Source organism: Pleurodeles waltl, chromosome 2_2 (genome assembly GCF_031143425.1).
Source record: "Pleurodeles waltl isolate 20211129_DDA chromosome 2_2, aPleWal1.hap1.20221129, whole genome shotgun sequence".
NCBI classification, from domain to species: domain Eukaryota; kingdom Metazoa; phylum Chordata; class Amphibia; order Caudata; family Salamandridae; genus Pleurodeles; species Pleurodeles waltl.
Genome location: NC_090439.1, coordinates 374,796,916 through 374,869,004, shown reverse-complemented (window position 1 = coordinate 374,869,004; position 72,089 = coordinate 374,796,916).

Here is a 72,089-nt window from a genome sequence, read left to right as displayed (position 1 = left end):
CCATTATCATTCCTTTGAGAGTTTTATTAAACCTCTCTACCAGTCCATTTGTTTGTGGATGATAAGGTGTGGTGAATCTTTATGTTACACCACATTCCTTCCACATGGCCTTCAAGTATGCAGACATAAAGTTGCTACCCCTGTCTGATACCACCTCTTTTGGGAAAGCCACCCTGGAAAAGATTCCCAGGAGGGCCTTTGCCACTGCAGGTGCTGTAGTGGTCCTTAGAGGAATTTCTTCAGGATATCTTGTGGCATGGTCCACTACCACCAAGATAAACCTATTGCCTGAAGCAGTAGGAGGGTCAAGGGGGCCAACTATGTCAACCCCTACCCTTTCAAAGGGGACACCAACCACAGGTAGTGGAATAAGGGGAGCCTTTGGTGTGCCACCAGTCATGCCACTGGCTTGGCAGGTCACACAGGACGTACAAAAGTCTTTTGTGTCCTCTGATATCCTAGGCCAATGAAACAGGGGGACAAGCCTTTCCCATGTTTTAATTTGACCCAAATGTCCAGCCAAGGGAATGTCGTGTGCCAGAGTTAGGAGGAACTCTCTGTATTGCAGGGGAATGACCAATCTCCTGGTTGCTCCAGGTTTTGGATCCCTTGCCTCTGTATACAAGAGGTTGTCCTCCCAGTAAACTCTATGTGAGTCAATGACATCCCCATTTTGCTGTTTGACAGCTTGCTGTCTTAGACCCTCTAATGTGGGACAGGATTGCTGTGCCACACTCAGCTCCTCCCTGGCAGGCCCTCCTCCACCCAAAAGCTTAGCAATGTCTGATTCCAGCTCCTCTGGTGAAGGTTATGCACAGGGGGGAAATTATTCTTCATCAGCAGTAGAATCATCTGTAGATGGAGGGATAGTGGGTAGGGATTTACCCTTACTAACCTTAGCTTTAGGGAGCACTTGGTCCATTGTTCCAGGATGCAAGTCACCCTGTCCTTTTTGCTTTTTGGCCTGAGCCCTTGTCAAAGCAAAAATATGCCCAGGAATGCCCAGCATTGCTGCATGAGTATCAAACTCCACTTCTTCCGAAGCTGATGTCTCTAAATCGTTCCCTAGTAGACAGTCTACAGGTAAATCTGAGGCAACCACAACTTTCTTTGGACCAGTAAACACGCTCCCCCCCCCAGTTGAGATTCACAACAGCCATGGGGTGGCTAAGAGTGTTGTTATGAGCGTCTGTCACTTGGTACTGGTGACCAAGTAGGTGTTGTTCAGGATGTACCAGTTTCTCTATTACCATGGTAACATTGGCACCTGTGTCCCTGTAGGCCTGAATCTCAACACCATTTATTAGGGGAAGTTGCTTGTACTGATCCATATTAAGGGGACAAGCAACCAAGGTGGCCAAATCAATGGCACCTTCAGAGACTAGCACAGCCTCTGTGGTCTCCCTAACAAGACCAACCCCAACTAAATTACCAAAAGTGAGCCCAGCTACTCCCTTGGATTGGCTATTAGTAGGTTTGCTCCCACCACCACTGCTATTACTAGGGGCACTAGGAGTTGCAGTAGGGGTTGTGGTAGTGGGAGACTTGGTGCTTTTCTTTGGACAACTGGCATCAGTTATCCAATGGCCTTTTACTTTACATAAATAGCACCATGGTTTCTTTACTTGATTAGAAGAGGATTTGGACCCACCACCCCCACCAGAGTGTTTTTGTGGGCCTGATGAAGACTCATTTTTAGATGTGTCCCCACCCTTGCCTGAAGACTTACCATCCTTCTTCTTGCCATCCTTGTCACCCCCTGTATGTACTTTTCTGTTCACTCTTGTTCTGACGCATTTGTCTGCTTTCTTTCCCAGTTCTTTGGCAGAGGTTAGATCTGAGCCCACTAGATATTGGTGTAACAAATCAGACACACAGTTATTCAGAATATGCTCTCTCAAGATTAGATTGTACAGGCTTTCATAGTCAGAAACTTTACTGCCATGTAACCACCCCTCCAAGACCTTCACTGAATAGTCTACAAAGTCTACCCAGTCTTGTGAGGACTCTTTTCTGGTTTCTCTGAACTTTATCCTGTATTGTTCAGTGGTTAAGCCAAATCCATCCAAGAGTGCATTCTTCAAAACTGTAAAATTATTGGCATCACTTTCCTTAACAGTAAGGAGCCTATCCCTACCCTTTCCACTGAAAGATAGCCATAGGATAGCAGCCCACTGCCTTTGAGGGACCCCCTGTACAACACAGGCCCTCTCAAGTGCAGCAAACCACTTTGTTAATGTCATCCCTCTCCTTGTAAGGGGGAACTATCTTATGCAGATTCCTAGAATCATGCTCTTTCACAGGATTACTATCTGCAATACTGCTGCTGCCACCATGGGGTCCTAACCCCAACCTCTGTCTCTCTTTTTCTAAGTCTAGGATTCCCTATCTAGAGCCAGCTGTTGCTGTTTAAGCTTCAGCCTGGACTCTTCCACTGTCAATCTATTGAGTTCCCTTTCTAACAGTCTGTCATCAGGGTGGGTGGGTTGGGAATGTTTTGACACAGAAGAATGATGTGAATGAACAGAGGGAGACCTTTCCCTAACAGTAGGCACTCTAGCAACCTGGCCTGCAGGAATAAACCCATCCCTACTGTGATGTGAACGTACATTACTACCAGCTCTGCTAGGTGGTTTGCTAAGGGGCAGTTTGGGAAGGCCACCTTCTAACACTCTTACTGGGGGCTCCCCTGAGTCAGAGTGTGAACTATCTCCTAACTTCTCAATGGAAGTGCCAGCTAAGGCCTTATCATTCTCAAGAAGCATGTTAGATAACAATTCTCTAGAGGGATTCTTTCCCACCCCTAAATCTCTATCAAAGCAGAGACTCCTCAAACCTTCCAGTTAAGGTGGTCATAAGCTGAGCTGACCAAGTTAGTTGAAGTTTCTACATCAGACATGATAGAAAAGGTTTAGGGACAGATAAAAGAGAGAAAAAGTTTCAGGACTTTTTAAGGAAACAGAAAAATACTTTTTCAATTTTTTAGAAAGTTTAGAGGTACTTTTCAGCACTTAGCAGATAGTGTAAGAGAAGAAAAGCAAAACTTTTTGGTTAGGTGTACATACACTGAACTTGTTTTGTATATTATTCTCTTATGAAAAGTACACAATGACAAAGTGGTAAGTAGTTGTAAGTACTTATCCCATCGCTGCTTCCAATGTAGGAGGCTGGCCTGGCTTGTAGTGTGTACCAAGGGGTACTTACACTCTGTACCAGGTCCAGTTATCCCTTATTAGTGTAGAAGAGGTGTTTCTAGCAGCTTTGGCTGATAGAAGGTAGCTATAGCAGAGCAGCTTAGGCTGAACTAGGAGACATGCAAAGCTCCTACTATACCACTGGTGTCATATGCACAATATCATAAAAAAACACAATACCCAGATATACTAGAGAGAAAGGTACTTTATTTTTATGACAATATGCCAAAAGTATCTCAGTGAGTACCCTCAGTATGAGGATGCCAAATATACACAAGATATATGTACAGAATACCCAAAATATGCAGTAATAGCAAAAGGAAGTAATGCAAGCAATGTAAAGTTAAAGTAGATTGCAATAGGAGCACATAAGTATAGGGGCAACACAAACCATATACTCCAAAAGTGGAATGCTAACCACAAATGGACCACAAACCTATGTGAGCTTGTAGAGGGTCGCTGGGGCTGTAAGAAAACAGTAAGGGTTAGAAAAATAGCCCACCCCAAGACCCTGAAAAGTAGGTGTAAATTGCACCTATATTCCCCAGAGAGCACAGAAGTCGTGATAGGGGAACCCTGCAAGGAAGACCAACACCAGCAAAGCAACCAAAGTGGATTTCCAGACAAGGGTACCTGTGGAACAAGGGGACCAAGTCCAAGTGTCGCGACAAAGTCGAGAGTGGGCAGATGTCCAGGAAATGCCAGCTGAGGGTGCAAAGGAGCTGCCACCAGATAGTAGAAGCTGTGATTCTGCAAGAACGAAGAGGGCTAGAAACTTCCCCTTTGGAGGATGGATGTCCCACATCGTGTTGAAGCTTGCAGATGTGTTCCCACGCAGAAAGACCGCAAACAAGCCTGGCTAGCTGCAAGGGTCGCAGTCAGGGTTTTTGGATGCTGCTGTGACCCAGGAGGGACCAGGATGTTGCCACTTGGATGAGGAGACAGAGGGGGCGCCCAGCAAGTCAGGGAGCCCTCACAGAAGCAGGCAGCACCTGCAGAAGTACCGGAACAGGCACTTCGAAGAGGAGTGAACCAGAGCTCAGCCCGAAGACACAAAAGGGAGTCCCACGACGCCGGATGACAACTCAGGAGGTTGTGCACTGCAGGTTAGAGTGTCGGGGACCCAGGCTTGGCTGTGCACGAAGGAAATCCTGGAAGAGTGTACAGGAGCCGGAGCAGCCACAAATCACGCGGTACCCAGCAATACAGTCTAGCGTGGGGAGGTAAGGACTTACCTCCACCAAACATGGACTGAAGAGTCACTGGACCGTAGGAGTCACTTGGACAGAGCTGCTGAATTCCAGGGACCACGCTCGTCGTGCTGAGAGGTGACCCAGAGGACCGGTGATGCAGTCTTTTGTTGCCTGCGGTTGCAGGGGGAAGTCTCCGTCGACCCACGGGAGATTTCTTCAGAGCTCCTAGTGCAGAGAGGAGGCAGGCTACCCCCAGAGCATGCACCACCAGGAAACAGTCGAGAAGGCGGCAGGATCAGCTATACAAGGTTGCAGTAGTCGTCTTTGCTACTTTGTTGTGGTTTTGCAGGCGTCCTGAGCAGTCAGCGGTCGATCCTTTGGCAGAAGGTGAAGAGAGAGATGCAGAGGAACTCGGATGAGCACTTGCATTCGTTATCTAAAGAATTCCCCAAAGCGGAGACCCTAAATAGCCAGAAAAGGAGGTTTGACCACTTAGGAAGGAGGACGGGCTAGCAACACAGGTAAGAGCCTATCAGGAGGAGTCTCTGATGTCACCTGCTGGCACTGGCCACTCAGAGCAGTCCAGTGTGCCAGCAGCACCTCTGTTTCCAAGATGGCAGATGTCTGGAGCACACTGGAGGAGCTCTGGGCACCTCCCCTGGGAGATGCAGGTCAGGGGAGTGGTCACTCCCCTTTCCTTTGTCCAGTTTCGCGCCAGAGCAGGGCTGGGGGATCCCTGAACCGGTGTAGACTGACTTATGCAGAGATGGGCACCATCTGTGCCCATCAAAGCATTTCCAGAGGCTGGGGGAGGCTACTCCTCCCCAGCCCGGACACCTTTTTCCAAAGGGAGAGGGTGTAACACCCTCTCTCTGAGGAAGTTCTTTGTTCTGCCTTCCTGGGCCAGGCCTGGCTGGACCCCAGGAGGGCAGAAACCTGTCTGAGGGGTTGCAGCAGCAGCAGCTGCAGTGAAACCCCGGTAAAGGTAGTTTGGCAGTTCCCCGGTCTGTGCTAAAGACTCAGTGCTAAATGCCAGAATGGCATTGGGGTGCCAATTCCATGATCTTAGACATGTTACATGGCCATGTTCTGAGTTACCATTGTGACGCTATACATAGGTCGTGACCTATGTATAGTGTACGCGTGAAATGGTGTCCACGCACTCACAAAGTCTGGGGAATTTGCCCTGAACGATGTGGGGGCACCGTGGCTAGTGCCAGGGTGCCCACACACTAAGGGGGTCATTCTAACCTCGACGGGCGGCGGAGGCCGCCCGCCGAAGTTCCCCCACCAAAATACCGCTCCGCGGTCTAAAGACCGCGGAGGGTATTTTGGGATTTGCCCTGGGCTGGCGGGCGGCTGCCAAAAGGCTGCCCGCCAGCCCAGGGCAAATCAACCTTCCCACGAGGACGCCGGCTCAGAATTGACCCGGCGTAGTGGGAAGGTGCGACGGGTGCTGTTGCACCCGTCGCGTATTTCAGTGTCTGCATAGCAGACACTGAAATACTGAGTGGGGCCCTCTTACGGGGGCCCCTGCAGTGCCCATGCCATTGGCATGGGCACTGCAGGGGCCCCCAGGGGCCCTGCGGCACCCCCTACCGCCATCCGGTTCCTGGCGGGAGACCCGCCAGGAACAGGATGGCGGTAGGGGGTGTCAGAATCAGGGGGCAAAAAGTTAGAGCAAACCATGCCAAGGATGCCAGGTCCAAAACAATGGTCATCCAAATACAGTATTGAAAGAGTAAGGTCACCAACCCAGTTGCCACTCATTTTGTACTGTAAATTTCTAGAATGAATTCGCAGTTATTGAATACTGAGGTGAGAGGTAGTGTATAGAAAGAAAATGTTAAAACATAATGATATGCAAACAATAAGTTGAATTGTTTAAAACAGAGAACACAGAGGTTTCCATTATCTCTCATTGAGTGGGAGTCACAGCAAAATATCTTTACTTAATGTATTCACCTTTGTTGACATGATCTCTCACCACATAAAAATGGATGCTGATCCTGTGCTGCTTTAGCCAAAGCAAGCAATGGGTCAGTAGCCAGAGCATTCATATTTGTCAGGGAATAATTTGGAGGTTATTTATAATTTGGTAGTGCAGGACTTCCATTGCAAATGTGGCAGATGTCTGGTCTACTCCTTGTATAGTGTGCTCATGGCTATACACAGTAAATAGTATGGATGAAACATCTGTCATTTTATGGTACAGGTCCTGCATCTGCCAGACTCTAATTAGCCCTCATAGTCCCTCATTGCGAGTGACATGTCTGATTTCAGCTGGTATCCCTGCACCATGGTATGGTCATTATAAATGTTCTCTTCGGACTGGCCTCCAAGGACAGCAGCGCGCCTCGTCCTTGGCCTCCCCCGACACGAACGAATCTCACCGCACCTCAAATCCCTAAACTGGCTCCCCATAGATAAGAGAATCACATTCAAGACCTTCATCCACGCACACAAATCCCTCCACAACACCGGCCCAACCCACCTCAATGAAAGAGTAAACTTCCACACTCCCACACGCAACCTCCGATCAGCCGACCTCGCCCTAGCCACAGTCCCCCGCATCCAGCACACCACCACAGGAGGCAGGTCTTTCTCCTACCCCGCCCCCAAAACCTGGAACTCCCTCTCCACCGACCTTCGCAAAACCAAAGACCTACTGGTCTTCACAAAGAACCACAAGACTTGGCCTTCCCCCCCTCCCCCCTCAGCCCCCCCAGCGCCTTGAGACCCTCACGGCTGAGTAGCGCACTCTACAAATTTCTTTGATTGATTGATTGAGGGCCGTACACTGTCCATTGCAAATGTCCGTAGATCAGTGGCCCACAAAATCATGGGCGAAGCCCACACTTGACTCCTGCCACAACATGGGAAGAACACTGCAGGGGCATCAAGTAAAAAAAACACAGGCACCTCAGGGGGAAGGGGAGGGGGGCACCTCAGCCGGAAGATGGTACCACGCCACTGCTCCTCGAGGGGGCAACTTGCCCACAGCGATGTCCTGGGGAGTGCAAAGCCACAGTCTCTCAAATAGGTGGTTTGCCCAATGCTTGGTCCTGGGGAGTTCAAAGCCACAGTCTCTCAAGTGGGTGGTTTGCCCACTGCTTGGTTCTGAGGAGTGCAAATCCACAATCTCTCAAGTTTCTCAAGTGGGTAGTTTTCCCACTGCTTGGTCCTGGCGAGTTAAAAGCCATAGTCTCTCAAGTGGGTGGCTTGCCCACTGCTTGGTCCTGGGGAGTGCAAATCCACATTCTCTCAAGTCTCTCAAGTGGGTGGTTTGCCCACTGCTTGGTCCTGGGGAGTTCAATGCACATGTTCCACTGGGTCTGGAGGGGGCCTTGTGCCCAGTCTGCTTCATCCTGCCAAGGATAGGGGGCGTGGATGCATCTCTCCACTGGTTCTGGAGGGGGCCTTTCCCCCAGTCTGCTTCATCCTGCCAAGGATAGGGGGAGTGGATGCATCTCTCCACTGGTTCTAGAGGCAGCCTTGTGCCCAGTGATGCTGCACCTGGGGTGTGGCAGTTCACAGTCCCTCACCTGGGTGTCTGAGGCACGAGATGTGCAGGGAACAGGTAGCATGATACTCAATGGAGGCAGAGCCAGATTCTATCCTGCGGTGACTTAGGCTTCAAACTGCTGGTAGTGCCAGTGCTGGTGGTGGTGCCTCAAGTGGTGGGTGCAGGGTCCAGGGTGTCTCCTGCAGCCTCGGACGGCTGCCCACTGGGGATGCTGCTGATGTGTGATGTAGTAGCACCAGCTGGGCATGTGGCGGTGCATATGGCGGTGCAGGTGGCGGTGACTGTGCAGGTGTCTGCGGCGGAGATGCTGCTGGTGCTGCCCGTTGTGCTGGTGCTGGTAGTAGTAGAGGGACACACCAGGCCGTCTCCTGCAGCCTCGGGCGGCCGCCCACTGGGGATGATGCTGGTAACTGTTGTTGTGGTGGCGGCGGGTAGGGGGCGGCGCAGATGGTGGTGCAGATGGCAGTGCAGGTGGCGGTGCAGGTGGCGGTTGTTGTTGTGGCAGTGCTTACTGTGGTACAGGATGCTGGTCACCAGTCCCTCACCTGGATGCTCCAAGCCCTGAAGTGCCTTGCCTTTGCTTTTTTTTTCCTTCCCCACCTTGGTAGACGTTGCTGGGACCTTGGCACTGTCCGCTTTTTTGGGGGATGAGGCCTTACTGGGTGGGTCGTGCGTATTGTCCGTGTTGCATGCTGGCCCCTTCTTAACCTTGGCAGGTGGCGGAATCGGTTGGTCTTTTGCATTGGTAGGTGGCACACTGCCAGCCCTGACGAGTGCCCCCTTCGATCCTCTCGGACTTGCAGGGACCACAGCAGATGCCGACTTGATGGCTGAGTTGCTGGCTTGGGATGTAGACATCCTGGCCCTAAGGGAAGGACAGGGGGCATAGGGAAGAGGTTAATGTTAGTCAGGAAAAGTTTTTTAGACACACTGGGATGGGAAGATGGAGGGGGTGTGGGAGTGGATGAAGAGGTAGTGGTTGTAGGAGGTGTACGTCTGCTGAGTTTGGGTGAAGGTGCATGGGCTGGAGGCTGTTGTGAGGTGGATGGCTGTTGAGTGGGTGTGTGCCTGCATTTGTGTATTTTGGAATGAGGGCTCACAGACACACTGGGAGAGGACACAGGGGACGTATGCATGGTTGTGGAGGTGGTAAGTGCTAGTGAGGGGTGTGTTGTGATGGGCGTGCTGGTGATGGAGGCAGTAGCTGATGATGTAGTGCATGCAGGTGTGAGTGGAGATGCTACTGGGATGGAGGTGGACGAAGAGGAGGAGGGGGACACAGTGGAGGAAGTGGATGTTGGTATGTGTGCAGGGGTATGGTGCTTGTGTGAGTGTCTGTGTAATGATATGTGTTGCTTATGTTTTCCTGAGCCACTTTTGTGTGTTGGTGTGTGTGCATGCTTGTCTGAAGGTGTGCTTGGGATATGGTGAAGTAGAGGGGATTGGGTCGGTGTAATAGAAGTTGGAGGGGGAGGCTGGAGACAGGGACAAAGGCTGCCATCAGTGCTGAGGCCAGAGCCTGAAATGCTCTCTGTTGGGCTGCCACGTCAGAATGAATGCCCTCCAGGTATGCATTTGTTTGTTGCAAATGCCTCTTGACACCCTGGATGGCATTCAGAATGGTTGACTGCCCAACAGTGAGACATCTCAGGAGGTCAATAGCCTCCTCTCTGAGGCCAGCAGGGCTGACTGGTGTAGGGCCTGAGCTGCCTGGGGCGAAGGAGATGCCCACCCTCCTCAGTGAGCAGGCACGGGAAACACGCTGAGGGCTGCTGGAAGGGCGGTGCTGGTAGGGGGGTGACAGCTGTGCCTGTTGTTGGGGTAGGCACAGAGGGGTCTGCCACTGCCAGGGAGCTTCCATCGGAGGAGGAATCGCTGTCACTGGTATCCCCTCCTGTCCCCGTCATGGAGCTCCCCTCGCCCTCCGTCCCACTGGTGCCTTCACCCTCAGTGGATTTGCCCTCATGGGCCATGTGGGATGCAGCTCCCTCCGTCGCCGGTGCCTCTGCTCTTCTGCCAGATGGCGCTAATGCACACAAGGACAGGGTGACAAAACAAGAAGGGGGGGGAGAGACAGAAGATACAATTGGTCAATGCCAGCAACAACTCTACCGTTGGCGTACACAACACACACTGAGCTGCCCTATGCACTAGGCCATGCCGAACCAGTCACTAAGGTAATCACCAGCCCATGGGGTACAATGCCTAACGCCAGCATCTGCACACCTGACACCCACAGGATCCTGCCCAGTAGTAGTTGGTCACTTGTACCATTAGGGTAGGAGTGCTTCGTAGCCTGCAAACAAGGGACCTACCCTGCCATGATCGCACTGGCCTAGGGGGCACCCACAGCCCCCATTCCCCACCCAGCTAGTACCTAAAGCACGCAAATTCAGCTTTCTGAATCTGTACTCACCCCCTTGTGGCTGCTATGATGCCCTCAAGTGCCCATCCAACTCTGGATATGCCACCGCCAGGATGCAGAACATCAGGGGGATCATGGTGCGACGGGCACCCCTTCCATGTCGGGAGGCCAGCCCCAGCTGGGCCTCCACCATCTTTTTGGTCCAGTGGCACACGTCCTCCCATCTCTTGCAGCAGCGGGTGCTCCACCTGTGATAGACCCCAGGGTCCGCACCACTTTGGCGATGGCACGCCAAATACCCTTTTTCTGGTGGGAGCTGACCTAGAGGGAAAATAAAGCGGAAAATGTAATTACTCACCCGTCATTCTCATTGCCCACCAGTTCCCACCCATGCCCTGAAGCACATACACTGACCACCTCTCATGCAGCATTCAGGCCAGGACGCCTTAGCACCCACCAACATGTGACTTACATCTACACCACTCCACACAGGCATTGCCCACACATCATGCTCACAGTGTACTCACCTGTTTGTCCGGAGGACCGTAGAGTAACGTGTACTGGGGAGGACCCCATCCACCAGGTTCTCCAACTCCTCCACAGTGAAGGCAGGGGCCCTTTCCCCAGACACTCTAGCCATTGTCGCTTCCAGACTCAGGTCACAGCAGCACTTCCAGTGTAGGTCCTCTCCTGTTGATGGTCAGGTAGCAAGTGAGTGAATAGCTAGAAAACGGCATACATCGCCATTGGCTCCTGGGACCCATAGGGCCCAATGATAACCAATGCGGAGTTGCATGGCGGTCAGCTACCGCATACCGCGACGCAGCACAACGCCAGCAAATTTACCTTATTTCCCCTTGTCCCTCCTCACAGGTCAGGCAGCCGCCATTTCAGGGAGGCACATGGCATGGCACCTAACTGCGTCACAGAACATATTGGCACATATACTGACTCTCAAATTCACACACTGCTTCTGTGACATTAATTCAAAAACAGTTGTGCCATCTATGTGGAAAACGATCTTCTGCTCTCCGTTCTCCTCCATAGGCTACAACCGCTGAGGCAGATAATGAGATGGCGGCATCCTCCGGTGAACAGACCCCTGGTGGGCCTGTCGACAATGGAGGACAGACACATTATCATCACATACAGACTTGATTGTGCTACAATGCAAGAACTGTGTGCCCAATTGGAGCCAGACCTGATTTCAGCTATCTGCCAGCCCACAGGTATCCCTCCTCTAATGCAGGTCCTGTCAGTGCTGCATTTCCTGGCAAGTGGTTCCTTCCAAACAACAGTGGCCATGGCATCAGGGATGTCTCAGCTAATGTTCTCCAACGTGTTGTTGTCTGCCCCGCTGAAACACATGCGCAGCTACATTGTTTTCCCCCAGGTGGAGGATTTGGCCACAGTGAAAGCTGACTTCTATGCCCTGGGACATATCCCCAACATTTTTGGTGCCATTGATGGTACACATGTGGCATGTGTCACCCACGCAGAAATGAACAGGTCTACAGGAATAGAAAAAGCTATAATTCGATGAATGAGCAAATGGTGTGTTTGGCAGACCGGTACATCTCCCATGTGAATGCCAAATATCCTGGCTCAGTGCATGACGCCTATGTCTTGAGGAATAGCAGCATCCCTTATGTGATGGGGCAACTCCAGAGGCACCGGGTGTGGCTATTAGGTGAGGCCAAGGTCCCAACACAGTATAAGTTGGGGTCTGAGTATGGGGTTGTCCCTAAGGGTTAGTGTGTGTCTAACAGTTGTCCTTCAATATTTACAGGTGACTCTGGTTACCCCAACCTCTCATGGCTACTGACCCCAGTGAGGAATCCCAGGACAAGGGCAGAGGAACGTTACAATGAGGCACATGGGCGAACAAGGAGGATTATTGAGAAGACCTTCGGCCACCTGAAGTCCAGGTTCCGGTGCCTCCATCTTACAGGTGGATCCCTGTACTACTCACCCAAGAAGGTGTGCCAGATCATCATGGCATGCTGTATGTTGAACAACCTGCCCTTGAGACACCAGGTGCCTTTTCTGCTGGAGGATGAGCCTGGTGATTATCTTGTGGCAGCGGTGAAGCCTGTGGACAGTGAGGAAGAGGAGGCAGATGAAGAAGTTGTGGACAACAGAACAAACATTATACAGCAGTATTTCCAGTGACACACAGGTACGAGACTGTAACTCAACTTTGCATTTTAGCATACTTTTGGACATTGTACATGGCAGCCTCTTACCCTTTGTCTATGGCCACTGACTGTTCCCTTTGGATTCCCTTTTTTCAGATCTGTACCTGGCCCATGGTCTCCTGGGAATGGTGATAAGCTCTCATGATGTTTGAGACTGCCTCGTGGAGGGTCGGTTCCCGGGGCCTGTTCTCCTCCTGTCCCACTGCAGTCCTCCCAGCTTCCCGCTGTCCTGGGCCTCTGTCCCCTGAACTGTATGCCCACTGCCACTGACCCCAGGTCCCTGATTGTCCTGTGTTTGTGGGGTTGTCTGGGGTCCCTGTAGTGGTGGACACACTGCTGACTGATGTGTCAGCAGGGACAATGGCATGGGCCCGCTGGGTGGGTGGTGTGTTGGTGTTTCCTGAGGGGGAAGGCTCTGTGGTGGTTTGGGACTGTGCAGGAAAACCAAATGTTCAGAGGTCCCTGATGGGCCAGGTTGGTCATTGTGATCCAGGCATGCAGAGCTGCTGTCATCACTGTGGGCCTCTTCTTGGGGGGGCTGGATATTGGTGGCACCTCCTCTCCGGTGACTTTGGGTGGGGATTCTGTTGGGATACAAATGCATTGTTATTGTATCTGTGTGTGCCATCTTGTGCAATGGGTGTGTTTCCTCATCGCCTTGGCCTTGTGTGAGTGCAGATTATGTGGGCTGGGCAAGTCTCCCTACTGGGCATGCTGTGGTGATGTGTGTCTATGCAGGTCTGTGATGGGTGTCCATGCATTGTTGTTGCATTCAGGGCTTGGTATTGGGATGGGTGGGTTGTGATGGTGGGGTATATGTGAGGTGATGGAGTGAGGGTACGGGTGGGGGTATTTGATGGCATGTAGGTGGGGTGTGGGATATCATGGTAAAGATTTGACTTACCAGAGTCCAGTCCTTCTGCTACTCCTGCCAGGCCCTCAGGATGCATGATTGCCAAGACTTGCTCCTCCCATGTTGTTAGTTGTGGGGGAGGAGGTGGGGGTCCAATGCCCGTCCTCTTTACAGCAATCTGGTGTCTTGAAAACACGGAATGCACCTTCCCCCGTAGGTCGTTCCACCTTTTCCTGATGTCATCCCTGGTTCTTGGGTGCTGTCCCACAACGTTGACACTGTCCATGATTCTCCGCCATAGCTCCATCTTCCTTGCAATGGATGTCTGCTGCACCTGTGATCCGAATAGCTGTGGCTCTATCCGGATGATTTCCTCCTCCATGACCCTTAGCTCCTCCTCTGAAACCCTGGGGTGTTTTTGGGGTGCCATGGATGTGGTGCCAGTGATATGTGTGTGGATGTGCGAGGTGATGTGTGGGGTGATGTGTTGTGGTGTATATTGTGATGTGCGTGGATGGTGTATGGGTGATGATGTTCTGTGCCTCTGATTCAGTTTGTGCTCTTTGCTTGTCTCTCTGTGCTTGGTCTCTTTTTTTTCGTTGTAAGGGGTTGTGGGTAGTGTGAGTATGTGTTTTATAGTGGTATGAATGTGAGGGTGTGGTTTGTGTATGTGTGTCAGGTGTGTGTATTTTGAATTGTCCAATGTGGTGTGGTTTTGTAAGTGTGTGTGTATTTTGAGCGCATCAGTGTGTACCAACAGTGGTTTACCATGGTTGAAAGACCGCTGCATTGATTTGTGGGTCATGATACTGTGGGCGTATTCCTGTTGCTGTGACGATGTGGGTTTTGCTATCACCATTTTATCACTGACCTTTGGTGTGGCGAACTTGTGTGGGTGTCTGTATTGTGGCGGTATTTTCTGTGTGGGTCATAATACCCGTGGCGGATTACCGCCACGGTCGCGGTATCTTGCCGCCCGTCGGCGCGACGGTAAGCGCCATTTACCACCAGGGTTGTAATGAGGGCCTATATTATTTATGTTACCCTTCTTATGGTTAATGGTTTAAGGTTAATCATATTTCAAATGTGATATCATTACAAGGAGATTTAATATTCAATTTGATTTCATTTTAGAATTCTCACCCATTTTGTCAAGAGTAAATTTGATATATTGGTTCAAACAGAAAAGACAATATGCAGTTCAGCTAACTTTGGAAGGTCCAGAGTGGAGTCTATGTATCTCAAGCAGATGCTGGTGAGGAAATCGGGGACGCTGCCTGGTGGGTAGGTTTAATAATCTACGAGCAACGTGAAATTTAATGTCAGCTCCAGTACCTGGCATGCGATTCCTAGGAGCTCTATCCTGATACCGGGGATGGGCGACCTTATTTGACATAGCAAGTAGATAAAGTAAGTGACTGTTTTGTATTTCTTTCCCGAGTAGGGTCAGTATTATTTTTTGGAGAAGTTTTAAAAGCATTTTTGGTCCTGATGAAGCGTCAATGGATCCAGCTGGACCACCAGACGCAAAACATGTAGACCTGAAGACTAGAGGTGCCATAATTGGTTTAGTCCTCTTGTGTAATTGTTGAGAGCACATGAGCATTACCACTCACCCTTTGACTCTCACTCCGTTTTTTAATCTTGGTCAACCATCTTACTAGCACTGATTAAAACTTATGATTAATACTATATGATGGATAACCAATTTTAATATTTATTCTCTCCACTGTTGCTTGAGTACTTGAATCTGGCTACTCCTTCATATGATCTAATTCCATCTATCCGAGCAATACGGTTAAGATCCCCCCTCGGGGAGCCCGTTAGGCATTGCAGCACCGGCTGAACGAGGAGCTTTCCCAATGATGAAACTAGTCATCCAGTGAGATGCTTGAGGGTTCTCGCTCCTGTCTTATTAGGTCTCCCTTCTCTTCCTCTTCTTGCGTGGAACAGTGTACCTCTTTTTCTTTTGAGGAAAAAAAGACAACCTGAACAGTAGAAACTATTCATCTGAAATCCAGTGTAGTCAGTTATCTCATATAAGTGCAAATAAAGATGACATCAGTTCTCGTAACCAGTTCTACTACTGCATACAGCTATATCCCCACTTTAGGAACCTGGGGCCAGATGTAGAAAAATCTGATTTTGTGAATCGAAAATTGCGAGTTGGTGCGGCTTGCAATTTCCGATTCGCAAAATCGGGTGCAGAACAGTGTCTCAGACACCGTCTGCGAATCTCAATGGGGTCGCAAAGACCCACCTCATTAATATTAATGAGGTGGGTCACATTTTGCGACCTAATTGAGATTCCCTGCACTCACAGGGATGGTGGCCTGCTGGAGACAGCAGACCTCCATGTATGTGACTGCTTTTTAAATAAAGCAGTTTTGTTTTTTTGTATTGCAGCCCGTTTTCCTTAAATGAAAACGAGTTGCAATACAAAAAAATAACGAAACCATTCGGTTTTGGTTTTTCAGAGTAGGCTCTGAAAAAACATTAATGGCGACATTCACAAAGGGGAAGGGGTCCCATGGGGACCCCTTCCCTTTTGCGAATGGGTTACCACCAGTGTGACACTGGTGGTAACTGCAAATTGCTTTGCGACCGCGTTCGCTGTCACAAAGCAATTCTGCATCGCGGTGGGAGTCACATGTAGGAAGGGAACACCCCTTCCTATTTGCGAGTCGCATTCCCATTTTGCGAGTCGGTACCGACTTGCAAAATGGGAATGTGCATCGCGATGCACGTTTTCCTTGGCGCAAACTGCGATTTTCGCAGTTTGCGCCATGCAAAATGCTACCTACATCTGGCCCCTAATCCGGAGTGAATCACTGCATGTTTTTCTGTGGAGATATCACTCTGCACAATTACATATTTTACTGAGTTCAGAATGCTACCTTTGTATTCACAGGTGAGTTCCAACACCATTCGGATTGCATTCTGACCTACCTGGCAACAGGTGCCATATTTGGCTGAAAAAAAAGGCTTGGACGTCAGGAAAACAACTGTTAAGTGACCAGGTAATTCTGGGTGCTGGGTACAACTCCATTCGGGCCTTAAATACCTAATTTCCAAGAATGGGGTGTTAATTGCACTTTCTGTCGGTAATACTGTGTCCGGTATTACTAAACCATTTTTACCAGGTGACTTGTGCGTTTTGCGGGAGGTACATTTACTGGAAAGCTAATGCTATTCTCAGAAAATTAAATACAGAACTAAAACATAAAGGGGCATATTTATACTCCGTTTGCGCCGAATTAGCGTCGTTTTTTTCGACGCAAATTCGGCGCAAAACTAACGCCATATTTATCCTTTGGCGGTAGACGCGTCTAGCGCCAAAGTATGGGCAAATAGCGTCATTTTTTTGCGTTAACGCCTTCCTTGCGTTAATGAGATGCAAGGAAGGCGTTCCCGTCTAAAAAAATGACGGCGACGCAAATGCGTCGTATTTATACTCCCGGGCAAAAATCACGCCCGGGAGTGGTCGGGTCAAAAAACCCCGCATTTGCGCCACTTTTTAACGCCTGGGTCAGGGTAGGCGTTAAGGGGCCTGTGGGCTCAAAATGAGCCCACAGGTGCTCTCCCATGCCCCCAGGGACCCCCCCTGCCACCCTTGCCCACCCCAGGAGGACACCCAAGGCTGGAGGGACCCACCCCAGGGACATTCAGGTAAGTTCAGGTAAGTATAATTTTTTTTTTAAAATATTTTTTTTTGGCATAGGGGGGCCTGATTTGTGCCCCCCTACATGCCACAATGCCCAATGACCATGCCCAGGGGACATAAGTCCCCTGGGCATGGTCATTGGGCAAGGGGGCATGACTCCTGTCTTTACTAAGACAGGAGTCATGTAAATGGCGTCTGGGCGTCGTTAAAAATGGCGCAAATCGGGTTAAGACGATTTTTTAGCGTCAACCTGACTTGCGCCATTTTAAGACGCCCTAACGCCATTTTTCCCAACGCCGGCGCTGCCTGGTGTACGTGTTTTTTTTCCACGCACACCAGGCAGCGCCGGTCTGCTTGCGCCGGCTAACGCCATTCAATAAATACGGCGCCCGCATGGTGCTTCAGAATGGCGTTAGCCGGCGCAAAATTTTTTGACGCTAAACTGCGTTAGCGCAGTTTAGCGTCAAAAAGTATAAATACGGGCCAAAGGGCCTGCTTATATGAGACCCCTTAACAGTGGCCCCTTATCATGTTCAATCAAATTCTCCCTTGGTGTATTTGGAGGCTATTGAGTGTAATCATTATTGCCTATTTCTAATATTTGGAGAATAATATGCTGATTTTGGTGTTTAATACAGCACAATTTCCATGTGCTTGTAAATATTGGGCCTTTTCCTCCTTTAAAATTCTGGCAGGTTAGACCTGCTGAAAATTAACTAATGGTGTGAACTTAATTGAATCTGGAAATTACTGGGTTCAATAAATATTTTACTACTTATTTTGCAGTCCCTGCACAAACAAGTGTTTGCACAGGAATCACAATGTCATGGGTCACATGTAATCAGCCCCCACGACATTGCTATTTTGCTGCTAAACATTTAAAGTAAAGAAGAAAAACTATATAATAGGCTATATAATAGGCTAGAGACCAATTAACAAAAGATACATCGTTCTTAAAAATACAAGAAAGATTGATATCGTATTTATGCTTTCAAAACATTTATGTTTTTCAAACACATTATTTCCTTTCCAGCTTGGATCCTCAGCATATGCCATACATTTACCCCAGTGGTCATTTTAGAACTTCAACCCGCTTTGAGCAACATTCTGCCTATCTGTTACTGCCAGAAAAAGGAAGTTTGCAAACAGTGATAATAACCCACGAAAACATTTACTGAAAAGCAACCTGCATCAGACATTTAGACCGTGCTTATTTCGTAAAAAATGTAGGGCCTCTTTTATTAGGAAGTGGTGCAACGTGCTGCTGCAAATAGTATTGCTGAACCATTTCCAAAATGCAAGAATGTGCCAAATTTTCAAGAATACGGCGCATCCCTGACTTCACCCCTGCACCAGTGCTAAATCAGCATCCTAGTGCTGACGCAGGCACCCTTTCACCATGGTGCAAGGATGCCTGCGTTGGGAGGGTGATTGTTTAGGTGAGGGAAGGGTCACCGTACTGACCATAAACTATCATTAATGGTGATTTGCTCCTTCTATGTGTGCTGCAGAAAGCAGCACATATAGAAAGAGAAAAAAAAGTGAGGAAAAAAGAAATTATTTCTCCTCGCTGCTTCACTCTAATTCCACCCCTGGCAAGGCAGACATCTTTGGTGTTGCCCAAAAATTTACGATTTCTCGTAAATTTGGGGCAGAGTCAAAAAGCAATGGATGTTGCTTGGGTACGCCCACACCAACACCCATTTCACAACCTTTTGCTGCAGAAAACTGCATGGGGCAGCCCACATTTACAAGGCAGTGTTAAGCCATGAAAAGTGGCATAACGCACATTGTACATGTGGAGCAGAGCACAGCGCTGCCGAGCATCGCTAAAAGTTATGCTACGGTGGCGCAAGAGGCCCATAACTGAGGCTCTAAGTAACTACTCAGACAGCCACTGCAGATGCAGCATCCATTGCCCCTGCCAGCACAGCTACTGACATCACCCACACAACATATAACAATTGTCCTCATACAATTGTGACAATTCACACTATTTCAGGTCAAACAAAGCCAAACCGCCAATGTACCACACCGACCGCCACAGAGGTAAAAGCTGCCGGGCTGGAGATATCAATCTCCAGCCCGGTGGCTGTCACTGTCCCACCTGCGGGACCCACGAAAACCATGGCGGTAGGCACTATCAGTGACAGGGAATCCCTTCCCTGTCACTGATTGAGGTCTTCCCCACCCCCACCCCCCTCTCCAGTAACCCCCATAATCCCCTTCCTCTCCAAACCCCCCTACATTCAAGGCCCCCCCACACACACACACGCATAAACAGACCCATTCCCACATGCATCCATGCATGCATACATCCATTCACACACACATCTGCACACACTTTCATACATGCAAACACGCATTCACAGAAAACAACATACACACACTTACACATTCATACATGCACGCAAATTCAACAAGGAACACAAACCCGCCTACACGCACACACAAACATTCACCCCCACCCCCACCCCCACACACACAACACCCCCAACCCCTCCCCTGTCGGAGCACCCTCTTACCTGTGTTCAGGGGGCCCTCCAGCAGGAGACGGGATGGGGCGCTGCAGCGGCTAGCAGAACACCACAAGGCTGTATTATGGGTCATAATACGGCTGGCGGCGGTCTACTGGCATGGCGCTGCTGCAGGCAGCATTACCTTATTTCCATCCAACGGCATGACCGGAGCCGGATTTCTGCCATTCTTCTGGCAGAAATCCGGCTGTGGTTATAATGCAACAGATGGCTTGTTGCCCTGGTGACGATCTTTTGGCGGCCGTCGCCACAACGGTAGGCGGTTTTTACCACCAATTTCACAATGAGGGCACTAATCTTTAAAAAAAATATATCTCTGGTATACTTAATTGGATTTTTTCATTTTTGTGTAATTTTTTTAGATACAAATATAATCTATATTTATAAATTGCTGTTGCATGGTAATTTTATTTTGTGTTTTACTTATTTACTGTTTTGTTGACATTAAGGTGGTCATTGCAACTCTGGCGGTCGGTGTTAAAGCGGCGGTAAGCCCGGAAAAAAAAAAGAAGGGAATTACGACCGTGGCGGAAACCGCCAACAAAGACAGCCACTTTAACAATCCGACTGCCACGGCGGTACAAACAAACAGCGCGCCGCCAACAGACAGGCGGGAGACAATGTACCGCCCACAGAATCACAACCTACCAATCCGCCAACCTTCACCGCAAACAAAAACACGGTGGAAACAGGACTTCGAAGGGAAAGCGCTCACCTCTGCACACCCCACGAGGAACCAGGACGCCATGGAACCCGAGCTCCAAATTCTGCCAGCCTTTATCTTCCTGCTCCTTAACCAGGAGCACGAACGCCGGCGGCGAAGACCACGGTGAGTACTGCACCTACGACACAGGGGAGGCAAAAAAACAGTGACACACACACACAACACAAACCACCCCCACCCTCACCCATGACAGCACACACACTAATACAGCATGATACATTACAGTTACACCCCCAATCCTTCTGGAAGAATGCAAAGACAAAAGGAAATTAGGTGAATGATTGTAATATATTCAAATTCAGTAGTCAAATAATATACATACACTATTTACAAATATATACACCATGAATATTAGTCCAGCGTATTCCACCCTTAAAGTCCGTGGACCACTGGGCCCACATTGCATGGGCGAGGCCCACACAAGATACCCGAACATAACAGAGAGAACACTGCAGGGGCATCAGATAGAAATAAAACAGGCACCTCAGGGGGAAGGGAAAGGGGGGCACCTCAGCCGGTTGAGTGCACGACACCAAATCCACCAGGGGGCCTCATGCCCACTGTTCAATCCTGGGGAGTGCAAAGCCACAGTCTCACAAGTGGATAACATTCTCCACTGGTTTCTGGAGGGGGCTTGGTGCCCAGAGTGCTTCATCCTGCGAAGGACTGAGATAGTGGATGTATCTCTCCACTGGTTCTGGAGGGGGCTTGGTGCCCAGAGTGCTTCATCCTGCCAAGGACTGAGGTAGTGGATGTCAATCTCCACTGGTTCTGGAGGGGACTTGGTGCCCAGAGTGCTTCATCCTGCCAAGGACTGAGGTAGTGGATGTATCTCTCCACTGGTTCTGGAGGGGCTTGGTGCCCAGAGTGCTTCATCCTGCTTGTGGCGGCCTCAGCAGCATCAGTGCTTTTGGTGTTCATGGGCCTGCGGTGCTTGTGGCGGCAGTGTCTTTGGCAGCGGTGCTTGTGGCGGTGATGTCTTTGGCTGCGGTGCTTGTGGCGGCAGTGTCTTTGGAAGCAGTGCTTGTGGCGGCGGTGTCCTTCGCAGCGTTGCTTGTGGCGGCGGTGTCTTTGGCAGCGGTGCTTGTGGCAGCGGTGTCCTTGGCAGCGCTTTAGCCGCTGGCGGTCCTGTCTGGGCCAGAGAGGCTGCTGGCGGTCGCCTCCTGGGCAGCGGAACTGATGCTGGAAGTCCTGTCTGGGCCAGCGGGGCTGCTGGCGATTGCCTCCTGGACTGCTTGCTGCTGGCTGTCGCCTCCTGGGTAGCAGGGCTGATGCTGGCGGTCCTGTCTGGTCCAGCGGGGCTGCTGGTGGTCGTCTCCTGGGCAGCGGGGCTGATGGCGGTCTTCTCCGCCGTGCTGATCTTCCCAGACTTGCCAGGTTTCTTGTGCCCCAGCTTGGAAGGTGTCGCAGCTGACTCCACACTCCCAACTGTACCCCTGGGAGCGGCTTTGGTGTCTGTTGTCTTCCCCCTCTCCCGCCGGGCACTGGCCAACTTTTGATGCTTGACAGGTGGGGGACTGTCCATGCTGTGGCTCCTTGCCACACTGGCTGCCCTGCTTCCTGGTGCACTCCAGAATCCGGTGAAAACTGGCACCACTGGTCCCGCCGATGTTGTGGTTGAGGTGCTAGGTTGGGACCTGGTGAGTAGGGCCCTAGGAGACTGATGGGGTGGGGGAGGTGAGGGAAAGAGGTCAAGGGTGGCCAGGAAAAGTTTCTTAGGAACACTGGGACGGGTAGATGGAGGGGGTTTGGGAGTGGAGGAAGAGGGTGCCTGCATTTGTGTACCTTGGGAGGTGGCGTCACAGACACACTGGGAGAGGACACAGGGGATGTGTGAATGGTAGTGGGGGTTGTGACTGCACGTGAGTGGGGTGTGGGGGTGGGTGTGCTGGTGATGGAAGTAGTGGCTGCAGATGTAGTGCATGCAGGTGAGAGTGGAGGCGAGACTGGGAGGGAGAAGGGAGACGAGGAGGAGGGGGACACAGTGGAGGCAGTGGATGTTGCTATGTCTGCATGTGTGTGATGCTTGCGTGACTGCTTGTGGGATGTGTGGTGCTTATGTTTGCCAGAGCTGCCCTTGTGTGTTGAGGTGTGTGCATGCTGGTCTGATGGTGTGATGGTGTGCTTGGGGTAGGCTGAGGTACAGGGGATTGGGTATGGGTGGAGGAAGTTGGAGGGGGGAGGCTAGAGACAGGGACAATGGCTGCCAACAGAGCTGAGACCAGAGTCTGAAAAGCTCGCTGAAGGGCTGCCTGACCAGAATGAATGCCCTCCAGGAATGCATTGGTTTGTTGCAACTGTCTCTCTACACCCTGGATGTCATTCAAAATGGTAGACTGCCCAACAGTGAGGGACCTGAGGAGGTCAATGGCCCCCTGACTGAGGGCAGCAGGGGTGCCTGGGGCAGGGACTGAGGTGCCTGGGGCGAAGGAGATGCCCACCCTCTTGGGTGAGCGGGCACGGGGCAAAGGATGAGGGGCTGCTGGGAGAGCGGTGCTGGGGGGGGTGGCTGCTGTACCTGTAGATGCGGGGGCACAGATGGTGCAGCCACCACAAGGGAGCTCCCATCAGAGGACGAGTCCGTATCACTGGTGTCAGCTCCTGCCCCCGCCATGGAGCTCCCCTTGTACTCCGTCCCACTGGTGAAATCAGACTCCATAGTGTCGCCCTCCAGGGCCATGTGGGATGCAGCTCCCTCCAGCTCCGGTGCCACTGCTCCTCCGCCTGATGATGCTAATGCACACATGTACAGGGAGACCACAAAAAGGGGGGGTGACAGAAGAAAGACATGTTGAGTGCATGCATTACCGCTACCGTTGGCGGACACAACAGACACAGAAGCCACTGCACCACGCTGCGCACTTGGGGTCCACTATTCAATCCCTGGGACATGGTCTTCAAGGCTATGGCCGATATCTGCACACATGGATGTCACAGGAGCCTGACTAGGTGTAGTTGGCACTGTGCCCAGGTGGGGTGGGGTGCCACAGGGTCTGCCTGAAAAAGGGGACTTAACTAGCACACTCACCCTGGCCTCTGGAAACCCACAGCACACCTCCCCCACCCAGACACCTCCACTGTGCGCTGAATCAGCAGAATGAGAGTGTACTCACCCCCTTGTTGCTGCTGTGATGCCCTCAAGCGCCCATCCAACTCCGGGTACACCACCGCTAGGATCCTGAACATCAAGGGGGTCATGGTGCGACGGGCACACCTCCCACGTTGGGAGGCCACCCCAGCTATTCTTGCTCCAGCAGCGAATGACCTCCCATTTTTTCTAGCAGTGTGTGCTCCGTCTGTGATAGACCCCCAGGGTCCGGACGTCCTTGGCGATGGTACGCCAAATATCCTTCTTCTGGTGGGCGCTGACCACCATGAATTGTACAGGGGAAAAAGAGAAGTTATTACCAACTGCACAGTCATTGGCCCGCATCCCTATCCTTGCCATGTGGCACATGCACTCACCGTCGTTTCATGCACGCATCATTCCCCCCACCTTTCAAACACACCACTCCACACAGGCATTGCCCATACAGCATGCTCCCAGTGTACTTACCTGTTTGTCTAGAAGACAGTAGAGTAGTGTGTACTGGGTGAGGACCCCATCCACGAGTTTCTCCAACTCCTCCATGCTGAAGGCAGGGGCTCTTTCCCCAGACGCACGAGCCATTGTCTCTTCCAGACTGAGGTCACAGCAGCACTTGCAGTGTAGTTCCTCTCCTGTCGAAGATCAGGTATCGAGTGATTGCACAGAGGGAAAATGGCAGTCACGTCCGCGGCGGTGCGTACCGTCACCTCCGGCGTACATCGTCATTGGCTCCTGGGACCCATAGGGTCCAATGTTAGCCAATGCAGAATTGTGCTGCGGTCTTCGACCGGCTACCGTGACAGTGTACAACGCCAGCGCAGTTACCTCATATCTCCTTGTCCCACATCAGAGGTCAGGCAGCCGCCATTTCAGGGGCCCACATGGCTTTAATTTTTAACTGCGTCATACATACCTAGGCCTTGCCTCAACACTCATACAGGCAAAATTCGGGTTATGAATGGTTTTCTGAGTAAGCTGTGTTTACGTACCTCTGAGTTGGTTGACTCTGTGCTTGCTCTTGTCCTTCATAGGCACCGTCCGCTGGGACATGTGAGGCGATGGCGGCATCCTCCGGTGTACAGACCGTTGGTGGACCTGTCGACAATGGAGGAAAGACATGTAATCATCACCTACAGGCTTGATCGTGCCACAATCCTGGAACTGTGTGCCCAGTTGGAGCCAGACCTGATGTCAGCTATCCGCCATCCCACAGGAATCCCCCCTCAAGTGCAGGTGCTGTCAGTACTCCATTTCCCTGCAAGTTGCTCTTTTCAAACTACAGTGGCCATAGCATCAGGGATGTCTCAGCCTATGTTTTCCAACGTGTTGTCCAGAGTGTTGTCTGCCCTGCTGAAACACAGGCAGAGCTACATCGTTTTCCCTCAGGTGGAGGATTTGCCTACAGTGAAAGGTGACTTCTATGCCCTGAGACATATCCCCAAAATCATAGGTGCCATTGATGGGACACATGTGGCCTTGGTCCCCCCAGCAGGAGTGAACAGGTGTACAGAAACCAGAAGAGTTACGATTCGATGAATGTGCAGATGGTGTGTTTGGCAGACCAGTACATCTCCCATGTTAATGCCAAATTCCCTGGCTCAGTGCATGACACTTACATCCTGCGGAATAGCAGCATCCCTTATGTAATGGGTCAACTCCAGAGGCACCGTGTGTGGCTATTAGGTGAGCACCTGGAACCAAATGAGTGGGAATAGTTGTCTGGGTCTGGGGATATCCCTACAGGTTAGTGTGTGTCTAACAGTTGTCACTCGCCATTTGCAGGTGACTCTGGCTACCCCAACCTGTCATGGCTACTGACCCCAGTGAGGAATCCCAGGGCAAGTGCAGAGGAACGCTTCAATGAGGCCCATGGGCGAACTAGGAGGATTATAGAGCGGACCTTCGGCCTCCTGAAGGCCAGGTTCCGGTGCCTCCATATGACAGGTTCCCTATTCTATTCACCAAAGAAGGTGTGCCAGATCATCGTGGCCTGCTGTATGCTTCACAACTTAGCTTTGCAATGACAGGTGCCATTTCTGCAGGAGGATGGTCCAGATGGAGGTGTTGTGGCTGCTGTGGAGCCTGTGGACAGCGAAGACGAGGAAGCAGAAGAAGAGGACATCAACAACAGGAACTCTGTGATCCTGCAATACTTCCAGTGAGACACAGGTAAGAATACAAACCTGCCTACTACATGTACTTTAACACTACTACCTCTCTACTGTCTGTCCTTTTCACCCAGTGTATGGTCACTGATTTGTCAGTTTCCCTTACGATTTCACAGATGTGGGTCCCACTGTGTGACAACTGCTTTGTTTCCTCATGGACTAGAGCTGTGTGACATAGGTATGTTGACATTACATTTGAAAGAGCATTTTGCCACTGTAATTGCTAATACACTATTTCGAAATCACAGACAAACTCCAGATTGTTTTGTGCTTTAAGGGTGTTTATTTAAGTGCTCAATATTGGAGGGGGTTGTAAAATGGTGAGGGGTGATGGTGGAGGAATGTCCATAGCAGAGTCCGGTCTATTAGTCTCACAGGTGCATTGTCCAAAGGGGCATAGGAAGTGGAGCTGAGGCAGTTTGAGGATGGACAGAGTGACAAGGTGGGACAAAAGGATGATATTCAGGGCGGTCTCATTTCTTGGCGGGGGTCTTGACATCGTTCTCGGTCTTTGTCCTGGATTTCAGGTACCGTTTGCGGGGTGGTTCTCCCTCTGCAAGGGGTGGGGTGACAGTGTGGTGGTCCTGTGGTGGTGCCTCCTGTCCACTAGCGCCGGCGGAGGTGGTGGGCAGTTCATCGTCCAGGCTAGTGTCAGTGGCCCCTTGTTGTGCCACAGTGTCCCTCCTGGTGTTGAGGACTTCCTTCAGCACCCCTACCATGGTGCCCAGGGTGGAATTGATGGATCTGAGTTCCTCCTTGAAGCCCAAATACTGTTCCTCCTGCAGCCGCTGGGTCTCCTGAAACTTGGCCAGTACCGTTGCCATCGTCTCCTGGGAATGATGGTAGGCTCCCATGATTTTGGAGAGGGCCTTGTGGAGAGTGGGTTCCCTGGGCCTGTCCTCCCCCTGTCGCACAGCAGCCCTCCCAGTTCCGCTGTGTTCTTGGGCCTCTGTCCCCTGAACGGTGTGCCCACTCCCACTGCCCCCAGGTCCCTGTTGTTGTTGGGGTGGTGGGTTAGCCTGGGTTCCCTGTAGTGGTAGACACACTGCTGATTGACGTGTCCCTGGGGACAGAGGTATGGGCCCGCTGGGTGGGTGGTGTGCTGGTGTTTTCAGAGGGGGCAAACTCTTTAGTGGCCTGTGCCAATGTGAGGGGAACCGACTGTCCCGAGGTCCCAAATGGGCCGGATAGTCATCTAGATCCAGTTGGACAGAGCTGCTGTCATCACTGTAGGCCGCTTCTGTTGGTGGTGTGGACATGTGTGGATCCTCCTGTGCGGTGACGTTGGGTAGGGGTCCTGCAGGGGCGTAAAAGCATGATTATTGCATCTGGGTGTACCATGGTGTGCAATGGGTGGGTGACCGTGGACCCCAGTGCTTGCATTCCTGTGTGGGACCTTGTGTGATGATGGTTTAGGGGGGTGTATGGGTATGTGCAGTGGCCATGCATTGGTGATGGGTGTCCATGCTTTGTTGTTGTATGCAGGGCTTGGTGTTGAGATGTGTGGTTTGTGATATTGGGACATTTGTGAGGAGTAGGAGTGATTGGGGTGAGGGCGAGGGTGGGGGTATGTGATGGCATGCAGGTAAGGTGTGGGTTATAGTAGGCTTGACTTACCAGAGTCCATTCCTCCAACTACTCCTTCGAGGCCCTCAGGATGCAGAATAGCCAAGACTTGCTCCTCCCATGTTGTTAGTTGTGGGGGAGGAGGTGGGGGTACGCTGCCTGTCCTCTGAACCGCGATGTGGTGTCTTGAGACCACGGAACGCACCTTCCCCCGTAGGTCGTTCCACCTCTTCCTGATGTCATCCCTATTTCTTGGGTGCTGTCCCACTGCGTTGACCCTGTCCACGATTCTTCGCCATAGCTCTATCTTCCTAGCTATGGAGGTGTGCTGCACCTGTGATCCGAATAGCTGTGGCTCTACCCGGATGATTTCCTCCACTATGACCCTGAGCTCCTCCTCAGAGAACCTGGGGTGTCTTTGCAGTGCCATGGGGTGGTGTGGGTGATGTGTGGGGTGGTGTGTGTTGTGATATGTAGAGTGATATTTAGTGGTGTGTTGTGTGAGGTGCGTAGATGTTATGTGGGTGATAGTATTGTGTGCCTGTGGATGCTTGGTTGTAGATTGTAGTGTCTCTCTCTGGCCTTCAGTCGCAATTGTAGTTGTAAGGGTTTGTGGGTGATGTGGGTGTGTGTATTTTGAGCGCGGTGGTGTGTACCGCCAATGGAATACCGTGGTTTAAAGACCGCCACGTGGATTCATGGGTCGTGATATTGTGGGCGTATTCCTGTTGGTGTGACGGTAGAGGTTTTGGTTTTGCCAGTTTATCACTGACCTTTGGTGTGGCGGACTTGTGTGGTGTCTAAATTTTGGCGGATTCTGAGCTGTGGGTCATAATGACTGTGGTGGAATTCCGCAGCCGCGGTGGTGTGTTGCTGGTCTTCTGCATGGCGGGAAGCGGCTTTTACCGCCAATGTTGTAAAGACCCCTAAAATGTTTTACTCACCTGTCTCCTAAGTTCAAACGTATAGATGGGTGTTTTGTAGGTGATAGCGCTCACTGTTTCCCACCAAATTCACAAACACAGACTGTAGATATACAAGGCTTCTGGAAGGGGTGATCCACCCTTGTCCCCCAAATTCCCCCTGGAAAAGGGGTTGACAGTTTGAATGAAATCCAAGGCACCCGTTTAAAGTCAAATTAAAGTCATTGTCATCATATAACTTATTTCTCTGTTCAGTCTTGTATTTATCCCATGCTTGTAGTGCTTGCTTCTCACATATAATCCATGTTGCTCACAATCGTTGTCAACGTTCCAGCCAACATGTGTTTCGTCATGCAGGCATAATCTCTGTGACTTCGTCGGAGGCCGGAGTAGCTGCAAAAGTCGCGGTTCCCAGCAATGCAGCCCAGCGAGGTGAGGCAAGGACTTACCTCCACCAAACTTGGACTGAAGAGTCACTGGACTGTGGGGGCCACTTGGACAGAGTTGCTGGATTCGAGGGACCTCACTCGTTGTGCTGAGAGGAGACCCAAGGGACCGGTAATGCAGCTTTTTGGTGCCTGCGGTTGCAGGGGGAAGATTCCGTCGACCCACGGGAGATTTCTTCGGAGCTTCTGGTGCAGAGAGGAGGCAGACTACCCCCACAGCATGCACAAACAGGAAAACAGTCGAGAAGGCGGCAGGATCAGCGTTACAGAGTTGCAGTAGTCGTCTTTGCTACTTTGTTGCAGTGTTGCAGGCTTCCAGCGCGGTCAGCAGTTGATTCCTTGGCAGAAGGTGAAGAGAGAGATGCAGAGGAACTCGGCTGAGCTCTTGCATTCGTTATCTAAGGAATCCCAAGAGACAGAGACCCTAAATAGCCAGAAAAGAGGGTTTGGCTACCTAGGAGAGAGGATAGGCTAGCAACACCTGAAGGAGCCTATCACAAGGAGTCTCTGACGTCACCTGGTGGCACTGGCCACTCAGAGCAGTCCAGTGTGCCAGCAGCACCTCTGTTTCCAAGATGGCAGAGGTCTGGAGCACACTGGAGGAGCTCTGGGCACCTCCCAGGGGAGGTACAGGTCAGGGGAGTGGTCACTCCCCTTTCCTTTGTCCAGTTTCGCGCCAGAGCAGGGCTAAGGGGTCCCTGAACCGGTGTAGACTGGCTTATGCAGAATTGGGCACATCTGTGCCCAAGAAAGCATTTCCAGAGGCTGGGGGAGCCTACTCCTCCCCTGCCTTCACACCATTTTCCAAAGGGAGAGGGTGTAACACCCTCTCTCAGAGGAAGTCCTTTGTTCTGCCATCCTGGGCCAGGACTGGCTGGACCCCAGGAGGGCAGATGCCTGTCTGAGGGGTTGGCAGCAGCAGCAGCTGCAGTGAAACCCCGGGAAAGGCAGTTTGGCAGTACCAGGGTCTGTGCTACAGACCACTGGGATCATGGGATTGTGCCAACTATGCCAGGATGGTATAGAGGGGGCAATTCCATGATCATAGACATATTACATGGCCATATTCGGAGTTACCATTGTGAAGCTACATATAGGTAGTGACCTATATGTAGTGCACATGTGTAATGGTGTCCCCGCACTCACAAAGTCTGGGGAATTGGCCCTGAACAATGTGGGGGCACCTTGGCTAGTGCCAGGGTACCCTCACACTAAGTAACTTAGCACCCAACCTTTACCAGGTAAAGGTTAGACATATAGGTGACTTATAAGTTACTTAAGTGCAGTGTAAAATGGCTGTGAAATAACGTGGACGTTATTTCACTCAGGCTGCAGTGGCAGTCCTGTGTAAGAATTGTCAGAGCTCCCTATGGGTGGCAAAAGAAATGCTGCAGCCCATAGGGATCTCCTGGAACCCCAATACCCTGGGTACCTCAGTACCATATACTAGGGAATTATAAGGGTGTTCCAGTAAGCCAATGTAAATTGGTAAAATTGGTCACTAGCCTGTTAGTGACAATTTGTAAAGAGAGAGCATAACCACTGAGGCTCTGGTTAGCAGAGCCTCAGTGAGACAGTTAGGCACCACACAGGGAACACATACATATAGGCCACACACTTATGAGCACTGGGGTCCTGACTAGCAGGGTCCCAGTGACACATAACAAACATACTGAAAACATAGGGTTTTCACTATAAGCACTGGGCCCTGGCAAGCAGGATACCAGTGAGACAGTGAAAACACCCTGACATACACTCACAAACATGCCCAAAGTGGGGGTAACAAGGCTAGAAAGAGGCTACTTTTTCACACAACCCCCCCCCCAAACGAAGGACAATAAGGCTAACCTTGGCCAGTTGAGACTTAATTGTCTAAGTGGTGATAAGTAGAGAGTAGCTCTGCAATAGACTGGTTACTCCCTTTATCATCCACTATATGGTTACTTCCCTGTGGGGATGTAAACCACCCTGTTTGAAGTTTTTTAGCTAAGCAACAATGTGAAGATGTATTTTCAGAGTTTCTATCAGTAAGTTTTAGTTTAGAGCAGTGGGAATTGTCCACTGAACCTATTTGTAGTGATGGAAATGCCAGACAGGGATGCTGTCTCAGAAAAGCCTTAGCTGGGCAAAAACTTTGTCCATATGGCTGGAAGAGAGAACAGGGATGCTGTTTCTCTTGGGTTGGAGCAGGACAGGGATGCTGTCCTATCAGCTCCACACTAGGGCAGGGATGCTGTCCTAAGTGTTGTGAGGCAGTGCAGAGTTTCTGCACTAAAGGTTCTCTGGGAGGGTTGGAGGGATGCTCCATGTTAACTAAAATGGTGCTCTTTTTCTCACCAATGTTAGTTATCCCACAGAGAGGTACTTCTACCTCAGGGAGTCCAGCTTTGCCAGCTGATGATTCCCTTGGAACAGGTGCCACCTCAGGAGAGGTTTCTCCCACCACAGGAATGGTATCCTGAATGGTAGGGTGGTTAGGGGATACTGTGATACCCTTTATACCTGTTGATGGAGAGGGATCCTGAGTTTTCAGGCCTTCTCTCCTTTGCTTTTTCATTTCACTAGAAATGAGAGGGAACAATTCCTCAGGGATGCCCAGCATGGCTGCATGGGCATAAAACTCTACATCAGCCCAACCTGAGGCCTCTAGGTCATTACCTTAGAGACAGTCTACAGGTAAGCTAGGTGATACCACCACCTGCTTAGGGCCAGTAACTCCACCCCAACTAAACTGAATTATAGCTAAGGGAAGAAACTTAGTGGAGTTATGGACATCAATAATCTTATACTGTTGTCCAATGATGTGTTGTTCAGGATGCACTAGGTTTTCAGTCACCAAAGTGATACTGGCACCTGTGTCCCTGTAGGCCAAGGCCTCAACACCATTTATTGAAACTGTCTGCCTGTACTTATCCATTGTAAGGGGACAAGCAGCCAGTGTGGTAAGGCCAATGCCACTAGGTGTGACAGAAACTGTCTTGGGACTGACTACCCCAGTTTCTATGATGGACCCATAAGTGAACCCAACTACACCCTTTGCTTGACTGTTGCCAGCAGTCCCACCACTAGTACCACTACTGCTAGGGGCACTAGAGCTTGATGTATTAGTGGTGGTAGGCTCAGGGGGTTTACCTGGACAGGACTTATCCCCTGGCCTATGGCCTCTGTTTTTACACACAAAGCACCAAGGCTTTTTAAATTGTGTAGGTTGAGAAGAAGAGGAAGAATTAGTTTTATCCCCACCCCCTGAAGAGTGTTTAAGATTTGAAGTGGGATCTTTGGTTTTACCCTTATCCTCATGCTTATCTTGAGATTTTTCACCATCTTTCTTCTTGTTGTTCTCTTTGTCACCACCTGTATGAACTTTTCTGTTCACCCTTGTTCTGACCCATTTGTCTGCCTTCTTTCTCAATTCTTGGGGAGAGGTCAGATCAGAGTCCACCAAGTACTGGTGCAACAAATCAGACACACAATTATTAAGAATATGCTCTCTCAGGATCAAGTTATACAGGCTGTCATAATCAGTAACTTTACTGCCATGTAACCACCCCTCCAAGGCCTTCACTGAATGGTCAATGAAATCAACCCAGTCTTGTGAAGACTCCTTTTTGGTCTCTCTGAACTTTATCCTGTATTGTTCAGTGGTTAAGCCATAACCATCCAGGAGTGCATTCTTAAGAACTTTGTAATCATTAGCTTCATTTTCTTTTACAGTAAGGAGCCTATCCCTATCTTTTCCACTAAATGATAGCCATAGGATAGCAGCCCACTGCCTTTGAGGGACATCCTGTACAGCACAGGCCCTCTCAAGTGCAGCAAACCACTTGTTAATGTCATCCCCCTCCTTATAAGGGGGAACTATCTTATGCAGATTCCTGGAATCATGCTCTTTTGCAGGATGACTATGGGGAATACTGCTGCTGCCACCATGGGTTTCTAAACCCAGTTTCTGTCTCTCCTTCTCTACTTCTAAAGTCTGTCTATCCAAATCCAGCTGTTGCTTCTTGAGCTTCAGTCTGGTTTGTTCCACTCTCACTCTATTGAGCTCCCTTTCTAACAATCTGTCATCAGGGTGGGTGGGAGGGACATGCCTTGAAACAGAAGTATGGTGAGAATGGACAGAAGGAGACCTGTCCCTAACAGCTTGGCTAACAGAAACATCAGTACCACTGTGGTGTGAGTAAATGCTTTTGCTATGATGTGAGACAACACTATTTGTATGGTGTGACCCAACATCATTACCAACTATGCTAGACTGTCTAGTAATGGGCAGGCTAGGAAGTTTCTTTCCTGAATCTTTTCCTGGGGGAGTCCCTGGATCAGATTGGGAACCATTAGCTACTTTTTCAACAGATTGGGCACTTCTTGCCTTATCTTGTTCTCTAAGCATGTTAAGTAACAATTCCAAGGAAGGATTCTTCCCTACACTCAAACCTCTCTCTATGCAGAGACTCCTTGCTCCTTTCCAGCTAAGGTGATCATATGCAAGTTTGGACAGATCAACATTTTGGCCTGTGCCAGACATTTTTAGAGAGAGTTAAAGTGATAGAAAAAGAGAAAAAAGTTTGTCAGAGCTTTTAGAAAGACAGAGAAAAAAACTTTTTAAACTTTTTAGAACTTTTTAGAAAGTTAGAAGTACTTTTCAGCACTTAAAAAAGAGTGAAAAGAGGAAATGCAAAACTTTTTGGCAATGTGTATATACACTGAACTTGTTTTGTATATTTTTCTCTTATGAAAAGTACAATGACAAGAGTGGTAAGTAGTCTCAAAGCACTTATCCCACCGCTGCACAACCAATGTAGGAGGCTGGACTGGCTTGTAGTGAGTACCAAGGGGTACTTGCACCTTGCACCAGGCCCAGTTATCCCTTATTAGTGTATAGGGTGTCTAGCAGCTTAGGCTGATAGATAATGGTAGCTTAGCAGAGCAGCTTAGGCTGAACTAGGAGACATGTGAAGCTACTACAGTACCACTTAGTGTCATATGCACAATATCATAAGAAAACACAATACACAGTTATACTAAAAATAAAGGTACTTTATTTTTATGACAATATGCCAAAGTATCTTAGAGTGTACCCTCAGTGAGAGGATAGGAAATATACACAAGATATATATACACAATAGCAAAAATATGCAGTATAGTCTTAGAAAACAGTGCAAACAATGTATAGTTACAATAGGATGCAATGGGGAAACATAGGGATAGGGGCAACACAAACCATATACTCCAAAAGTGGAATGCGAACCACGAATGGACCCCAAACCTATGTGACCTTGTAGAGGGTCGCAGGGACTATTAGAAAATAGTGAGAGTTAGAAAAATAACCCTCCCCAAGACCCTGTAAAGGGAGTGCAAAGTGCACTAAAGTTCCCCTAAGGATAAAGAAGTCGTGTTAGAGGAATAATGCAGGAAAGACACAAACCAACAATGCAACAACGATGGATTTCCAATCTAGGGTACCTGTGGAACAAGGAGACCAAGTCCAAAAGTCACAAGCAAGTCGGAGATGGGCATATGCCCAGGAAATGCAAGCTGTGGGTGCAAAGAAGCTTCTACTGGACAGAAGAAGCTGAGGTTTTTCTCAGGAACGAAAAGGGCTAGAGACTTCCCCTTTGGTGGACGGATCCCTCTCGCCGTGGAGAGTCGTGCAAAAGTGTTTTCCTGCCGAAAGAATGCCAACAAGCCTTGCTAGCTGCAAATCGTGCGATTAGCGTTTTTGGACGCTGCTGTGGCCCTGGAGGGACCAGGAGGTCGCAAATTGGACCAGGAGAGAGAGGGGACGTCGAGCAAGACAAGGAGCCCTCTCAGCAGCAGGTAGCACCCAGAGAAGTGCCAAAAACAGGCACTACGAGGATGCGTGAAACGGTGCTCACCCGAAGTCGCACAAAGAAGTCCCACATCGCCGGAGAACAACTTAGGAGGTCGTGCAATGCAGGTTAGAGTGCCGTGGACCCAGGCTGGAATGTGCACAAAGGATTTCCACCGGAAGTGCACGGAGGCCGGAGTAGCTGCAAAAGTCACGGTTCCCAGCAATGCAGCCCAGCGAGGTGAGGCAAGGACTTACCTCCACCAAACTTGGACTGAAGAGTCACTGGACTGTGGGGGCCACTTGGACAGAGTTGCTGGATTCGAGGGACCTTGCTCGTCGTGCTGAGAGGAGACCCAAGGGACCGGTAATGCAGCTTTTTGGTGCCTGCGGTTGCAGGGGGAAGATTCCGTCGACCCACGGGAGATTTCTTGGGAGCTTCTGGTGCAGAGAGGAGGCAGACTACCCCCACAGCATGCACAAACAGGAAAACAGTCGAGAAGGCGGCAGGATCAGCGTTACAGAGTTGCAGTAGTCGTCTTTGCTACTTTGTTGCAGTGTTGCAGGCTTCCAGCGCGGTCAGCAGTTGATTCATTGGCAGAAGGTGAAGAGAGAGATGCAGAGGAACTCGGCTGAGCTCTTGCATTCGTTATCTAAGGAATCTCAAGAGACAGAGACCCTAAATAGCCAGAAAAGAGGGTTTGGCTACCTAGGAGAGAGGATAGGCTAGCAACACCTGAAGGAGCCTATCACAAGGAGTCTCTGACGTCACCTGGTGGCACTGGCCACTCAGAGCAGTCCAGTGGGCCAGCAGCACCTCTGTTTCCAAGATGGCAGAGGTCTGGAGCACACTGGAGGAGCTCTGGGCACCCCCCAGGGGAGGTACAGGTCAGGGGAGTGGTCACTCCCCTTTCCTTTGTCCAGTTTCGTGCCAGAGCAGGGCTAAGGGGTCCCTGAACCGGTGTAGACAGGCTTATGCAGAATTGGGCACATCTGTGCCCAAGAAAGCATTTCCAGAGGCTGGGGGAGGCTACTCCTCCCCTGCCTTCACACCATTTTCCAAAGGGAGAGGGTGTTACACCCTCTCTCAGAGGAAGTCCTTTGTTCTGCCATCCTGGGCCAGGCCTGGCTGGACCCCAGGAGGGTAGATGCCTGTCTGAGGGGTTGGCAGCAGCAGCAGCTGCAGTGAAACCCCAGGAAAGGCAGTTTGGCAGTACCAGGGTCTGTGCTACAGACCACTAGGATCATGGGATTGTGCCAACTATGCCAGGATGGTATAGAGGGGGCAATTCCATGATCATAGACATATTACATGGCCATATTCGGAGTTACCATTGTGAAGCTACATATAGGTAGTGACCTATATGTAGTGCACGCGTGTAATGGTGTCCCCGCACTCACAAAGTCCGGGGAATTGGCCCTGAACAATGTGGGGGCACCTTGGCTAGTGCCAGAGTGCCCTCACACTAAGTAACTTAGCACCCAACCTTTACCAGGTAAAGGTTAGACATATAGGTGACTTATAAGTTACTTAAGTGCAGTGTAAAATGGCTGTGAAATAACGTGGACGTTATTTCACTCAGGCTGCAGTGGCAGTCCTGTGTAAGAATTGTCAGAGCTCCCTATGGGTGGCAAAAGAAATGCTGCAGCCCATAGGGATCTCCTGGAACCCCAATACCCTGGGTACCTCAGTACCATATACTAGGGAATTATAAGGGTGTTCCAGTAAGCCAATGTAAATTGGTAAAATTGGTCACTAGCCTGTTAGTGACAATTTGTAAAGAGAGAGCATAACCACTGAGGTTCTGGTTAGCAGAGCCTCAGTGAGACAGTTAGGCACCACACAGGGAACACATACATATAGGCCACAAACTTATGAGCTCTGGGGTCCTGACTAGCAGGGTCCCAGTGACACATAACAAACATACTGAAAACATAGGGTTTTCACTATGAGCACTGGGCCCTGGCAAGCAGGATACCAGTGAGACAGTGAAAACACCCTGACATACACTCACAAACAGGCCCAAAGTGGGGGTAACAAGGCTAGAAAGAGGCTACTTTCTCACACTGTGGTGGCCCAATGAATGTCAGGGACACCACCAACATAACCTTTTAAGTGATGTTGGGGCTGCAGAAGGTGCAATAGCTCTCCTAGGAGTAACACCAGAAAATTAGCCTGTGTCTTCCAGCTCCAAAAATTAAAGACCTGGGGAGACTTGACATCCTTTTTCAAGCACTTTCAGGCTAAAATGTTTGTTTTGTTGCTGGGGCATGCAGTGCTCTCTAATGTTTGGTTCAATATTGTCAAAAGGGGTAAAAAATCAAACACACTTTATATTGATTTTAAATGCTTTGACAGAAAATTGCTGATAGTGAGTTTGAGCTACATTGCAGTGCTTCATTGTCAACAAGTATTGCATTTCAACATGGTTATTGATATCACTAATGTAATGTTGATTTTTAACATGTAATTGTTGGTCTTTTCTGTGTTGGCAAAGGCAATAGGCTTCTTTCTGTTTTGTAGACTGGTGTCACCATGACAAGTCCAATATGCTTATCAAATTTTTTTATCTGTTGACCGCCTCAACAAAGCCAATAGGCTTGCTCATATATTGTTGTGGTGATCCCTTTGACAAAGCCAATAGGTATGCCTTAAAGTTTAGCATGCTGACACCTAGAGAAAGCCAATAGGTCTGCATTGTTTTAAGTGATACCCCTCTATATCGTGAAGTTCTATCTGGTATGGATTGAGGGTATCGTGGTTTTAGGAATTGTGCCCCATTAGGGATCAATTGCATTTCTAGAAGGTTGCCAAAGTCATTTCAATCTGCCTGATATATATATTTGTAAAATAATGTATGCTATTTAATAGTGAGTGTGTGTGTGTGTAATAATTGTAATTTTCAATTTTGGAATGATAATGCACAGAATGAACAATCTTTTATTGAGTGTTATTACTGCATGCCAGAGAATGGCGATTTCTAGCACATATCACCTCCCATATGTAAGGCGAGAGAGTCAGTCACTTGGTTTACAGCAAGGAGAAATTGTGACACTTTTACTTACGCGTGTTTCACATTCTGTCCTACTAACCACCAAATTGTTTACACACGTCCTGATATGATGCTAAATGTGTAGTTTTTAAAGTTATTTTAAAACTGTCATTTGGTAAATACAAAGGGACATACTTATGAGTCCCCGTGTGTCAAGTTTGACCACCTAACTTGGTGAAAGTACAAAGCAACATAAAATAGAGATTTATAAAGCCACACAATGGCCCTTTGTGTGACCCTGAGTGGGTCCATAAAATGTAGTAAGGCAAAGCAACGGCAATTGCTGCGCTGCCTTACTCTGCTTTCAGACGATGTTTCACACAACTCCTAACATTTTCGTTGCATTCCCATATTTACCAGAACTGGTAGACGAGGAATGTGCCAAAAAGATACACCTTCTCAAGTTAGGTGTAATTAGGAGAAATATCTTTATGCCTACTGGTTAGTTCCTCTTTGAATGTATGCTGCATTCTACAGCACTCATAGAAAGAGGGATATGCCTCTCAGGATTGTCTTTGTTCAGGAAAGTGTAATTTCCTCCTCAAAAACAATCCTGCATGAAACACAGACACCCTTGCCAATGGTTCAAGGGTTCCTGCATTGATGCTAGTCAGCCCATTGTGCACCAGTGCAGGGGAAAGGACATAATTGTGCCATATTGCCTTAATTGCAGTGCATTCCTGCCCTTTCCCTGTGACTGAGTGCAGTGCAGCAAGGTGACTTGTTGTGCTGCAGTGCATACAATTCTTATAAATAGGCCCCTTAGTCTGTCCTATGGCTTGCTCCAGCCATGCCTTGCTGACCCCTCACCTGCCGTCATTAATCTCTCCAACGCAGCTTTGTGGCCTACATCATAGCTCACTTATTTTGTTTCACATAGACCACTAACTATGGGATGAATAAATAAAGGCACAGATGTATTATTGTTTTGTGTTGCCCTTGTGCTACATAAAGGAATATAGGGCCATGCAGAAGCTAGAATCAGATTTAGTAAACCACGCAAGGCCACCCTGACTGGCTCTACTTGGCTTGGGAAATATAGAATAACTCAAGGCATCACAAGTCGCTGTCTTACTTTACACTGCATGGTGTAGGTGTTACATGGGTGGAGCTCCGGTGTTCCTATGCATTCCCTCATGTATTCTGTCAAATTCACAGATTTACCAACACTGGTTGCCCTGGGAATGTGTTAGAATTGTACACCTTTCCACCAGAGGCATAATGAGAAGAAATATATTTATTTCTCCACATTGTCTCCTCTTTCTAAGTGTGGTGCATTCTCCAGCACACTTAAAAAGAGGAAATTGCCTCCAGGGATTGCTTTTGTGCAGTAAAGTGTCTCTTCCTTCACAAAAACAATCCTACCTGCAATGCAGACACCTTTGCACCATGGCTGAATTGGTGCTAGGTCGCACTGGCTTCACCAGGGCAAGGTGAGGACAGGAACATGCCATATGATGACAAGTATATTTCTGCCTGCCCCTTTCACTCAGAGCAGCAATTTGTCTTGCTGTGTTGAGTTGTGTTAAAAATAACATATATAGGCCCAAATCTTCAGGCTGGAAGGGTTGACTTCTCCACTCCTTATAGCCTATCTGTACAAACAATCTAAGGGGCAGTTTTAAAGAAAGTGGCACTGCACCCAATGCAGAGCCACTTTCCTTGTGCATCCTAGCACCCCATACAACCACCATGTGTGCACCATATCTGCGATACGGTGCACCATGGAGCAGGGTAGGGGGCAATAACATCAATATTGTTGGCACTATTGATGTACTGTTCAGGGTTAGCACCAAAATGTTGATGCTAACCCTGAACAGTACATAGGGGCCCATTGTAAACAATGGTGTACCACCTTTTAATGCCTGCTCTGAGCAGGCGAAATGATGCAAAGAAATCTCTTGGATTTCTTTGCATCATTTGTTTCTCGCCCCTAATGGAGGGACTCCCCCTTTGCATATATTATGCATCACACATGCATAATGTAGAGCAAAGGTTACAAAGTAGCGCAATGCATGCATTGGGCCACTTTGTAAATATGGCATGGGGAAAGGGCCGCCTTAGCCCCGCTTTAGAGTAAAAAAAATGACACTAAGGCAGCACTAAAGTGTCACTAGGCCCTCCTAAATCAGGGCCTAAAACTTTAGGGTGGTTATTTGCATCTCCTTTTAATTTCTGAACTTGATTTGAAGTTTTCAAATGAAATAAACAAACTAAGGGGCATGCACATTAAGTGCATTTACTTTTCATTCTTTAGTGCATGAAGAGGCAGACAACAAGAAGGAAAAAGAAAATGTACATCATTTTTATTTCCCTAAAGTTTGGTGGGCTGTATATCCAGATGAAGCATTTTCCAGAAGATTACAAAATGTACTCTTCCCTTCATTAAATAAAAGTTTGTTCTCTTTTTATTCTATTTTCCTACAGGTTGAGTCAGAGATTTATTTGCATGGAATGTCTCGAACCAGGATGTGCGCATGCTTTTGACTTTTGAGTTCACTATTTTATTTGTACATTGTTTCCCACTGAAACTAGATGTAAATATTTTTTTCCTGTAATGTTCAGTTTCACTCTGGAACAGAATGATCCGGTTAATGACTGGTAAACCTATTTGGTCTTCCTTGTCTTCTGTCCTCATAGATATTGGTAGCCTAACCAGACAGAAAAGTGCACCAAAATGGTCACCCTCTCCCAACATGCTATACAGGACTTTACCTATGTCATTTCCTGCAGGAAACAAGGTAGTATAACAAAAGAGAAGGTATCAAACCATATCATGATCAAGGGATGGTTGGTTGTGAAACCAGGATGTGGCGATTAATTCTGGACTCATAATAATGAAGAATACCAATAAGTAACAGGTTCATTACCTTATTGTCTGTCTTCCTCCCACTGTCATTACCTGTTGAGAAAATACAGAAGCAGAGCTTTTGAGGTGGATTATACAGAGACACATTTAATAATTGCTTCTCAAGACATGATTTAATAAATGAAATCATGCATTAAAAGGACATGCACTACTCACAGAAACTGTGAACTGATGTCCATTGAAGATGAACCTTCAAGCTGTAACTTATACTGGGGGTAAACAATGCAGAAGTCCCAATGACCAAGGGATTGTGAAGGTATCCACCACCCAACCCTCATAGGAATGAATTAGGGAGCAGAAGACTGGAAGAAAAGCTATCTTTTATGGGGCAACAAGGTCGATCCACAGGTTCCCAAACTTCTTGATGATCTGATGGAAGCACTGTGAACTTAAACAGAGGGGTACCAATGTTGGAACATGTCAACTCAGGAGGTCGGCATACACCTTCTCCTTTTCTGGAATGTACTCTGCTGTGAGAGAAAGGGTCTCCATTTGATCCATAAGAAGATCTTCGAAAAAAGAAAAACCCCGGCCCTGGGACCCCATTCCCCCTTGATATATATATGACCTGCCAACATAGTTGTCTATCTGTAAACATACTGTTTGAGACTGGATCAGAAGGGAAACGATGGTAAGTGACCAGTGGACTGATAAAACTGTCCTCCAATTGGAAGATTGGGCTGCTGAATGTAAAATACACCTGCCCTGATATTTGTGACCGATATAAATGGCACCCTGACCCTTCTTGCTGGCATCAGCTGATAGGGTTAGTACAGGTAAAGAGTTTAAGTTGTAACCCCTGTCCAGATTGTGTGGTTTCAGCATCCAGAGAACCTGTTCCCTGATGTCTTTGGAACTACAGTCTCATACTTCCCTGATGCCAGGTCCTAGAATCAAAGAATTTGATGCACCAGGGGATAAAGATGGAGATGGCTCCAAGGAAGAGGACTTAACCTTCATCTTCAACTTAACCTTAACTTATCCGTAACCTTCACAAAGAACACTGCTATTCCCTCCCACCCCCGGCAGATGCTGAAACAAAGTTACAGAAGTGCAACGCACAAATGTTCTCAGCCACTCCCCCCACCACATGCAGCAAACACTAATGAATCTGCACGTAATCTACACCACTGATTGTCTGCATGGACTAACAGCGTAGCCCCTTCAGGAAACCCACGGGAAACCGACATAGCAAAACACCTAAATGGTTCACGACAGACCTACAAGAGCCCAAATGCTCCTGCAGACTACTGGAGAAGAAATGGAGGAGCAGCAAATCAACCGATGACTACATAGCCTACAAGAATGCAGTCACCATGCACCACCAGAACATCAGAACCGCCAAAAAAGCTGCCATTGAAGAATGCCTCAGAACCATCGCTCACAACAGCAAGGAGCTCTTCACCATTGTCAAAGAGACCATGAACCCCAGGACAGGCAGCCCATCCATCCCTCCCTCCCAAGACCTCTGCGATGACCTTGCCACCTTCTTCCACTGGAAAATCCAGTACACATACAAAGGCTTCAAGAACCAAAACACACCTGCACCGCCCACAAATACCACCATGGGCTCGCACCACACCAGATCCTGAACTCCTGGACCCCCATCACCACAGAGGATACCAAAAGACTTATGAACTCCATCCACTCAGGAGCACTCTTCTCATCTTCATGCTGGCCAGTGCCACCATAACACCTGAGCTCTGCCGAATAATCAACTGATCCTACAAGACCACCACCTTCTCATCAGACGGGAAGCACACCAAGATCAACCCGCTACTCAAGAAACCCACCGCCAACTCAAGGGAGCTAAATAAGTACAAACCCATCTCTCTGCTCCCTTTCCCAGTTAAAGTAACAGAAAAGGCTGTCAACCAGCAACTCACCGAATTCCTTGCTACACACCAAATCGTACACCTATCCCAATCCAGATTTAGGAGCAACTGAACCACTGAAACTGCAATTCTAGCAGCCACCTATGACATATGTGCCATACTAGACCATGGAGGCATTGCTGCACTCATCCTCTTCAACCTCTCTGTTGCATTCAACACCGTCTCCCACTCCACCCTTTGTGACAGACTACATGACTCCGGCATCTGCAATGAAGCACTAGAATGGATTAGATCTTTCCATACCGGAAGAACTCAGAGTGTCAGACTACCGCCGTTCACATCACAACCCAAAGAGACAATCTGCAGAATGCCCCAAGGATCATCACTCAGCCCAACGCTTTTCAACATCTACATGGCCCGCTCACCAAGATCATCAAGCAACAGGTGCTAAACATCATCTCCTATGCTAACCATACCAAACAGATGTAAAGGCCAAGAGAACTTTCCACAATGGGATGGGAGCAGTTGCCGCCTGGATGGAAACCAGCTGTCTCAAACTCAACTCAGACAAGATGGAGATCCTCATAATTGGCTCCACCCCCTCTGCCTGGAACGACTCCTGGTGGCCTACCGCACTGGGAAAAGCCCCCTCTCCCACTGACCTCGCATGCAATCTGGGCATCATCCTTAACTCCTCTCTGTCCATGATACACCAAGTCAACACTGTCTTGTCGTCATGTTTCCACACCCATTGACTCCTTTAGAAAGATCTTCAAGTGGATCCACACCGGCACAAGGAGGACAGTCACCCATGCACTGGTCACTAGCAAACTGAACTACGGCAACACACTCTATACCAGCATCACAAAGAAACTGCAATCAAGACTACATAGAATCCAGAATGCAGCAGCCAGGCTCATCTTGGACATCCCCTGACACTGGCTCCCAGTCAACAAGCGCATCACATACAACCTTCTGACTCACCCCTACAATGCACTACACAACATAGGTCCGACATACCTTAACCACAATCTCACCTTCTATATACCCAACAGACAGCTCTGTTCTTCCCAGCTTACCCTCCCAGCCATTCCTGAAAAAGCACAGCAGGAGAAAGATCCTTCTCCTACCTCACAGCCTGGACATGGAACACGCTACCTCTCAAACCCAGACAGTCTGCATCACTGAAGCAGTTCAGGAAGGACCTTAAGACCTGGCTTTTCAATTGAGCTGCAAACAGTGCCTCGAGACCTCACGGGTGATTAGCTGCACTTTAGAAATATTGATTGAAAGATGAGGCTGCCTCTCCTGGGCCTCTCAATGAGGTCTGTGCCAAGGCCATGAGACCTCAATAGGGATGAAAGCTAGGGGACAAGGCCTTTGGTGGTGAAGCATGGTCTGTGGCTCCACGAGGCTGCTAGAACTGTTATTTTTCAGTCCCAGGGGTGCCCAGGCTGTGAGCACTGCTTCGAAAGGGCTGGCTACTCTTTGGTGTACTTTGACCAAAGGCTCTTCTATGTCAAAGTCTGTGACCCTCTGCAAAAGGACTTCATTGTGCCATTAGCTTTTTGTTTTTAACTGACTTTTTGACAACACCCTCTAAGTGCTGAGCAAAAATATTGGAATTTGTAAAGGGAAGTTTCATCACAATTGATTTCTGAAATGTGTTAGATTTCCATAGCCTCATCCAGATATATCATTGAATTGCTATGGCTGCCCCATATGCAGCAGCTGACATACACAGATTATCAAATGAAATACCCAAAAGGAGCATGACTTTTTGTTCCTTTATAGCAAAGATTAAAGAACAGTCTGCTCCCTCATTCATTAAATCAGCCAGTGCTTGGAAATCTTTGAGTAAGGATTGTATTATGTAGGTAACATAAGTATTTGCTCTCACAGCACCAACCTGCGGCCTTCTGCCTCTGCCCCACGACCACGCTGCCGTCTGCGTGTTCGAGGCCCTCCTCCACCCGCAGGCATCCTCCTGCGCCTCATCCCTGGTGGCTAGTGGGCTCACTTGACCCGAGTGCCGCTTCCGCCGTCCCGTAAGTTTGTTTTTCAGCTTTTTTCCGCTTTTCTGCGCCTCGCCGCCGGCGCTTTTTGCCCCATTGTGCCCCCCTGATTGCTGTCTCCCCGATCGTATTTAGTGCCAGTATTGTGTCCATATTGTGTTTTTTCCTGCATTTGTGACTGTTTTTGCCCGATTTCTGTGCCTTTCGCCCCTTGTGCGCTCCTCGACCCCAGCCGCTGCTTCCCTGCGGCCCCGCCCCCCTCGCGCCCCCATTTGCCGCTCCCTCCCGCCTCCCAGCTGCTCCTCCCTCCCCCCTCCCTTCTTAATGGCTGGCGCTGCGCGTCGCCAGTGAGCGAATTCGGACCTGGTTCAGGTCCTGAACTCGCCCCTCACGACCGCAGCACCAACCTGCGGCCTTCTGCCTCTGCCCCACGACCACGCTGCCGTCTGCGTGTTCGAGGCCCTCCTCCACCCGCAGGCATCCTCCTGCGCCTCATCCCTGGTGGCTAGTGGGCTCACTTGACCCGAGTGCCGCTTCCGCCGTCCCGTAAGTTTGTTTTTCAGCTTTTTTCCGCTTTTCTGCGCCTCGCCGCCGGCGCTTTTTGCCCCATTGTGCCCCCCTGATTGCTGTCTCCCCGATCGTATTTAGTGCCAGTATTGTGTCCATATTGTGTTTTTTCCTGCATTTGTGACTGTTTTTGCCCGATTTCTGTGCCTTTCGCCCCTTGTGCGCTCCTCGACCCCAGCCGCTGCTTCCCTGCGGCCCCGCCCCCCTCGCGCCCCCATTTGCCGCTCCCTCCCGCCTCCCGCCTCCCAGCTGCTCCTCCCTCCCCCCTCCCTTCTTAATGGCTGGCGCTGCGCGTCCGCACCGCTGGCGCGCCGGAGGCGCGCCAGAGGCAAGCCCGTCTGCGCCCGTCCGCGCCTGTACCGCGCCCAGCGCCACCCCCCCTGGTCCTCGCGCCTCCCGCGCCCACTTCTCGGCCGAAGAGCTCCGCGCCCTCAACCCCGGGCCCTCCACTGAATGCTTCCGGGCATCCCCGAAGCTCACTAAAGGACCTTTCTCCTGTCGCACCTGCAACTTCTCCTGCACCAGAACGACGAATCCAACTACAAAAACTTTCAACCCCAATCACCTGAACTGCATCCTCATCAACACCCGCTCCGCACGAAAACACGCCATCGAGCTCTGGGACCTGCTCGACACCACTACACCTGACGTGGCCTTCCTGACCGAAACCTGGTGGAACGACTCCTCTGCTCCGGACATCGCCATCGCCATACCGGACGGATACAAAATCACCAGAAGAGACCGGACCAACGGGATCGGCGGCGGAATAGCCATCGTTCACAAAGCCACCCTCAAAATCCACACCCACTCGGACGACACCCTCAAAACAGCCGAACACCTCCATTTCCAGATCCACACGGACCCCAAAACAACCCTCAGAGGAACCCTGATCTACCGCCCTCCAGGACCAAGAGCCCCCTTCAACGACACCATCGCAGACCTCGCAAGCTCCCACGCCCTAGCATCCACTGATTACATCCTCCTGGGAGATCTCAACTACCACCTAGAAAATACTTCCGACGTCAACACTACTTCACTGACCTCCAACCTCCTCAACCTCGGACTCCGCCAACTAGTCAACACTCCCACCCACATCGCCGGACACACCCTGGACCCCCTCTTCACCTCAAGCAACCACATCGCTTTCAGCCACACCTCCGAACTCCACTGGACCGACCACCACTGCGTCCACTTCACCTACAAGAAAATCACAGAACATCACCGCATCCAGCCACCTCCCCACCGCCGCTGGGGCAAAATCACCCAGGACCAACTGGCCAGCACCCTCACCAACAACCCTCCACCCGACGCAACCGACCCGAACACAGCCGCCATCAACCTCCATCAATGGATCCTCGACTGCGCTAACACCCTCGCCCCCCTAAAGAAACACACCGCCATCCAAGGAAAGAAAAAAACAGCCTGGTTCACAGATGACCTTACAACCTCCAAAAGCATCTGCCAGAAGCTCAAAAAGAAATGGATCCAAGATCGCACACCCGACAACCTCGCCACCCTCAAAAACGCCAACCGTGAACACCACCAACGGATCCGCGTCGCCAAGCGCACCCATTTCACCGAACGCATCAACAACAACGCCCACGACTGCAAAGAACTCTTCGGGATCGTGAAGGAACTCTCAAATCCTAAAGCCAACTCCAACGACATCCCGCCCTCCCAGAAACTCTGCGACGACCTCTCCACTTTCTTCCACCAGAAAATCGTTACCATCCACGACAGCTTCAACTCCAGCCCACCGCCAGACCCCACCCCCGGCGTCTCCTCCCACGACTGCCGCCTCACCGCCTGGACCCACGTGGACAATGCAGAAACCATAACAACCATGAACACCATCCACTCAGGCTCCCCTACGGACCCCTGCCCTCATCATGTTTTCAACTCGGCAAACGCCACCATCGCCCCCGAACTCCGCAAGATCATCAACCTCTCCTTCTCCTCCGCCACCTTCCCGGACAGCTGGAAACACGCAGAAATCCAACCCCTTCTCAAGAAACCCAAGGCTGACCCCAACGACCTCAAAAACTTCCGACCGATCTCTCTCCTCCCTTTTCCAGCCAAAGTCATCGAGAAGATCGCCAACTCTCAGCTCACCCACTTCCTCGAAGACAACTCAATCCTGGACCCCTCACAATCCGGATTCAGACGAAACCACAGCACTGAGACTGCTCTCCTCGCCGCCACAGATGACATCAGACTTCAAATGGACAAGGGCGAAACCTCAGCCCTCATCCTCCTCGACCTATCCGCCGCCTTTGACACAGTCTGCCACCGCACCCTACTGACCCGCCTCCAGGAAGCTGGGATCCAAGACAAAGCCCTCCACTGGATCTCATCCTTCCTCTCCGACAGAACTCAGAGAGTCCGCCTCTCCCCGTTCCGCTCCAAAGCCTCCAACCTCATCTGCGGCGTCCCCCAAGGATCCTCCCTCAGCCCTACGTTGTTCAACGTCTACATGGCCCCCCTCGCCAAACTGGCCCGCCAACATCATCTCAACATCATCTCCTACGCCGACGACACCCAGCTCGTCCTCTCCCTGACCAATGACCCGCTCACCGCCAAAACCAACCTCCACGAGGGACTTAAATCCATCGCCAACTGGATGAACATCAGCCGCCTGAAGCTCAACTCCGACAAGACGGAAGTCCTCATCCTCGGGCGCACTCCCTCGGCTTGGAACGACTCTTGGTGGCCCTCCGCCCTTGGTCCCCCGCCCACCCCTGCCAACCACGCAAGAAACCTCGGCTTCATCCTGGACTCCGCCCTCACCATGTCCAAACAGGTCAGCGCCGTCTCCTCCTCCTGCTTCAACACCCTTCGTATGCTGCGCAGAATCTTCAAGTGGATTCCAACAGAAACCAGAAAGACGGTGACCCAGGCCCTCGTCAGCAGCAGACTTGACTACGGCAACGCACTCTACACAGGCATCCCTACCAAAGACATCAAACGACTCCAACGGATCCAAAATGCCTCCGCCCGACTGATCCTCGACATACCCCGCCGATGCCACATCTCCCCACACCTGAGGGAACTCCACTGGCTCCCAGTAGACAAGAGGATCACTTTTAAACTCCTTACCCACGCTCACAAGGCGCTTCACAACACCGGACCCTCCTACCTCAACACCAGACTCAACTTCTACACCCCAACACGCCAACTCCGATCCGCCAACCTCGCCCTAGCCATCGTACCCCGAATCCAGCGCAAGACCTCCGGCGGCAGATCCTTCTCTTTCCTCGCCGCCAAAACCTGGAACTCTCTCCCCACTCCGCTACGCCAGACCCAGGACCTCCTCACATTCAGAAGGCTCCTCAAGACCTGGCTCTTCGACCGCTAAACAGCCTCTCCACCCCCCCCCCACCTCAGCGCCTCGAAACCCTAACGGGTACATAGCGCGCTTTATAAATACTATGATTGATTGATTGATTGAAATTAGAAGCTGCATAAGCTCTTTTGGCTCCCATCTCAATCTTTCTATTGCCTACCGATGCACAGAGGGTTTACATTGAGATCACACTACCTTGCATCACCATACCAGACATGAGAATATTAACTTTGACTGAAAATGGGAATTCTTTCAAAAAGGTTTCAACAGGTTATTGTTTGGCAAGGAAATGAAGAAAAGATTGTTTCTCAAAATCTTCCCATTAATGCTAAAGAACTTTCCATAGTGCCCCATAGAGAGGAGGAGACATAGGATCTTGACAGTGATATTACACAAGGGAACCATACTTTTAGCCGAGGTGCTGAGAATGTCAGGTTTTACCTGAGGTGCTGTATTACCTCCATTAATTTAGGTTTTTGCACAACACACTCTCTAATATCATCATCACCAGGAGAATCATCCACTCTTAGCCCAGGGACAATAAGTTGCATAGGAGTCTCTCTGACCTTAAAAGCTGTGCCAACAGCTAGGTTTATAATATGTAGCAAAGTCTCCATTCTGGGTGGCGATTGAGAAGGGCTAGCAGTCAGCTGAGAGGAAACAGATGCAATAGCTTCTAGAGAAGATCCCCCTCCAGAGTGAAGCTTGTATATGCATGAACGCAGAACTCCTGTTTGATTCCCATTGTGGGAATGAGGTCCCACAGCTCAGAAGAAGATGCCTTGATGAAGTTAAGCAAGGGAAGTCCTCAGAAATATCAAAAAGAGATTCGAAATCCTCTGAGGCTGGTTCTGCACCAAACACTGATACAAGGAGCCCAACATTTTAAAAGGACCATCCATCAAGTCCTGAATAAAGAGCAATTGATCTACTACTCCACAGTCAGCACCACTGAATCCTAGGTAGAAAGGCTAGTGGAACAGGTCTTGTGTCAAGAAAAGAAAAAAGGTTACAACATTTACTTTACCAGTTTGCCAGGAACATGCATATACACTCTCACCTCAGCTGGCTGAGGCTTATCCATTCTGTAAACACAGAAGGAAAAAACAGGAAATGGTGTGGGTAAAGTCCTCTCTTGTGGCAAGTGTGGAGAGCGCAGCCACCGTGGGTGTATTTTTTGGTATTGCTAGGTCACAAATATCTGTTAGGATAACATTTTCTCACCAAGTAAGGATTGTGAGCAGGAAACAGATGAGGAGGGAATATGCTATTTTCTCATGAGCTTACTTCAGAAAATCCAGTTATGTGGTGACAATTGGAAGAGTCGACTTAGCACATGCTACATTTTCTTTGCAATTGTAATTAAAACGACAATGCGATATAAAGATGTCACAAATTAGTTTATTTACCACAAAGTTTTATTTGCATAGATTTTTTTTTTATTGAAATTAACATCACAAACACATTTTATCAACTTTAATTCTTGCAAAAGATGGAGTGACTTTATCATGACTCAAAAAAATACAAAACAGGTTAACCAAAAGAGATTTTCATATTCATGACTGACTAACTTATTTCAGTAGTTTTAGCATCTACCATATGCATGGTAAAATGCACAATCTATACAGAAGTGCTTGTTCAGGCACAAATCAGTTAAATGGTTGTGTATAACTTACATGAGTGTGTGTAAAGTTTACACACATTAAGGGGCATATTTATGAGCCCCTAGTGGCACCTTGACCACATTTGCGGCATTTATTTTGATGCAAATGTGTGTTAAGATGGCATTTACCATGCATCATATTTACAAAGTGGTGCAATGCTTGTATTGCAAAATTTTATAAACCTTTGTGCCACATTATGCCTGCGCCAGGCATAATATATGGAAAGCGGGTGTTCCCCTATTAGGGGGTCTGAAAAAATGGTGCAAGGAAATCTATGAGAGGAGGAGTTAAAAGAGGGCTTCCATTATTTAGAATCGGGCTCTATATACTATGCAGGAGTAGTACCAACATTTTGGCACTACTCCTGCAGAGCACATCAACAGCGTCACATAGAATGACACTATTGCCCCCTACCCTGCACCATGGTGTGCTGTATTTTAATAACGGCGCACACATGGTGGCCATAAGGGGGCGGAAATCTGCCCCGTTATGTTCACTTTAGGGCTTTCTTTGGAGATTTGTTTTCATTTCTCTTTTTTTCCAACTTTGCATGTGTACTGCATTTTACAGCACACATCCACAGTGGGTAAAGTACAAAAGGATACGTTTTGTAATGGAATGGTCTCTTTCTAGTATGAGCCATATGAGTCTGAGAAATCACACACCCTTTGAACCATGGCGCAAGTGTTTGTGTATTGGTACAGGGAAGTCAAATGTACACCAGGGCTGGAGGGGAGAAAAAATGTGCTGTATCTTAATAGATTTGGCACATTTTTTCTCTCTCCCTTTTATACAAGAGAGCGCAACAACATTGGTTGCTGCTGCTTAGTGTCAAATACAAGTACAATTGAGAATTAGTATATGAAGCAACATCAAAACAAGAATCACAAGTAACCATGTACACATCCTCGAGGAAATGGATAATAAGATCATATTTCCACATGTTGTTCCCTAGTTTTGGTCTTTTTTGGGAGATACATTTCGTCACGTTTTAACTAATTAATGTGTTCCATCTGCTACCAGTGGTAATCATGCAGGTGGTAATTCTGCATGTGAAAGTACATCATGCCTCACATTAGCAACTTGGGCAGAAAATCATGTTTCCGCCAATAGTATTAAGTGGTAATGCGTAATATATTGTTTTAATCTTGGTCACGTTTTACATTATGCTGGTTTAGCATCATACAACAAGAAAAGGACACGCACGATGACATTCAACTGTGCCAACAACTTTGCATGGAAAAGGTGGACTTGTACAATAAAAAAGTTTTCCAAAACAACCTTCAGAATAATTGTTCCGCTGCACACTCAAGAAGCCGTTTCTGGTCGTCAGATGGCTGGGCATCAATGGCAGCCAAAGTTTTTTTTGACACAGCTGTACAAATACAGAAAGAGCAAATCAGCTGGCGTAGCTTAAAAATCACTACCCTGCTTGCTTCCGGTTTCTTTGCTTGCAGCTTCTGGCAGTACACAAGTACTGACAGTCCAAGAGGAGCGAAAAGCGTCCTTCATTGAAAGCAGGTTGTCTGTTAGTTGCCGTCTTTATTTTATTTCTGTGCCAGCATTGATCAGGATTTGAAGCTGTCAGCGCTGCTTAGAATATATTTAGGTCGTTGAACTCGGTGGAATAAGGTCCTCGGGGCGCTTTGCCTCAAACCCCGATTCAGGGGGAGTGTTTGGCACAGTTATGATATTGCAATATTTAGCTATGGAAAATGTTTATTGTTGTGAAGGAGAACAACATCCTTTACTTCAATTGAAATAACCAGGCTGTGAAATGCATTAACAATGTTGCAGACATTGTTATTATTTTTATGAAGCACTTTGCAATAATGCATACGATATTTATTGCTTACTGAGCCCTGCCCAAGGAGAGCCAGGTATGATAAATGAACGCCCCCAGCTCTATATCCTGTGTTTCAGTAAGTCTAAGAGTTCTTCCTCTATAGATCTAAATGTTCTGTAGTGATTAGATTAGGTAAATGGCAACTCTCACTTAGGGACACAAGGCTGAAGCAATTGTTTTTAAGCGATCGATTGGAAAGCTGGCCTAAAATACCAAGCACTGGACAGTGTAACTGCTTTCTCTATGTTGTCTATAAGGTTACATGTCTTCAAACCTACGGGTAAGAGCTACCTGCGTATGCCAACCTCCATTAGACATACACCATATAAAAAAGGAAAAAGCTGATTAACCCAACGTGGGGCATTTCAGTCTTCTTAAGACGTACACAGCATAGCTCAATGTACTGTGTAAACCCTTTTGGCTTAACAGTTCAATTTGTATGCTCCTTCCACTGATCAAAGGCTCAGGATCTTAGTGGCAAATCCAGGACTCATTGAGGGGCAGAAACGCTCCGTATTTACAAAGATATGGAGCATTTCTGCTCATCCGTGAGCTAGCACACTATGGCCCATATTTATACTTTTTGACGCAAACCTGCGCCAGTGCAGGTTTGCGTCAAAATGTTTAACGCCGGCTACCACCGTTCCAACTTGCCAGCCGGGCATCATATTTAAGGAATGACGGTAGCCAGCACTGCGGCCTGGTTAGCATCAAAATAAATTACTCTAACTGGGCAGCGGAGCCGTAGGGAAGACTGGGGGTTGTGCGTCAAAGAATGGTGACTCTAAGCTGACTAGCATCATTTTTTGATGCACAACCCCCAGGGAAATGACTCCTGTCATGCCCCCCTGCCCAATGGCCATGCCCAGGGGACTTGTGTCCCCTGGGCATGGCCATTGGGCACAGTACCATGTAGGGGGGCCCAAGTTAGGCCCCCCTATGCCACCTACAAAAATAAATAAATACTTACCTCTACTTACCATAGATGGGTCCCCCTATCCATGGGTCTCCTCCAGGGGTAGGCGAGGGTGGCAGGGGGTGTCCCTGGGGGCAGGGAGGGCACCTGTGGACTGCTTCCATGGTCAGAGACCATGGAAATGAGCACACAGGTCCCTTAACGCCTGCCCTGATCCAGGCATTAAAAAACGGTGTAAATCCGTCTGGGCACCATTTTTTAAGGCCCGCCTCCTCCTGTGCGTCAAAATGACGCCGGAGGATAACTAAGGCGCACATGCTTCAGAGCCATTTTTTGCACTTGAACGCCTACCTTGCATGTCATTAGTGCAAGGTAGGTTTTCACGTACCAAAAATGACTCAAACTCCATAACCTTGGCGCTGGACGGGTCTAGCACCAAAGTATAAATATGGAGTTAAGTTTGCACCAAATTTGCGTCAAAAAAATGACACAAATCTTGCTCTAACAGTATAAATATGGGCCTATGTGCTATCCAGCAACAACACTGGCACCCTTGCACCATAATAAAAGGCTGCCTGCATGACAGGCAGGATTGCTTTTGTTCAGGAAGAAGCATCGACCTCCTCAAAAATAATCCAAAGAGGCTTTTTTCTGACAACATGACCAGGTACAGTTGGCCCTTCTTTCTGAGATCTTAGTGTTGGTAAGTATGGACAAGCATAGCCAGTAATGGACTACCTCTTTATAAGGGATTATTTTCAAGTTGCTCAGAACATGCTGGAAGTTGCCTGTGCATGTATGTTTTAACAGAGCTCAATAGTGTTGTCTTGTGGAGTGGAACTTTCTTTCTAGAATAGAGGATCTCTGAATTGCTGATGATTTTTACTCCCTGACTGAGTTTCCTAATGATGCCTTACGAGGCCTCGTCTATCAGTTTATCCTGTCAGCATGTGTCTACTAAGTTTATTTCTCAATAGTGTTGCATTATGAAGTGGAGCCTTCTTTCTAGACTAGAGGATCTCTGCATTGATGATGACTTTAATTCCTTACAGAATTTGTTAATGATGCTTTACAAGGCCTCGTCTATCAGTTATCATGTCAGCATTGGTCTACTAAGTTAATTTCCATACAGGTGCTCCCTTAAATTAGGAATTAGTTAGTATTTTGTAGCCATACACAGCACCACACCTATAAATTCAACTCAATTCTTTATTAGTGTTTTGAGCACTTGCATTTTGCACTGTACAATCATTACATGTAAATAGTATGCTGCATACCATGTAACAAACAGGCACTAGATAGGTCAGGAGACAGGATTCTAAGAGTTCACTGAACTTATGGCAGCAATGGATGCTCTTTTTTCCCCCTAATTTAATGAGCAGGAAAGTATTGCATAGATTTATCATGATCAGTGGAGCACAATCTTCCATATCCTTACAGATCCATTGTAACTCAATCCTATTCCAGTCCTGTGGAGTTGGACTTTGCTTTTGGTAATTTATAGACCTGACAGCCTTAGGGTGGTCACCCCCAGCATTATGCCTGCCTCTCTCCAGTTTTTTTACACTGTTTTTGCTGGTTTAAGGACTCTTCACACTTTAACACTGCTAATCAGTGCTAAAGTGCATATGCTCTCTCCTTTAAAACATGGTAGCATTGGTTCATACACAATTGGCATATTTGATCTACTTATAAGTCCCAGGTAAAAAGCACTACATGTGCCCAGGGCCTTTAGGTTGACTACTACTAGTGGACTTGCAGCACTGGTTGTTCCACACACATAAGTAGCCCCAAAACTATGTCTCAGGACTGCCATTGAAAGGCCTGTGTGTGCATTTTCACTGCCATTTCGACGTGGCATTTAAAAGTACTTGCGAAGCCTCAAACTCCCCTTTTTCTACATATACGCCACCCCTAAGGTAGGCCCTAGGTAACCCATAGGGCAGGGTGCTGTGTAGGTAAAAGGCAGGACATATACCTGTGTTTTTTATATTTCCTGGCAGTGGAAAACTCCTAAATTCGTTTTCTACTGCTGTGAGGCCTTCTTCTTTCATACGCTAACATTAGGGCTAACATCATATACTGGCTGAGTGGTAGATTCTGATCAGAAGGGGGTAAACTGGTCATATTAAGTATGGCCAGAATGGTAATACAAAATCCTGCTTACTGGTGAGGTTGGATTTTATATTACTATTTTAGAAATGCCACATTTAGAATGTGAGCATTTCTCTGCACTTAAAATCCATCTGTGCCTTGCAGCCTGTCTCCAATCCATGTCTGGGCTGGGCTGGTGGACAGCTCCCTTGTGCATTTCACCCAGACAACCACAAACAGGATGCTCAGTCACACTTGCACACATCTGCATACTGAATGGGTCTTCCTGGGCTGTAAGGGTGGATGGGCTTGACACTTATATTTCAAAGGCTAGTGGCCTGCCCTCACACAATGGACTGCTAAACCCCTACTGGGACCATGACAGACAGGCCTGTACTGAAAGAGGATCTTGTGCACTTCAAAACCACTCTTTGAAGTCTCCCCCACTTTAAAGGCATCTTAGGGTATATAAACGGGGTCCCTGAACCTACCAACTCAGACACTTCCTGGGACAGACACTCTGAACCAGACCCAGCAACCTGTCAAGAGGAGCTGCCTGGCTGCCCAAAGGACTCAACTGGATTGCTTTGCTGTGAAGGACTGCTACATTGCTGTTGCCCTGCTGCCTTGCTGCTCTCTGACTCTACTGAGAAGTGTGAGTGAGCTTGCCTCCTATTCCTGAAGACACATGGCCAAAAAGACTTCTTCTCTTCAAAAGGAACTCCTTGTGCGGCGAAAATCAACAAACAGCCTGCTGGAATCGACACACAGCCTGCCCAGTGGTGAAAGAATCACTGCATCGCCGACCCGGAACGACGCACCCGGCTCCCCGAGTGGAAATCGACGCAGCAGCAGTGTTGCGACTGGAACTTCGACGCACGCCCACCAGATCAATGAATTGCTGAGCCAGAACTATGCAGCCTGACTCCCTGTGTTAAGAATCAAGGCACCACCTGCCGTGCAACAGAAACTCCGACTGATCACTCACCGGATCAATACAGCACCTGTGACTTTGTCTTGCACGCCCAAGATTTTAACGCATCATCCCTGGGCATCAAAAGACACCGTATCGCAGTAAGAATCCAAGACTGTGTGCTGAAAATCAACGCAAAGCCCTTGAGGCACGGGAAGAATAGATGCATCATCTGTCTGTGACTGGAAATCCGATGCACACCTTCCTTTTTCCACACATGTCCTTCTCTGCAGCCTTAATGCATGTAATTATGACGCATACCAGGTACTTTGTGCACACATGAGATATTTGTTGATTTTTAAAGACTTAGGGGGTCATTACAACCTCAGCGGTCTTTTTTGAAGACCGCTGAGGGACCACCGTGCGGAAGACCGCCAGTGGTGGTGGTTTTCTGCTCGGTCTATTATGACCATTTGCAGCTCTCCGTCCTTTTACAGACGGAGAGCCGCCAACAGCCATACTGGCGGGAGGCGGGGAAGTGGAGGTTGCTCCACCTCCACCGCCACGCCAACAGAACACCGCCCAGCTAATCACGTCCTGTGATTCGCCGTAGCGGTGTTCTGTTGGCGGTGTGGTGTCAGCGGAGCTGCCCCCATGGCTCCCATCCCCTCCCGGAGGATCGTCGGACCAGGTAAGTCGATCGTCCGTGAGGGGAGGGGGGTGGGGGGGTGTGTTGTGTGGGTGCATGGGGGTGTGCGTCTGTGTATGTAGAGGGGGTGTATGTAGAGGGGGGGTGTGAGTGCGTGTATGCTTGCGGGGGTGTTGTGTGTATGGGAATGAGTGCGTGTATGTCTATGGGTATGTCTGTATGGATGTGTGTGTGTATGTTTGAATGTGGGTGTGTGTGTCTGACTGTGTGTGTGGATATAGGCATGTATGTCGGCGTGTGTGCGTGTAAGTGTGTAGGTGGTGCCTGCGTGCGTGTGGGTATGGGTGATGTGATGTTGGGGGTCGGCAGGGGGGCCCTGCCACCTTTGTGGGGTGGCAGGGGTTGTGGGGGGTGCAGGGGAGGGAGTTAAGGTGGGGGTGGGGGTGGGGGGTGGGGCAGACCCCTATCAGTGCCAGGGAAGGAATTCCCTGGCACTAATAGTGCTTACCGCCATGGATTTCATGGCGGTTCACACCGCTGGAAATCCACGGCGGTAAGCCGGGTCCAAATACCGCTGGCGGTCTAGTGACGGCCGCCGAGCTGGAGACCCAGGTCTCCAGCCCAGCAGTCGTCTCCGCCCTGGCGGGCGGAACGGAGAACCGGCCGATGACCATAGTGGTAACCGCCATGGTCATAATTCCCCAAAGTAAGACCGCCAGCCTGTTGGCGGTCTTACCGCCGGTTTAACACCGACCGCCAGGGTTGTAATGACCCCCTTAATTCTCTTCTTATCATTGCAAAAAATGACATTTCAACTTGTGCATATCAAATCTTGATTGTCTTGACCTTAATTTACTCAGATAAATATCTTATATATTTCTACACCTGTGTGGTGTATTTTTGTGGTGTTGTCACTGTATTGGTGCATGATTTATTGCACAAATACTTTACACATTGCCTTCTAAGTGAAGCCTGACTGCTCAGTGCCAATCTACTAGAGAGTGGGCATAGGATAATTTGGATTGTGTGTGACTTACCCTGACTAGTGTTGTGGTCCCTACTTGGACAAGGGTGTATACCTCTGCGAACTAGAGACCCCATTTCTAACAGTAATTTTGACTAAGGAATTCCTTTTTTTCTCTTCCTTCTCATGGTAATCAGAGATCACTCTTGTACATCATTGACTGCACCACTGAAACTGACACTAACTTTAGAGCAATAAAACTTAAAAAAGTGGTAGTACAAACTCACCCCAATTATCATAAACGACACTTGCACTTGTCCAAGTTGCAGATATATACACTGGTGCACTTTGAGTTTTTGGAAATCTAAAAACACAAAGTGCCAGAACAAACTCTATCCATAGCTACACTAAATAGACTACTATTACAATGAGTACATAGTGCATACTTGGGATCTATGCGCCAAGGAGTAAACCATTTCCATGTTCTGTTTCCACCTCCTCATTACCTAATATTATATAGGTCGCCACAGCACAAATGCACTGTCTGGGAGAGTTTGAGTAATAGACTGGTCACTTGTTCTGTATACAATAAGAACGTAGAATGTGGGAAGTATATAACCCTACTAGCTACTTACTCTATGATGAGAAATATATGAGGCAGCCCATAAACAAGCATGGGAACAAAAAGAGACCATGACTATTCACCAGCAAGTGAACATTTAGGAGCATTCTGTTACTTCTTCCAGGAGCACCTCCCTCATAAGTTGTCATTGGACAGGAGAATTTACAGTTGCCTCACGGTCTTCCCATTACATCAGGCATAAATCAGGAATGTGAACAAGTGTACAGTCACCCAAGTGAAAGCCAAGCATTGGGAAGTAAATTGAACGAAGTCGGAAATATCTTCAGGACAGTTTAAGAGGAAATCTACTCAATGCCAACCAGCAATATTGCTAACTGTAGAGATGTGTTTAGAAATAAATATTTATTATATACCTATTTATTTATTCAGTTAGTTATTAGTTTTTTTGTGTGTTTTTTTTAAAGTGCTACACTGTCAGATAAAAAAACCTTTGAGGCATCAGTGTAACGGTTCTTACAGTGTGTTCCAACATCCGGTGCACAGCGCAACCACCATGGCAGCAGGAGCATAGAAGACCAGTGTTCTAGTCCTTCTGTGTGCCACGCATGGTTTCGCTTACCACGATCATGCTGGATGTGCTGTGGGCTCTCGGTCACTCTTGTAAACAGTGTGTTCAGGAGCCTAGGTTTTGCCTATAATTTTGAAGAAACAGGCTGAAGCGTTTTTGTACACATTTTTTCCATGTACATGTATTACTTACCTGGAGTTTCTGTCCTGTTTTCTTCTCCTCTGGGTACTTTGCCTAAGTGAATACTCTGTGACTGAGGCAGCAGACGACACTGTAATTTGTCTTTCCTGGTTTACTGCAAAAGACAAAGTAAGAGATGCATTATCAGCAGCAATCCACTCCTCTACATGAGGGTAAGATGAATGCTTTAATTAACATTCTTAAATCACTTACCACTTACTCACTGTTCCCAGACTGGAATACTCTCACAGATCCTTAGTTCTGGAGTTTGTAGAAACAGTTTGTGTCTAAAATACAAAGGCAAGAAAGGAAAAGACTTGTATGTTTTAAGGGGCATCTTCATTATGACCTGAAATAAAAAGTCATTGTAAGCTTTGTGTTTCTTTTTGTGCCTTTCATCATATTTTCCTTTGGACTATTCTGAGGACTAATGTTTGCCTAAACCAGTTTTTGTTCTTTGTTACTTATGTATAGCTGTATAGGGATAGCGCAATTCCTAGTGCAAAAGTGCAACCGGGTCATATATATATATATATATATATATATATATATTTATATATATATATAGTGAACCAGTACTCCATCTTGTTCCTTTAGGATCACCCCTACTACTACTAAGGCCTATATTTATACTTTATTTGCGCCGCATTTGTGTCACTTTTTGACACAAAGTGGCGCAAACTTATAAAACACAATTATATTTTGTATGTTTGCGACACTTTTGCTTCAAACAATGACGCAAATGCGGCGTAAAAAAGTATAAATACGGGCCCAAATGTTTTTGCCATATTTATAGTTTTGAATAATGGGTCGCAGCGGTGAAAGAGGGAAGTCCTTAGTAACGGTTTTATAATCGCATTGTAAGCCTATTGTAATCCCTATCAGAGAGAGAATAGGGAGGAGTAATAGTGTTACTTGTCTTTTCCAGGCTAAAAGTTGAAGCGAACGTCCAGCATGGACCCCAGTTAATCTTCTGAGTATTTTCTTTCCTCTAATTCCCCTCCCCCCCCGAGGGCTTTTGTGAATGGAAGACTGAATATCCCTCCAGTGATAGAAACATGGGAAGCGGACTTCCAGATACTCTTCTTGCTCCCACAAGATTATACACTACCACATGTTGTGGGTTGCACATTCATGAAAGAATTAACAGGTCCAAGAATAATATACTTGTCCGAGCAGGACGGAGTCTCAGATCTCCACATTGTCAGATGTCATTGCAGTCTTAGTTTCATTACACAATGAGACTAAAGAACTCGAGACAAGTAGTTCAAAATTCTTAAAATGAGGACCAGAAATTGACTCAGAGATTAGAAGAGTTAGAAAGGGAAATAAGAAGCCTCGGTGCACAACCTAAGTTGTTGTTAAGGCCCCCTACTTTTTTATGCAGATCAACAAGGTGTCATGTTTAGGTGTGGGAGCTACGGGTGGGGATGCTTCTATAAGTTCAGTTGTACAGGTAGTTACACCACAATGTGTTTCATTGACTCCACCGGAACATTTCTTTTGTGAGTCGTTTAAGTTTGCGACATTTCTGAAGCAGTGTCATTTGCACTTTATGTGCAAACCTAATTGTTTCTCCAATGATTAATCAGCAGTGGCATTTGCGCCTTCCTTATAGAGGGGGCTGTGGCCACATGGTCCATACCACTAGTGGAAAGAGATGATCCCACCCTATACAATTATAATGAGTTTAACACTGAAATGCGAATGTTAGTCAGACACATTTATGCAATCAATTGATTCTGAGGAATTGAATCTGAAACAAGAAAAGAAAGACGTTATAACCTTCTTAACCACTTTTCATAGGTTGGTGACTGAGTCAAGTTGGTCTAAAGAAAAAAGGGCATGCCTGTTTTATAGAGACTTGAAGGATTTATTAACCCAGGTGCTAGATCTCCTGGAGGATTGTGATGAGTTGATTGATTTGGTAGTACGTTTGGACTATACACTAAGTGAAAGAAAATCTGACAAGTGTAGAAGTGAACCAAGTCTTATAGAGGCATATTTACAAGCCCCTAGCACCACCTTGCACCACCCTAGTGTCATTTGTTTAATGCTATGGCAGCATTAAGGAGGCCTTTCTCCCACGCCATATTTACTAAGTGGCGCAATGCTTGCATTGCGCCACTTTGTAAACCCTTGAGCCACATTACGCCTGCGGCAGGCATGATGTATGCAAGGGTGCATTTCAATGCAGGGAGGCGTGAAAAAATGGCACAGTGAAATCAAGATTTCCCTGCACCATTTTGTCTGTCATTTTTAATGCCTACTCAGAGGAGGCATTAAAATGACACACCCATTTTAATCAGTGGGCCTCCCTGTGCTTTGCTACACTAGTGTCAACATTTTTGACGTTAGTGCAGCAAAGTGCCACAATGGCGTCAAATTGTTGACGCTATTGTCCTAACGACCTCCATGGTGTGCTGTAGTGTAAATACGGCACATCCATAATGTTGTTAGGTGGGGCAGAGGTGACACAAGAAAAGTGGCGCATCAGGGCCGATGCACCACATGCTTGTAAATAAGCCCCATAATGTCCAGACGGCGGAGCATAAACTAGTGGATGAAGCAGAGCAATGCAGATGGGAGGGCTGTGTGGTCCTCTTTCCCCAGAAGAGCTGCAAAGACAGAGGACTAAAGGGTTGTATCTATATTGTGGAAATGCTAGGCACTCTTTAGAAGAACAAACCCAAAGAAGGAATTCAAACACCATCTTCTCCTAAACTACCCGGAAAAACATAAACCTAGTAATTGAGGAGACTGAATTCTGTTGAGTAGGTGGTCTTTTTTGATTTAGGTATCACCAAGGGAAGCATCCCATTACGCCTTTTTTATATTCCAGTATATGTTGAGTGGGAACCTAATTCCAAGGTCTCCATTGGTATATTATAGTTGACTCTGGTGCCACTGGTAACTTTATGGATGCAGTCCTTGCTTGCAAATTGTGTATACTTGCTATGGCTACATCTACCATGAAGAGTATTCATACCATTGATGGAAGAACATTTTTATCGGGCCGGGTGTTCTTGTACAGTTCCTTTGAAGCTTTCCAGGGCTACTGGGTGTCTTAGTTATGACATTGTAAAAGCCCCCCAAAATTCAGACCATTCTAGGGGTAACATGGTTGTACCAACATAACCTTATTATTGACTGGGTTAAAGGCTCTCTTACATTTACCTCTTCCTATTATCAAAAAAGGGTGTTAGACCTTGATCTTTATTTCAAAACACACTTTAGGCTCTCTAGAAGAATGAAGTGTAATGGTTCCTAAAGAATATCAGAGTATTTTAGATGTGTGACAAGAAGAAGGCTACAATGACCCTGTGATTGCAGGAAATATTATAACCGGAGACCCAGTTGCTGTGCAGTGCAATATGTGCTTTAACAGAAAAAGATAGCAACATCTTAAGCAACATTTGGATGAACTTTTAGAAAGTTGTTTCATTCACACTTCTCATTCTCCAGTTTCTTATTCCTTACTTTTTATTTCAGTAAGGAGTGGAGAGATCAGGAAACCGGTATTGACTATAGACTATATATTGACCATAGAGCTCTCAATTGTCCTAAGATCAAGAACAGATATCCCCTACCCTTCATCTCCTCTTTATTGGATCAGGTAAAGAAAAGCCACTATTCTTTTCTAAACCTGATCTTAGAGGGGTTTATCATTCAGTATGGATTGAAATACAGTACCTACTAAGATAATAGGATGGCAGAACTTCAAAATGTGGGACTGAGCCCGTGAACACCGTCAGAGACTGTCAGCCCTACTGGCTAGCTCACAGTGCCTCACATACACCCTGCAGGGTGAAAGGTGATTATGGCAACCTGAACTTGACACTCAGATTCCCCAGACATGTTGTGGAAACAGATCTTATGCTTTCATTGTATCAGTCATGCATGCAGAGGCAAAACACAAGAGAGATATACGCTTTTAATATATTTATTGAAACAATCATAATTTTGGCTAAAATGAGCTGTGATAATTAGGCAGATGACAGCAAAGTGACCAGCATAATGAACATGGTAAAGATAATAAATAATCTAACCACAGTAAACGAGTTCTAAAAGTTCTAGAGTTTCCTACCTAATCCTAAAACTATACTGAGAGCATAGCTGGTGTACCCTTCTGTCTGTCTAATCTGTAGGATTGGGCTTTGCCTCATATCTGGTAATGATGACATTTTGTACAATGGGCCTGATTCACATAGGAAAAGTTAGACTTTTGGCCTAAATTTAGAGCAAAAAGTCTAACTTTACAATTTTTCAGTATTCTAGAAGGTAAGATACGAGTCACATCTTTACGTCTGCACTCGTGGCAGAATCTCCAAACTTGTGGTTGCTTCTGGCTATGCTTCTTGGGTCTACAAGATCATACACTACCATATTGCTTATTTGTGACAATTAGCACCTAAGGCATCAAGGCATGAATACATATAGGAATGCTAGACATATCACTAGAGTCTAAATGTGTTGAAGGTGTTCAGTTTTGATCATCCTTCATTACAGTCCCTTAGAACAGATTTCCGTAAGGGATTTCCTAGAATGTTTTCAGAATGAGAGAAGGTTGGGTTCTCCTTTGAGTCAGGGGGTCTAGCACATTCCAGATTTTTGATACGAGTACTCCAGAAATTGTCAAAGAAGCAAAATGGAATCAGTGTGATAATGAGCAATATGGGTTTCTAGTTGGTATGTAGTGTTGTGTGATTAGCTTATACTTCAATAGGCCTTGTGGGTGATGCAGACCAATTTGATTTAATTCTAGCATCATTGAAAAGCGAAGAATCTGTTTTCATTACTGGCTAAGCAAGGTGACGTTTATAGATGTTTGTGTACAACTCAGTGGCTTGATATTCTAGTGTTCGCAGGGAGTCAGCCTAGTTCTTGTTTGCACTTGGGTAGATCACACTACAATGGTCTAGCTTGTTTTAATAAAATAAGATGTGAACATTGGATTCCGTATGAAGTTTGCACGTGAGGCGACATTTGGTGAGTAACGATAAATGGACAATTATCCCCTTGATAATTTCATTGAATTGTGGAAAGAATGAGAGGTTACAGTCAAAAAATATCAGTAGGATTTTTACTTTCTGGGGAGTTTGGGAGCAGATCCAAACTGGAAATGCCACTGACACAAGGCATGCAGTATCTCAGTTTTTGAACTGTTTATGCACAGGAAGGCATGTCTCTCCACTGTTATATATGTTCTAAGAAACCTTTGATGATGATAAGAGCCTCTGAATCACTGTCTAAATTGATGTACATTTTATTGATGTCAATGCACAAGTGGATCTTGAACTGGTCTAGTAGTTAAGATGGAGGGGATGCATAAAGCAATTAAACAAAAGAGGGGAAATAACAAATACTTACTGATCCCATATCAAGAAACTCAGGATGAGGATTCTGAATAGGCAGTTCAAACTTAATGTGTCCAAGGAAGAAGCAATCTACTGATATAATGCAGGGCAGGGTCAGAGATTCCAAACCAAAATCTCAGTTTGTGATATATGCTGTCATAAGCTGCTGAAAGATGGAGGGGAATCAAGACATCCTACTCGCCATCAATTAGTGTTGTGATGTCAGCCAAGATAATTTCCTTTCCTCTGGATGGAGAGAAATCTGATTGTAGATCACAAAACAGCTTGGTTTGTTCAATATCATTTTGCAATTGATTTGCGACAGTTCTTTCTAGCATCTTGCTACGATAAGGTAAGTAAGAAATTGATTAATGATTTGTTAATATTTGTGGATCTGTTTTAGGTCTCTTTGGAAGTGGCGACCTTCTTGCATGTTTCATTTGGCCTGAACTGCTTCTGATATATTTTTCCAATGCTATAATCCCATGCTGTAGTGTCTTGAGAGTGTAGGAGGTCTCAATACAGTGGTTGTGGATGAACACTATAAAGGTGTCCCATTTGGTTGTCCGTTTTCTGATTGAGTTTGTATTTTTCTGGAAATAGTGATCAATGTGTTTCCCAGCTTCTCACTGTATGGAGAGTCCCGGAATACTATCACCTCTAACTGCCAAGTGGGAATCCTGCAGTGGGGCCTAGTCCACGTAAGTGTTAATAAGAGCAGACTCTGATCCTAAACCACCCAATCCTAATAGTCCACACTCTCAGTCATGAATGCAGTATTTTCCTCACCTAGAAACAGATCGAGCCAGGTATATACCACATACACTGGTGAATAAAATGAATACTCCCTATTCTGTATATTTAATTCCCTCCAGCAACTGGTGGATGAGACCTATCTTTCTTACAATCTGTCACCATATTGAAGTCTCCCCCACATAGTTGAAACAATGTCGATCTACGTAAACAGTAGGGGCCTAAAACACCTAGAAAATCCTTTTGATGCTTATTGGGTGCACAAATACTAGCCGGTACCATGGCCCTCCCATCTAGAGTTCACCCCAGTATCAAAAATCGGCCTTCAGGGTCACTGTGCATGTCCTGAACTATAAAGGGTACCCCAGGACTTATCTATGTCAGCATTTCCTCCTCACTAGCCAGTGTCCAATCATCAGTGTACTTGTGTTTTTTAAGGGACCAGTGGTTTGTTATATGCTCAGTTACATAGCACTTTTAGAGGCTGTTTCCCTGCTGTTTACTACTGCAGCAGTCTTTCTCCCCTAAGACCAATTGTGCTGTGAAATAGTGTACAGTGGAATGGTGTAGAGTGGAGTGGCATGGAGTGGGGTAGAGTTGAGTGGCAAACAGTGGAAGAGCGTACCCTGGAGTAGCATATAGGGGAGTGGCAAACAGTGTAGTGGCATACCGTGGCATACTGTCCAGTGGAGTGGTGTAGACTGGAATATTATCCAGTGTAGGGACACAGAGTGATGTGGCGTACATTGTAGTGGTGTACAGTGGAATAACATATAGTGGAGTGTCATAGAGTGGCTTGGGGTATAGTGGAGAGGTGTAGACTGGAATAGCACACAGTAGACTGTTGTAGAATAGAATGGTGTAGAGCTGAATGAAAACAATGTAATAGAATACAGTGGAGAAGTGTGGAGCGGACTGATATAGAGTGGAGTGGCATACTGTGGGGTCAGGTAGAGTGGAGTGGCATATAGTGGAATAAGATAAAGTGGAATGAATTAAAGTTGAATGACATGCAGTGGAATCGCCTATAGTGACTTGGCATGCAGTGTAGTTGCATAGACTGGCATGGAGTGAAACAGCATAGAGGAGAGTGGTGTAGAGCGGAGTTACCTTCAGTAAAGCAGTGTAGAGTGGAGTGGTGAAGACTGGAGGGGCGTTGACTGGAGTGTTGTTGAGTGGAGTAGGGTAAAGTGGAAGAACATATAGTGGAGTAGTGTAGAGTGGAGTGTGGTTGAATTGAGATGGATAGAGCGAAGTGGCTTAGAGTTCAATGGCATACTTTGAAATAGTGTATCGTAGAGTTGGATACAGTGGAGAGTGCAGTGGCATAGGGTGGAATAGCATAGAGTGGCTTGCAATACAGCGGATTTGCATTTAGAGTGGTGTAAAATGGAATAGCATACATAAGGCAGGATGGTGTGGAGTGCAGTGGAGTATAGTGGAGTGTAACAGAGTGGAGTGATGTGCAGTGGAATAGCATACAGTGCAGTGTTGTAGAATGGAGTTGCATAGAGTAGAATAGAATATAACAGAAGGCATAGAGTGGAGTAGCATGGAGTGGAGTGGCAAAAAAGTGTATTGCTCTAGAGTAGAGGTGTGTACATTGTAATATCATAGAGCAGAGTAATGTACAAGGAGGGCGTACTGCTGACTGGCATATAGTGGAGTGTTTGCAAATAGAGTAGCATAGAGGGTAATAGCATACAGTAGAGTAGAGTGGAGTTTTATTGATTGGAGTCGGGTAGATTAGAATGGGGGTCAGTGGATTAGTGTTCAGTGGAGTGGCATTGAGTGGAGTGGCATAGAGCGAGTTGGCGTGGAGTGTGGTACTTGATAGAGTGAAAATTAATGAACATATGTAGATGTAATATATAGATTCTGAGGTGTAAATGGTAATTTATGATAGTCGATGTAAATAGTGTAAGCAGTGTTAAAGTTATACATCTAAAAATACTTAGTTGTATATTGTGCCTCTGTTTATTGTTATATACCATGGTACATGCCAATGAGAAAGTAGTGTGTGATTGGCTAATGGCTGTCTTTACAGAATTTAAAAGGCAGCAATGTAGTTTATAGCCCACTTTCCCTGTGTTGTGGATTAGGGTCTTACATATAGGTAAATAGCAGGTTTTATTGATGTTTCCTTCATATAGCTACTTTATTAAAGTGGATATAGGGAGAGAGATTTATTTATATGTTATTCCAAATTTTTACAGCAGTTAATTGAGAACCGAGGTTTTTAAAAATTATTTTTATAGCACTGTAAGTTTTATGTATTAACATGGTACTCCACACACATTTATGTAAAGAATTGAATATGTTAAAAATTGAAAATCCATTGTAGTACATTGGTGGTAAATCCTGCTTACAGCCACGGTGATGGCCAGCAACTTACCACAGTGGTGGCGGATATCCTTTCACCATAATATGACATACACACACCAATCCGACAGAATACAGCCACATACACAAATCCGTCAGTCCGAAGGTCAGTGATAAAGTGATGGTATCAAAACCCACACCATTACGCCAACAAAACAACGCCCATCACATTATTACCCATGAATCACCACGGCGGACTTTCAAAGGGATTAAACCATTGGTGGCACATACTGCCACGCTCACAATGGACACCGACATACAAAATCACACCACATTGGCCAATTCAAAGAACACACACCTGACACGCATACACATACCATACCCAGACACCCACACCACTATAAAACACACACCTACATTACCCACAACCCTTTACGATTACAAATCATTGCCACCAGAGAGACACCAAGACCACTGAGACAACTAGAGTCACTCACTACTCACACCTATACACCACTCACGCACTCCACATCACACTCCCCATCACATTACCCAACACACCATCACCAACACACCTCACATCACACCTATGGCACCACAAAGATACCCCTGTTTCACAGAGGAGGATCTAAGGGTCACGGTGGAGGAAATTGTCAGGGTAGAGCCACAGCTATTTGGTGCACAGGTGCAGCAGATATCAATAGCCAGGAAGATGGCGCTATGGCGGAGAATCGTGGACAGGGTCAACGCGGTGGGACAGCACTCCAGAACTAGGGATGACATCAGGAAGAGGTGTAACGACCTACAGGGGAAGGTATGTTCCATAGCAGCAAGACACCAGCTCGCTATCCAGAGGACTGGCGGTGGACCCCATCTCCTCCCCCACACCACACAGCATGGGAGGAGCAAGTCTTGGCAATACTGCATCCTGAGGGTCTGGCCAGAGTCAGAGGAGGACTGGACTCTAGTAAGTCAACTTTTAACAGTTATCATCCCCCTACCTGCATGCCATCACATACCCTCAGCCTCACTCCCATCACTCCACTACATCCCACACACTCCACCATCACTTCTCACTTACCCCAATGCCAAGCCATGCATGCTGTACCAATGCATGGACACCCCTCAGAGCCCTGCATGGACAATCATCATGAAAGCATGCACAGCACAGAGAACTAGCAATCCCACCATACACTAACATACATAAGTGAAAGCTGGCAGGGCAAATGCAATCGTAGAGGGGAAGCCAGGGATATACAATATATGATATACATCAACCATAACATATCATTTACATCCCCACATGTACCCCAGCCAATCTCACCAAAGAGGAGATGCAGCACTATCCAGTCCCCCAACAGAAGAGGCCCACAGTGAGGACAGTAACTCTGGTTTTCAGGATCAGGATGATCTACCTGGCCCATCAGAGACAACTGGACTGCCAGTTACCCAAGCCCAGTCACACACCACCACAGAGCCTTCCCCATCAGGAAACCGCACCACAGCACCCACCCAGCGTGCCCACACCTCTGTCCCCAGGATATGCCAATCAGCAGTGTGTCTACCTCTACAGGGACCCCAGGCCATACCTCACACACAAGACAATCTGGGCCCTGGGGTCAGTGGCAGCGGGCACACCGTTCAGGAGACAGAGGCACAGCCAACAGGGAAACTGGGATGAGTGCTGTAGGCCAGAGGGAAGACAGGCTCAGGGGACCGACTCTCCAGAATGCACTCTCCGAGATCCTGGGAGCCTACCAACTTTCCCAGGACATGATGGGCGAGATCCTGGACAATGTGCAGGAGAACAGGCGGCTGCAGGAGGGACATTACTAGGGGATCAGCGAGGACTTGCAGGCCATCAACAACACCCAGATCTCCATAGCAGGGGTGCTGGCAGACATGGCCAATGTTATGAGGTAGGCAGTCTCACACCAGCGGGCCCCTGCCCCTAGCCAGACATCTGAACAGCCTTCCACTTCTGCTGCCGCTAGTGGCCAGGAGGCCCTGCCAGAGGACTCACAGAGCACCAGCACCCCTCCCCCTGCAGAAGGTGAACCACCCTGCAAAAGCTCCCTGCGATCTAGACAGAAGCCAGAGACACATGCCAAGACCCCCAGCAGGAAACAAAACTCTCCTGATTGTCCCCCTTGTGTCCCACTTAGTCACCTTGTCCACCTTGAAATGCCATTACTCCCCTTCCTATATCCCCTTGGACAATGCACCTGTCCTACAAACAGACTGGAACAATACCCTGGACTTTCCTCCATCATCACCCCATCCCATTGCACTTTCCCCTTATATGATGGCACGTCAAAAAACACCCTTTAAAAAAATCCATTTGGAGTATGTCTTGTATTTTTTGGAAACAGGTACAAACATTGCAAATGATTGTGCATAGAATGAGTATCGATTGCTGACCTGTAGCTGGCTGTAGTGATCACACCAGGAGTATTTGTCAAATCACCAACATCTGCAAAATGAATTGCCAGAGGGAACAGTAAGTGGGCATAGAAGTGGGAAGTATCAACATGCCATTGCCACACAAATTACAACCAAAGTAATTGAAATGTAAAGTTACATTGTCCTACCTGTGTGTCACTGGAAATACTGACGGATTACAGATGTTCTGTTGTCCATATCCTCATCCTCTCCCTCCTCATCCTCACTGTCCATAGGGCCCACTGCTGCCACAGGGGCATCTCCAGTCTCTTCCTCCTGCAGAAAAGGGACGTGGCATCTTAGGACCAGGTTGTGCAACTTGCAGCATGCCACCGCTATCTAGCAGACCTTCTTGGGTGAGTAGCACAGGGATCCACCCGTCAGAAGGAGGCACCTGATCCTTCTGGTTCGCCCATGTGCCTCATTATAACCTTTTTCTGCCCTTGTCATGGCATTCCTCACAGGGGTCAGCAGCCATGATAGGTTTGGGTAAGCAGGGTCACCTGCAAATATTGAGGGACAACGTTTAGCCACACACTATCCTATATGGCCAACACTACAGGCATGCACCAACATATACTGGGTGGGAACCTGGGCTCACCTACTAGCCCCACCCTGTGCTCTGTAGTTGGGCCATCACATTTGGGATGCTGCTATTCCTCAGGACAAAGGCATAGTGCCCCCACCCAGGATACTTAGCATTGACGTGGGAGATGTACTGGTCCGCCAAGCACACCATCTACACATTCATGGAGTGGAAACTCTTATGATTCCTAAACACTTGTTCATTCAGCTGGGGAGAGGGGGGACAAATGCAATATGTGTACCATCAATCGCCCCAATTATGTTGGGGATATGTCCCATTGCATAAAACTCGGCCTTCACTGCGGCCAAATCCTCAACCTGGGGGAAAACAATCTAGCTGCACATGTGTTTTATCAGGGCAGACAACACTCTTATCAGCACTATTGGGAACATTGGCTGTGACATTCCTGCTGCCAAGCCCACTGTCACTTAGAAAGAACCAGATGCCAGGAAATGGAGTACAGATAGCACTTGCACAAAAGGGGGGATCCCAGTGGGGTGACGGATAGCCGATATTAGTTCAAGCTCCAATTGGGCACACAGCTCTGTGATTGTGGCCCGGTCAAGTCTACAGGTGAGGATAAATAATGTGCCTGTCCTCCAGTGTATCCATGTCCACTAGGGGTCTGTACACAGAGGTATGTCTCCATCTGCTCTTCATCCACAGCAGTAGGTATCTAAGGGACTCAAGAGTGAGGAGGCTGTCACAAATTGAACATTGGAGCAACAACAGTAGTTTGCAATCTGTAAACTTGTAATGGGTCAGTGTGATTTGTTCAGTTTGTGCCTATTTCTCCTGTGAAGCAGCATGATCCCATAGAAATGGCGTCTGCCTGTCCTGTGTGGAGGGACAGGTGGAAGTGAGGTAATTCAGCTGACGTTCTGCGCCGTGGCGAGAGCCGGTCGGGAACTGCTGTGCAATTCCTCATTGGTTAAAATGGGGCCCTATGGGGTACAGTGGCCAATGGTGATCTACGCCGGCGGTGACGGTATGCACCGCCGCGGATGTGACCGCCATTTTCTAATTCCTCACTTGCTACCTGACTTTCCACAGGAGAGGACCTACACTGCATGTGTTGCAGTGACCTGTGTCTGTAACCTACCATGGCCCGTGTGACCAAGAAAAGGACCCCAGCCTTAAATTCGGAGGAGTTGGAGAGTACAGACTGCTGTATGGGCCTCCAGACCAACAGGTGAGTACACTGTGGGCACAATGCATGTGGCATGAATGCTTGGAGTTGTGTGTGTGAAGGCCTCGTGTAGGGGGGATGGGTGGATGTCCTCTTTGCGGCAGTGTACAGCTTGTGTGCTGGGCTATGTGTGTGCCAATGGTGATAGAAACGAGTATGGTGGGCAATATGATTAACAGGCAGGACTGTTTGTCTAATGGTGTTTTCCTGTGTGTATTGCCTCTGCAGGTCAGCGCCCATCAGAAGCAGGGTATATGGCGTGCCATGGCTGGGGGTCCAAGTAGGTGGAGCACCCACTGTCAGAAACAGTGGGAGCACCTGAGACGCTGGGGACTGAAGACGGCGGAGGCCCAGCTGCTGATGGCCTCCCAACGAGGAAGGGGTGCCTGTTGGACCCTGACCCCCCTGATGGCCCGCATACTGGTGGTGGCTTATCCAGAGCTGGATGGGCACTTGACGGCATCACAGCAGCCTCAAAGGGGTGAGTACAGTGGCTTTCATTACAACTTATGGCTGGTAGGGTGGTATCCGGGTGGTGGATGTGTGTTAGTTGGTGCCCCTAGGCTAGGCCTGACATAGCAGCTTAGGTCCCCTGGCGGCTAGGATTTTGAAGGGATAATCGAGAATACCTAGCTTGTATGCATCCACTAGACTACAGATGTGTGCCCCTCCTCATGCCTTGGGGGCTAGCAATATCAGTGGTGGTGCAATACATAGTGCGTAGGTCTGTTCCCTGTGTGTGAGGGTGCTGTGTACACCAACCGTGGTGTTAGTGCAGTCACTGACCCAGTGTATTGTTTATCTCTCTCCCCCCCTTTCATGTTTTGTCATCCTGTTCTTATGTGCATTAGCATCATCTGGCGGAGGAGCAGAGGCACCAGCGACAGAGGGAGCTGCATCCCACAGGACCCAGGAGGCAGAGTCCACCGATGCTGAGGGCACCAGTGGGACAGAGGGTGAGCAGAGCACCACGGCAGAGACTGGAGGGGACAATTCAGACTCAGATACCTCCTCTGATGGAAGCTCCCTGGCGGTGGCGGACACTTCTGTGACCACCTGAGCTACAGATATAGCCGCCACCTTTGTACCAGCACCGCCCTCCCAGCAGCCCCTCAGCAAGTTGCCCG